General features: G+C 43.6%; 3 protein-coding genes across 4 annotated transcripts; 2 read left to right on the forward strand and 1 right to left on the reverse strand.

Moving 5' to 3' along the window:
• Window positions 1–6912: 6912 nt before the first annotated feature.
• On the forward strand, window positions 6913–46182 carry ccny (cyclin Y). Of its 2 annotated transcripts, XM_061713101.1 has the most exons (11): window positions 6913–7579; window positions 31686–31760; window positions 36415–36449; window positions 36565–36588; window positions 37105–37205; window positions 37340–37375; window positions 37597–37654; window positions 37935–38054; window positions 42014–42180; window positions 44747–44909; window positions 45540–46182. In XM_061713101.1, the coding sequence occupies exons 1-11, from the start codon at window positions 7426–7428 to the stop codon at window positions 45654–45656; spliced, it is 1050 nt and encodes a 349-aa protein (XP_061569085.1). In that variant the 5' UTR covers window positions 6913–7425; the 3' UTR covers window positions 45657–46182. The 2 variants fall into 2 exon arrangements, with proteins under 2 accessions (XP_061569085.1, XP_061569086.1); XM_061713102.1 differs by lacking the exon at window positions 36565–36588.
• A 4547-nt stretch (window positions 46183–50729) lies between these two features.
• On the forward strand, window positions 50730–54121 carry gjd4 (gap junction protein delta 4). The gene is made up of 2 exons (XM_061713780.1): window positions 50730–50928; window positions 53046–54121. The coding sequence occupies exons 1-2, from the start codon at window positions 50868–50870 to the stop codon at window positions 54119–54121; spliced, it is 1137 nt and encodes a 378-aa protein (XP_061569764.1). The 5' UTR covers window positions 50730–50867.
• Window positions 54122–64498: 10377 nt separating this feature from the next.
• Window positions 64499–66918, reverse strand: fzd8a (frizzled class receptor 8a). Its single transcript, XM_061713621.1, has one exon. The coding sequence runs from the start codon at window positions 66451–66453 to the stop codon at window positions 64717–64719; it is 1737 nt and encodes a 578-aa protein (XP_061569605.1). The 5' UTR covers window positions 66454–66918; the 3' UTR covers window positions 64499–64716.
• Between the last annotated feature and the right edge of the window lie 5015 nt (window positions 66919–71933).

A 71933-nucleotide genomic window follows, 5' to 3' on the forward strand; every position in this document is an offset into this window, starting at 1 on the left:
TTGGTGACAGGCCAGACTTCCCCTAGCCTCCTCAGGACGTTCTGGTGCTGCTGAGCGTTTTTCACCAGCAGTGTAGCGTTCAGTGTCCAAGTGAGGTCCTCGCGGATGTGGACCCCTCAGATACTTAAAGCTGCTCACCCTCTCCACTTCCTGTCCCCAGATGAGCAGTGGCTGATGAGGCCTCCTCTACTCCCTCATGTCCACTATCATCTCCCTGTCCGTGTTGAGGGTGAGGTTGTTGTCATGACACCGTGTCACCAGAGTGGCATCCTCCCTCCTGCAGGCCGTTGAGCTGTAGTCAGTAAATAGCATCCTGAGTCTTGAGTGGATCAGCATCACTCTCTCAAAGCACTTCATAATTGGAGCAAGCGCCACTTGCCTGTCGTTATTCACTTATTGACTCTTGCACCTGTTGATAAGGCTGACTTGCCACATCCCAATCTCTTAATGTTTTTCAATGTTTCTGTATTTATATTTATTGTACATATTTATTGTATTATCATGCAATTTTATATAACGTTGTTTTTTATTTCTAGCACTCCCCTTTCCCTCTCCCCTCAAAGTGCGTATGCTCTTTGTTCTGGCTGCATTTCATTTCATTGAAACCTTAGACAACAATCAACACTGTGCACCCCTCTTTCTTGATCTGTCTAAGGCTTTCGACACAGTTGATCATGCTATTCTTATTCAAAGACTTGTGAATATTGGACTCTCTGAACAGACTGTCTTGTGGTTTGGAGATTATTTATCAGGTAGATCACAGTGTGTGCAGGCTAAAGGTGTCACCTCCAGCCCCCTTAATATTACAAATGGTGTGCCCCAGGGGTCGGTCCTTGGGCCTTTACTTTTTATTATCTATATCAACTGTCTTGATCAAAATGCTGCTGAGGCAAATTTTCATTTTTATGCCGATGACACAGTGATTTATTGTTCTGCGCCTACTTTAAATCAGGCACTCTGTCAGCTACAGCTTGCTTTTAATACTGTGCAATGTACCCTGTTTGAGTTGAAGCTTCTTTTAAATGCTGACAAAACAAAACTCATGACGTTTTCTAATGCAAAATCCAAGCCAGTGAATCTCCCGTCCATCACTACTTTTCAGGGTTCTGAGATTGAATCTGTATCGCAATTTAAGTATCTTGGATTCATAATTGATGATTCGCTCTCATTTAAGCCTCATATTCAGCATCTTGTAAGAAAGTTGAAACTAAAATTGGGTTTTTATTTTAGAAATAAGGCTTGCTTTTCCTTCGAAGCCAAAAAGAGACTTGTTGCCACCACTTTTATGTCTGTGCTTGACTACGGCGATGTCCTATACATGCATGCATCTGCTCTATGTCTTCACTCATTGGATACTGTCTATCATGGAGCATTGAGATTTATAACAAATTTTAGATCTCGTACTCACCACTGCTCTTTGTACACTCGGGTCGGATGGTCTGCTCTGTCCACCCGTAGACTCTATCATTGGCATGTCTTTGTTTATAAGGCCATTCTTGGCCTACTTTCACTCTACTTAGGAAATTATGTTTTTCAAAAAAGCACTGGGAGTCATAACCTTCGCTCCCAGGACTTATTTTTATTGTCTGTACCTAGGGTCCGCACTAAACTAGGTAGTAGGGCCTTCAGCTATGCTGCTCCTTATGCATGGAATGAGTTGCAGAAAATTTTAAAATTAAGAGATCTGGTCTCACTTGATGCTTTTAAAGTTCTCCTGAAAGACTTGGAAGCAAGTACATTTAGCTGTAGGTGCTTTGATTGTTGTTGATTTTGACTATTTTTGCGATCTGTTTACTGTTTTGTTAAAACTGTTTTAATTGTTCTTATGTTATTTGTTTTTGTAACCATGTTGCTGCCTGTCTTGGCCAGGACTCTCTTGTAAAAGAGATTATTAATCTCAACGAGACTCTCTCCTGGTTAAATAAAGGTTAAATAAAAAAAATAAAATAAAAAATTTGCAAATGAGAATTTGTTCTTAGATTGCTTGCCTGGGTAAATAAAGGTTAAATAAAAAATAAATTCAGACAGGTGGGTGGCTCTTTTTAAGGAAGAGGAGACACTTCTCTGGCTAAGAGAGTGGTTGAATATGGAGCTGAGAACATCTGTCAGCTCATGAGCAAAGCATGAGAGCAACTTTTAGGCATGATGCCACTTGTTTTTTGTTGGTGTTTTTGGGGGGGGGGGGGGGTCAGCATGCTGCTTATATTGTATTGTATATTGAGTTTTTGTCTCCACCCATAAGGGGCTGGGGTCATACGGAGGAGAGTTATGTGATGTATACTGTAACTATCTCTGCTGGTCTTGGGAACGCCCCTTGCACCGACGGCCTTCGGGGGCCCTGGTTGGTCGCTTTGCAAATAGATAGCAATAAACAAGTTCAGATAAGACGAGTCATAAGAAGCCAAAACAGAAAGTGGACTGTGATCCCAATCTGCCAGTGTTTTTCCTTATCTCGTTTGTAATGTGGTGCATATACAGACGAGTAGTTCAGGCGTTGCAAGCGTCTTGAGTCGCAACTACAATTTACCTGATTAAAGGGTGCAGGATTTACACATTTTGAAGTCAGCAAGCTCTTACAAGAACTCAATTAACAGCATGTTGTGTCAATCCTTTCTCTTCCATTTGTATTTAGCATTTGTCTTGCACAGCTTGACCTTTAAAATCTGATGTTTCCACTAAGAAAGAAACGGAAGTGAAAAAATCCCAACAAACCACAAGTACAAACAACTGCATACCTTTATGTCCTCAGTTCTTTTGATTGCTTCATAACAGTGATATGTGGAAGGGCTTCAAGTTAGCACGATAAACAAATTAGATTGTAAACAAAAGACAAAAAAGAATAGTAGTACATGTAGCGCTAATGTGCAAGTACAGTGTAGGACTTTAGCCCACTTTCAGACCATGAGGTTTTCATTTTATGAGCTCAATTGCAGTGGAAACTGAGTAACTTGAATACACAATGAAATTAATCTGCATCTTCTTTGACTGTTAAGTGTTTTTCAAGTACAGCTTACAAAAAAGCCAAATAAAAAATAAAATATAAAATCTTTGGGAAAAATAATATATATATTGTTACTCATTATTAGATAATAATAAGAATGAAAAAATTAACATTATCTATAAAATATCAAACTAACTTGGTCATGAATTTGGAGGCAGCTGGATTGATCTGGTAGTCTGACATGATCTTCAATTTGTCTTCTCACATCCACAGGTCTCCCCGCTGACTATCAGGTGCACAACTGAACCTCCATCCTCCCCCAGGAAGAAGCAGGAGCCAGCACTGGCAGCCTCCAGAAACGTGTGGTGGATCCCTGCTGAAACAGGAGTTACGCTTAATGAAGAACAGGTCAAGAGAGCAGTCACATTAGATCACCAACCAGTATTATCTTAAAGCAAACTTGTTAAGTTTTGTCTTATATTAAATGTTAATGCTAAGGACCTGTGATTTCTTAGGTCTGCCTGTTAAACATCTATAAAATATTGTTGGAGGATAGAAAGACCAAGTTTCAATATTTAGCATGTATGGCATATGCGTGGCTGGGGACTGGATTAAAGTTCTTTGATTTCTGGATATCTTTCTTTTTTCTTTCTCCTTTTCTTACTGTAACCAGACATCTGTGAATAATCTTGTCTTTTTTTGTTTTTTGTTTGTTTATTTAGCTCAGTCCAAGATAGGGCCCAGTGGTAATAGCGTCCAAATGATCCTCGCCTAAACCTGCTTTGTTATTTATTGCTGGAATAAACTTTCTGATGAGTCTGGGAGAGAAGCCGAGATATTTTGGTTTCTATTTTTTTCCAGGGTATGTTTTATTGTTGCTTTAAGGGAAGCTGCGTGGAAGAGTCAGCTAATGAAGGTGGAATATATCAAATGTCTTGAAAATGGCATGGCATTGTCGGAATATCAAAACGAGCCCTGGCAGAGCAGACTGGATCTTAAAATACATCCTCCATCAGTGATTCCTCTCACCAGGTGGGGGCTTCATTTGTCTGTTTCTCTGCCACGGCATTAACCGGAATACCAAACACTCCTCATCCTTAATCTTTAATGTGTTTGCACAGTGAAGTCAGTGCGTCAGGCTCATAATTATCTGTGTACCACCAACAGCAAAAACATCCTCACTCAGGTCAGACCTTTCAGGAAGTTCTCTGAGGACCTTTGAGCAGACCTTTAATAGGAGGCTTGGGGAGCACCGAGCACCTAGGAGACGGAGATTCGGAGGGTTGGGCTGCTGATATTGAACCAGCCGGACATATAAATACACTGTTGCTGGTGTCATCTTCACTGCTTTGCATTTTACTTTCCGTCTCAAGTGGTTTGCCTCCAATGAAATGCTTTATCTCTCACTAGTCTAAGGATGTTTGCATGTGACAAACCCAAATGTGCAATCATTAGAGGTTAAACAAAATGTGTATTTGATTTAATTTGACTTCAGAGTCTTTTGGACCTACGTATGTCCATTATATTTAACTTAGAGAGCTGTTAAAATCAGTTCTTCATCTACATGAGCACAATTTACCACTAGCTCACGTTTTTTTTTTTTTTTTTTTTTACATATAAGTGCATGAGTGTAAATAGTAGTTACTCTCACAAATACATTAATTTGTGGAGCTGCTCTTATAGTATTAACTTACTGTTTTAATTCACGTCAGCATTTTATGGGGCATTTGATTAAAAAAAATCAAAAGTACTTTATTAATCCCTAAATGGAAATTAATTGTTGTTGCAGTCGTCATGATTAAGCCTCTTCAAAGATTAATTTATTGCTGCAGGCAGGAAACCTCCTCTAACGTCTGCGTTGCAGCAGATCTGAAGAAGCCTCTGACTGAAGAGCGTCTTGCTGAATCGTTGCGTTGTGAGGAGGATGCTCAGAAGTGTTGATGATCTTCTTCACTTCTTCCTCCTTCACACATTCAGCCCCAGAGGCTCCAGAAACTACTCCAGAACAAAACCAGTGTCTTTAAGCCCCCAGCTCTGGTGCTGCCCCCCCAGATGACTGAAGATGTGATCCAACTCCTCCATGATGTTCTGTCCTTCAGTTGATGATTCTGAGGACTGTCACTGATGAAGCTTAGCAGTTTGATCATCTCACTTTTCTTACGCCTTTTGTTGCTGTTTGCAGAGATGTGTGGAAAAATTGCACCTGAATCACGTTGTGCATTCTGAAAGTGGGGTGAGCTTTTTCACCAGCGGAGGGTAGATGTGCAAAGAGAGAGGAAAATGTGGCCTTTATTTCATTAATGTCATTCTCCTTCATTGGTAGAATAATTCTATCTATAATAGATCTGTCAGTCTGATATGATTCAGCTGCAGGGAGAAGTAGAGTCCTGGTTTGACAAGATATGGCCAAAAGAAGATTACATAAATAGTAAAGATTGAAAAGTTACTGCTAAAATTGCCCTCCTGGTTCTTGTCTGAAGACGTGCATCTCTCCTATACACGGTTTTCTGCAGAGACAGAGCAATAAAATAAAAGCAATAAGAATCCAGTGCCTCTGAGACTTGACTTGCACCTGGGCCTATTGTGAAACCATATTCCTATGCAATCTGTAACAAAACCTACCATGAGAGAGACTAAACCTGTGGAATTCACCCATCGGGAGCAGGAAATACTGCTGGTTAGAGGTTAACTGGATCTCTGGAAGCACGGCCAATTAATCAAACTACACAAACAGACCCAAATATAATGGCATGTGCTTCTAGGACCAATTACAGCCATGTCTTTATGACCTTTATGAAGTCACTGGTAGTAGGCTGCTTTGAAAAAAAAGAAGGGCATTTGAAACAGCTACAGATAAAGTTTAGGATTACGGAAGTGACTTCCCCTTAGGTGATGGGTGTAAAATGATCTTTGTTTGCCGGCATCCTCTGTGAAACCAGTAATTCCTGTTCTCGACCAGCAGGCTGCACCACAGCACCGCTCCTGATCATTCCACCGGTGACACCATAAAGAAAATCTCTCTGCAAAACACTGCAAGTGATGGCTCAAGACACCCAGTTGTTTTGCTGGCATGCAAGCACAGCTCGGTGGATTGGTCTATTTCTCAACATTTATTTACACCCACTTCTACAAATCCTTCTGAAGCCCACATAGAGATTTAGTAACTCCTATCTGACTCTATTGCAGAAAAAAACAGAGTTTGTGGTTTTAAGAGTCATGAATTAAGGTAAAATAATTAATTGATAAAAACAGGACATAACCAGGGGCACAGAGTTCATCCAGCTGTTTGCAAGAAGTGCAGTGATTTTTTTTCTTTTTCTTAAGTAAAAAAAAAACACAATTATCATAATAACTGTAGACACATAAACGAGAGAACTATCACTGCTCTACGGTATTTCATATTTAATGTGAGAATGTATTTATTCCTCAGTTTTAACCACCCACTTGAACCGGAACCTTTTCCATCTATGCCGTGGTATGTTTACGTGCTGACAGAAAAAAATACTTTATGCTACTTTCTATATATTGAGACGAAAAACCGATACAAAACGTAACTACAGACAATAACGATGACCTGGAGATGTGAGCTCCCATGCTGTGTGCTCTTTTTCCCCAAATAAAGTCAGAGGTCAAACTCAAACAAAATTCCATCATTGACCACAACTCTTGTCGAAGTTAATGTTCACTTAAATTTCGTCTCTTAATGTGTTATATTTAATATTACTCTAATATCAAACGTGTTTGCCATATGTGAGCGATGTCCCGTTTTATACAATGCGCTTAAAGCCTGAATTATGGTTCTGCTTTAAATCGTCGGCGTAGCCTACGGCGTAGGTTACGCGGCGACGCGCACCTTGCAGCGTAACCTACGCCGTAGGCTTTGCGTCGGTGTAACGCGGAACCATAAATCAGCCACTCTGTGTTGTGATAGCTGTGATTCCCGAGGGGTCCGTGAAGGCACCAGCGCGGCGGATGTAGCAGCAGTCCCCAGACCACTGGCAACCATGTAGCGCTGAGCGCAAACTAAATATGTGCTCCAAATTTGCAGAAAAATAATGCTTTCATTTTCACTCTGGTCCATGTTAACGTATCAGAGTCTGAAAATGTGTTTGTGAATATAACCGGACCTTTGGTGACCAGTCCAAGGCGAGGGCAGCAGTGCAGGGCTGTATCTAATGGGTCTGCAGGGACGTCGACAACTCTTCTCCTCTCAGTCTCTGGGCGTTTTTACCACTTTTAATGGCCCCTTTCTCCCCGTTAAAGGCGTTTAAAGCGCTGAAGTAGGGCGTGCAACCGGGTCCTAGTTTGCATTAGGTCCGCATCCGCGTCCCCGCCCCGGTTTTTTCTTCTCCTTTTCTCTGCTTTGCTCCAGCAACATTAACACCCCGCAGAGCCAGGGGGGTCTCCCGGCAGGACCACCGCCCTAACCCCGAGGAACCAGGGTGGTCTCCCGGCAGGACCACCGCCCTAACCCCGAGGACAGCATGGGGAACAGCACGTCGTGCTGCGTGTCGTCCAGCCCCAAGCACCGGCGGAGCAACCACTCCCGGCTGGAGCCCTACCGGCCCGAGCCGGAGCTCAGCCGCGACGACACGGGCTGCAACCTGCAGCACATCAGCGACCGGGAGAACATCGACGGTGAGCCGGCCAGGGGAGCCCGAAACCCGGGGATCAGGGGACCCCGACCCGGGGGAGCCTCCAACATGTTTCATAGGGGGGGCCACCGGGCCAGACTTCAATTCTTGGGGTGGACACCAAAACTAAAAGCCATCATTACAGGATGTTATTATACTGTTGTAGTATACATGCTCAGAAATACTTTTTTATTTTATTTTTTTTACTTTCTAACTTGTCTGCATATATATAAATGGTTAATACCATGTTGGTAAAAACCTAAGGCATATATATATATGCATTTTTAATGTATAATATATATCATATATATTTTAATATATCATATATATATATATATATATATATATATATATATATATATATATGCATTTTTAATATATAATATATATATTTTTTAAATATTTATATATATTTTTTTTCTTATTAGGCTCAGAAATACTTAAAAAAACACCTACTGATATGCATTTGGCCCAAAGGATTTGGGATGAAACGCATAACTGATGATAGAATCTACTCGACCGGCAAGTGTTTTTATTGAGGCCAGTGGGGTGGCCAGCAAATTTGTAGGGGGGGCCGTGGTGGTGCCACTGCCCCGACCCCGGGACCCCCAGCTCTGCTGGTCCCGGGGTCCTCCTCATGTCATGCAATTGGGTTTTTGTACAGCTCTTATTGCATTATTGCAGTTGTGGTGTGATGTAGTTGTCTGTACCAACCTCCCCACAAGTTTAAGCTGGGGTGTTATTAGGGCTGGGGATCGATTCAAATGTCAAGAATCGATTCCGATTCTTAGGGGTTCAGAATCGATTATCAAGATTTGATCCGATTCGATATTGATAACGATAATGATTTGGGTTAGTGTTATTAAAACAGTTTTTTGAGCTGTTGCATGAATGATATGACTGTGTAGTTATGCAACATATTAATACTAGTATTGAGATTCAACAGCAAGTATAGAGGGAATGCGCATGACGTCACAGATGTGACTTCACAGCGGGTTACGCCCACTGAGTGGCAGAAAGACTGAGTGGCAGAGGAACTCAAACATCTAAAATGGGAAAGATCTGTTGTGGGGTCGACTGTACTCATAGATTTAGCAAGAAATCGGAGTTATCGTTTTATAGACAGCGGAAAAATAAGCTTAAGAGAGACAAATGGATCGCTGCAATTCACAGAAACAACTGGATTCCAGGCACTGAAACGTGGATTTGTGGTTCCCATTTTGTATCAGGTAATGTTGGATTTTTGGGTAGCTAACGTTAAACGGTCAAATCATGAATTTCCGTGCTTTGCTTCGTGTATTTCCCCAGCGTAGAAATTAAGTACATATAAATATCAGGAAACTGGATTCGTGGCCAAATATTAATGTCTATGGACCACTGGTTCTTCAGGTAACTGTACGGGTCACTGTCAAGTCCAACTGCCTTTAATTTAAGCTGATAATCGGCTGTTATCCCGTCTTCTCCACTAGTTGCAGATATTTTTGCCACTCAGTGCGAGTAAGGGGGTGTGGTCCAGTGGGAACGTGACGTCAATGCAGACCCTCTATTGGCAGCTAATGACGACTGTAAGGACCAATCACCTCCCAGAATGCTGATATAACTGCTTTCAGAAACATCTTGTCGTACAGAATTATTAAACAGATCCAGGGCAGCAAACAGAGGACGTATGAAATCGTTTTTATTCCGTTTTAATTTTTTCCATTTTCGGTCTATTTGGTTTTTAATTTTTGAGAATTTGGTTTTTCAGCATTTTATGCAAATGTGACCCCAAAACAGTATATAAAGTAATGAAATATAGACAATTTATACAATTATAACTGAAAACTTTAATGTTTTCATACCTTTAAACATATATAAAGGCAAAAACATGGCACTAGTTATTCTGGTGTCCAACAAAACATTCCTTTTTTTGGGCATAAACAAAAAAATACCAAAAGTTGTAATGATGAAAAAAAATCGATCTTTAGACATACAAATAGATTTTTAGGAATTAATATGAGAATCGATTTAGAATCGGAAAATCGATTTTTTTTCAACACAGGGCTAGAGTTTAATACAGAGCTTGCTGACATACATGATGGTTATATCAGGAAATCACAGGTCTGGATACTTCTTTTTATTGTAGCACATCATCAAACTGGGTTATGTGACAGCCTGGCCGGATTAACAGGGTAGTTGTTTGGGAAGTCATCCCTATTTATACCATCATCTTCAGGTTTTCCATATATTAATCCCTGGTGTTACCTATATGATTGTAATATATTAACCTGGTCCAAGTCTGCTGACCTGATTGTTGACCTTCAATTTGCACAATTTTCACCATGTGGCTCTGTGTAAAAAGGATGCTCCGGGTTGGACCGGGGTTGGTGTGAATTAGTGTTTCCGTAGGAGGTGGCATGATTATGATGGGCAGGGTTTGTTGCAGGTTGTTCATCCACTTCCTGTGGCGAGCAGAGAAATGTCCAACACATTTCAACTGTCATTAACACCAGAATACGCCCACTCTACTGTGCATTCACAGACACTTAGTGGGGGGGGGGGGGGGGTCTGTAACAAAATGAGCTAATGGGGATAATGTCACTGAAACTGATTTATTTTTTTCTACGTTTAAACATCCACACAGATGTTGGATGTGACATATAATACATAATGTATTACGAACCCACACAAAAGTATGGTATCGGCCGGGTCAAACAAGTCCTCAAGAAAGTGGTGATTTCATCAGAGTATAATGAGGTCAAAAATACTTGCTTGTTTTTTTCTTGACATACCAAAAGGAAACCCTGTGATTAGTAAGGATATGTGAGGGAGAGGGAGTAAAGGCAGGAAAGGAAGCCATCCCAGCATGCCACCGCAGTAAGGAAACTGCTTACCAGAAAATGTGAAACAGCAGGAACCCGTCCTAATGCTTGTTGCTGGGAGAGAAAAAAACACACAAATAGTTGCAAGGCATCTACATCTGCATCACATTGTCTCAATCTTCAGTGAGGAGAGATCACTTTTAGTTACAGAGCATAAATTGATACAAAAGGCCAAAAAACCCCACCAAAAAGTTATTCTTGCAATGTGACTGTTACACTTTTTGTGCAATTTCTTGAATTTTTAAGCCTCTTCCGAGATAGTGACGCACCTTTGTTACACTTTAGCTCCTGGGATTGAAATTAATGCGATACCCCCTCTGAGCTGGCCGTGAAGATGGTCACAGAGCCGAGCTGTGTGTAAGCATGAGCCGACGCAAATGCATCCGTCTTACTAATGACGCTGCTGTCGCTTGGCTCATTCCATGATGCTGGCGTCATGTTTGCAAAGAAACATTTCAGGTTTCAGTGGTCAGGCCGTTCATTTACTTGAAAACAGGGTGATGTCATGCATGCTGCCAGATTCAAATTCAGAGTCAATTTTTTATTTTCTTTTTTTGTTTGCATAGCATGCAGTGAAAGTTTAGAATAGTTCAACGTTTGAACTGGAAACATGGGTGCGAGCAGGCTGTATTGCCTGACTAATTGAGTTTCTGATCTTGTGACTGGCTTTCACTGCAATTCCAAATATTTAGCCATCCGAGTAGCACCAAGCGTTTACACGTCGCATATGTGTGACTCTTGCATAAGCACACACTGATGTGGCTCTGAGTGACCTCTGACCTGTGCGAACAACTAAAGGGAGGCAGCTGTGGTTCATAGAGAACATCTTTTTTTGAAAACGTAAGGTGTGATCACTGTAAAAGCACAGCTGCTGCTGGGCATCTGGGCACCTAGAGCTTTGAAATGTTGTTGTGTATATAACGGTTGAATTGGGTCATTGACTTTTAAAAACCATCCAAACATTTACACTTTACATAATGTGGCTTCCAAAACATGGAGATTTCTTTGCCTTTTTTTCCTGGCAGGAACACACTTGGGAAGAAAAGTGACCTTGAAATATTAATTACTCATTTACTTCTATGAGCTCTTTTGGGGGCATTTCAAAGACTCTCCAGGTTTAATTAAATGTACAGTCAATTATTATTTCAAAAATGTTATGAATCCAAAAAGAATTCCTATTGGCTTTACTGTTGTCCAGCCCCAACACTTCCTCATAAGTTAATCTGATGTATAACATCATACAGAACATGCTACAGGGCTTAGTGAGCATCAGTTGGCAGGTTAACCCAGAGCCGCCTAAATGCAGCTGTCCTTTCTGGTTACGCCCCCAAAACAACATCTGAAACGGGATATTGTGCATAACATTTGCTGGCAGCGCTGCTGCTCCTCCCACATGTTACCAGCTGAAGGAGCTTGTAGCCACAGCTCACTTTGATTGACATACAGTGACCGTCTTCCAGCTGGCTATTTGATATGCTTATTTGGAACAAGGTGCTCCACATGACAAGGAGATAGGGGCTTCAAAAACTTCTCTCCAGAAAACATATGGGTGGCTTAGTGGATAGTCTGTCCAGTAATATTTACAGTCTGTGGTCGGACTGACGTGGAGTGTAACAGGTGTGATTGGTTTGCTTGGAAAGGTTGTTCTGCTTTGTATTTCCCGTTACTATGTCTTCATTGACATTTTCAAGCTGTGTAGAAAGTTGGATTGCTGCAGTGCAAGTTAAGATTATTATTATTGCTCAATATTCATCAGCTCCAACTCGCGCTAGATTTGCTCTATTTGCCCCGTTGGCGTGTCCGAACTACGTAAAGGAAATAAACAAAAGGAAGCTACAGCAATGCAGAAAAGAACCAGCTCCACCGCCTAAGGTTTGGTGGCATCATTACAGAGAACCGTAGGTCTTGGCTATGTTCATAGCTGCTATGTAGAACCACAAATCAAGCTGAAAGAATCAAGAGATTTGCCCAGCTTCTAAAAGACAAGAGAACATAAGTTTGCTTCCCCTTTTTAAAAAAACTCACTTGTACAGGAAAAAAAAAGAAGGCTTTTGATCATCAATTGTTATAGAGGATGAAATGGAAATTGAGTCATGTAGACGGAGACGTGGCTTTCATGTGGTGAAAATAGAGCAACGCTTTCTTCCACCATCCCCCGCTGTCAAGTACAGTTGTGGGAATACATCTACCACAAGGAATAAAGCTTGCGTCCTTATTCTAAGGGAACATAATCAAGTTATCTGCAGAAAAACTTTCACCATCCAACTGTCGGGTGATTGTTTGATGCATCATACTAATGACCCAAAACATTCACCACAGGGGTCTAGAAATGTGTAGCAGGAAGCAACCCTGCAGCAGCCCCCTTTACATCCGCAGATACCCCCGTGTTTAATGTCCTTTTCACCTTTAACTGACACCGGGTCACATGTTGAGCCGGCCCCGCCAATAACTCGCCTCAAACAGTACACGTTTGTTAAAAAAGGACACGGCTGATCACTGTAATAACAGGGATGGCAGCAGGCCGAGCAAATGTCGGTGACTGCAGTCTCAGTCCGTCTGCTCTCACATGCTGCCGCCACAGCACAGTCCACCATCCACCTGTGGCACGGGACTATTCTCCATCATCCTCCCGATTTAGCAGTGAAACGTCATTCTCCGCACCTACACGGATAACACCTCCTGACTCATCTTCCCTCCCCTCAACATGGGGGGGGGCAATAACACACCTTGCATTTACATTGCCCAGCAGACATTAAACACACCTTCTTCGTTTTGACAAATAATTGGATAATTGTGATTTTCAACTCTTGAATGAACAGTTCAAGCTATTTGTATCTTCAGGGTTGATCTTAGTCAATTAAAATACAGTCTCAGTATGAACTGGTAATGTTACCTGTAGCTCCCAACAACATTAATCACCACTGCCACCACGGGACGTCGGCCAAACAGACAAATCTCCTTTTGGGTTTAAATGCTCACAAGGAAAACATCAAATTGACCAACAAATACAAAACACAAATATGGGATTTAAGCTTTCTAAAAAAGAAAAGATAGACAAAGTAGGAGTCGGTTTCATGCCTTGAGCAGTCTACTCATTTTTCTGGGTGATAAACTGTTGACCCTGTCTGGATGTCGTACAGCTTTCCACAGCTAGAATACTCCTCTCTGTACCACGTTTGTTAATACAGCCACGTATAAGCAAATGAATAGTTGGGAAGAAGTTGCATGCATTAAATCCCTTCACCCATAAATCTGTTGATGGTGTATCCTTTCAGGCTGTGTGAACAGTAAACATGGACAGTTCATAAGAGGATACTGCACATTCCTCATGACTGAGTGCTAACGGCCACCGACTGCAGCATGATGGCATAAATCTGCTTCCAAGAAGTTGGGACATCATGTGAAATGTAAATAAAAGCCCAAAAAATAAGTAGGAGCACTAGTATTTATGAGGGGGTAATTCAAGGTTCAACATTGTCCTTTCAGCGCCACAAAGCTGGTTCATTTCTTCCCTTATCACATGGTGGCTTATTTTGGAAACCAAACTTGCCCCCGGCCAGGCCTGGGTAGCTTGTTAATAGGAGGTCACAGCGTATTAAAGCAAAGAGTTTTCTCGGAAAATGAGGAAAGAGGATATCAGGTTGTAGATAATGAGTCCACGTCCAGCGTTAGACCACCTAAACACTTTGGTTTTCCATGACAGACATGCATTTGAGAATTGCATGTGTGTATATTTGTGCAGCAGTTCTCAGTACCCAGGTTGAGTTTACACAAAGCTGTTTAGTTTGGGGACTCTTTCCAGAGCTCAGGAAAAATGCTCCTCTGTTACCAAAATGGACGTTACTACTTTCCAGGAGTGTTAGTTGTATGCAGGATTGCAACTGCTTTGGGTACTGCATGTTGTTGTTTGTTGTTGGAGCTGTGGTATTATGGGAATTTTGAGTTCTTTGCCTAAATTACTCTCCTATGGTTGTGTGAGCTCCGATAACCTTTTAACCAGCTGGTCCTGGATGTCCACATGTGTAGTGTTCTCATGTTTTTGATTAATAGATGCAGATGTTGTAAGAAGAGGGTTTTTGTTTTAGCTGTAGAGTTTGGGTTATGCTGTTTTTTTGCTCTTTCTATGTTGAGAAAGCTGTGCCTTTTCACTGAAACCGACGGGCACCTCCTCTGGAACTGTATTGTAAGACATCCTGACAGTTTCTGGCAGATTTAAGCATCACCGGTGAACTGGACCTGTCTCGAGTCTTCAGCAGTACCTCTCCGCCTCCTTTCCATAGAAGAGTTGAATATTTGTCTGTCTGCTTCTCAAATTGAAACAGGAGTTTTCTGCAGTTTTGAAAACTTCACATCCTCTCAGACTTTAGTACTACTCCAAAATTTGAGGCATTATACTATTGAGAGGTGAAACGGAGTGGGAGGACTGATAACGTACACCATCAAATCAACAGAAATGTAAAGACAGGCTACAAGAGTGAGATAGTTTTATTGTGTCTCTGTTGGCATTTTTATCAAGCCATTTCACAGATGGGAGGTTGTGTTTCCTGTAATATCTCTCACACTTACACGAGACAGGTCTACTGGTGCTTAATTGTTTGAGCAGTAATATTTGTATGGTCAATTAATGAAGTAAATGCACTCAGTTTCATTTTTTAGTTTTTGCTTAAATTTTGTCTTTCTTGGCTTTGCCTGCTGCTGCAACATTGATGCATCTTATTATATATATTTTTTTAGATGATATGCAGCCCCAAATAATTTACCCAATTGGTGCCAACCGTCCCTCTTTTACATAAAAAAATCTCTCGACCGGCGGTGGACCTGTGCTATTGACTCACTAAGCTGATAACCAGTTACATAACACTGCTTATCATGAGCTCCATAACATTGATTTTTATGACAAATACCTTCATTTTTATTATTCAATGTTTTCTTTGGAAAAAATTCTGGGTAAAAGTACGTAAACAATTGTCCTGCTCTTTTCTGGAGCATGCCAGCTGCAAATGTACCAGGACAGCTCAGTGGAGGAGCTGTTAATGTGTTTTATTTGATTAGGTTCAGCTGAGTGGAAGGGTATTATTTTTCGTGCACGTGCTGCGTCGCTGCCACACTTGATCCCGTTGCGGTTATTTGTGTGACCCTGGCTGCATTAGGCTTGTGATTACAAAAATCAACCAAGAGAACTGCTGATCGTGATTAAAAACTCATGCATGCAGCCTTTGCGTGTGTGCACAAACAAAACCACACAGTCCTCCTGAATAGCCTCTTTTCATGTATAAGAGGGTCATTTAGGTGACGCCTTTCATAAATCAGCGTTGTAATCTCATTTGCCTGAGAAATTGCTCTGTATTTTTCATCAGCAAGGTTTCTGTCCACCAGTCGGACAGCTGATGCACAGCTCTCCGTTTATTCCTTTGTATGTTGTTTTCTATTATGTGAAAACAGAATAAAAACCATACTTTTATAGCTATGAAGCCATGGCAAGGTCAAGTCCATCATCCGTATCGGACTATGGAGAAGACACGCGTAGCACAAGGGGCAGTTAAATGTATTGATCAACTCACAGGTCAAGTATTTGATTCCATGGGAAAGGAAATTGCTCATGTAGTGGCTTTTGACTTGTGGCTTGTGTGGTTACAGAGCAGCTTTCAAAAGAATGTTTTCCAGTTTTAAATTCATTTACCCCCCCAAAAAAACAAAAAGCTTTTACATTTTTATAGTTGCAGTATTTAGATTTTTCACGTCATCTAAAAATAAACCTCTTTTAAGCTGCTGCTTCCCACAGCACAGAAAAGGATGGTAGGACTGGTAAAGATTAGGATCGTCTATGCATATATTTATCAGTTAAAAGTAACAATATTTACTGCATTTTTTGCACTTAAAAACAGATGACTACATTCCTCACATCAACACATCAGCTTCTTTTAGCTAATTTGTTCAGAGAACATGAGAGGAGGTAAAATCAGGCCACTCGTGATGTGTCACAAATTTGAGAGAGGTGGCGATGAAACAGATGGAGCTTGTTTGGGTTTTTACTTAATATAGACATCTGTAAATGAGTGTTGGCTCCAGGCACACACACACACACACACACACACACACACACACACACATATTGATGAGTCTCGCTTGCAGGCTAATTGAAATCTGGACATGGATTATTCATGCGTGACTGATGAATCTGGGGAATTCTCCAAACGATGAATTTCAGACTAGTTGACCTAGATCTGTTGGTGTCTGACACTATTTTCTTTTTTAGATGAAAATTCACCTAATTGTGTTTTTAGTGTCTCATGTAAATATGTGTCGATTCAGATTTAGTTTTTCGTTGTCATTTCAACTGTCACGTCTTATCGCCAGTTGATTTATGCAGATTTTCACATTCAAAAATGGTCATATTTGCACATTTTGTTTGGGGGAAAGAAATGCACTTCAGAATTTTTTAGTAGATATTATCTGGCCAAAAATAATGATACTTGTGTTAGAATTGAAGATAAGATCAGGTTTGGAGGAATTTAGCAGTTACAAGTGAATTATTTAGTTATCCGTCACTGGATTAAGCTTTGGTTATTCAGGGAGGAGACAAATGAACAGCCTTGAGTCTTTCTCATCCCGCACTCAGATTTTCCTTTCTTTCTTTTTTTCCTTAAAATATTCAAAGACATTCTGGCCCCTGCAAGGTCTCTGCTGTACTGCGTCATGCAGCCTGATAAGTTTAGGTTTGCAGGACACCGTATGAGACGAGGTCCTAGTGGAAACAGAAACAGTTTGGGGGGGTTTAATGGTGTTGGGCTTCTGGGACACCTGATGCTTATTGGACTAACGGCCACAGGTTATTTGTCATTAAAACTGTCCGTCCAGTTTACAGGAGAGCTGATGCATTGAAAGAAACGAGTGGAAAGCCCGGCCACGGCTGTCAGCATATTGAACAGGAGAGCTGCATCGGCTGTTGAGCACATGTGCTTGTGGTCGGGAGACTCTGAATCACGTCTGCTTAACTGACATCATCACTGCCTCCCTCAAGCTGTTAATATACTTGACCGCTTTTTATTTTTGCTTGTGTTTTTCCTAGTTGAAATGAATCATTTCAGTGGGAATTATGTTTTTCTATTGGACCTCATTACTTTCCGTGGGACAAAGAAACTGTGCTCAATGCAAAGTGTGTTACTGCGTCCCCGGTGCCCGAGTCGCGAGGAGGGAAGACCAGTCAGGAGGCCAGGACTGCGTGACCTGACAGCCCTGCTGTCTGTGTGGTCGGCCCCGCTGGCTTCACCAGCATCAGAGGAGCTGGCAGACGCAGCTCTGGCTGCAGGAGATGGAGCGTGAGCTGACTCCACGCTACCCTGGATGGCAACGGGATTTGCGAGGTGGATTTGTGTAGCACAAATCAAAATATGACCAGTCCGGTCTTCCTCTGCCACTCCTGCCGTTGTGGAAGTTGAACGCACAAATCAACTTTTTTAGGCTCTTCAACTTGTTAATGACCTGAGCTTCTTTTCTTGCATCCTTGGCTCTGTGGTGAGGAGGATGAGGAACTTGTGAAGCCCCTCCCAGGCCCCAGATGAAGCATTCCAAACCAAAAAGAATGAGTCTTCTAGCGTATCTCTCCGTTACCTTGAACAGGCTGTGTGCTGCAAAATGTGCTGCAATTGTGACCGGAATTTCCCGCGCTGTCCTGCAGATGTGACGTCAAATGACGCTGCATGCGCGTTCTCCCCCTTCTCCCGTGCCGGCTTAGCTGTTGGCTGCAGTACCCCCGACGGCCGTCATGGCGAAGGGTGGCGCTAGAGAGTCTCATTTCTTAAAAGGAGCCTCATGCTCCTTTAAGGTCAGTATTCCGGGTTACTGAAACATTGGGAATAATCTGTTTCCATGCTTGAGCAAACGGGGTTATCCCTGTATACATGGTAATTAATCATAGCGACGCACAGAGAACGTCATGACGCAATTCCCGTCATTTCCACTTCTTCTTCTTGTATCTAAATCCAAAACAACAACAATAACAGCAGCACGGTGGATAATCGGACCCGCTGGTACCGTTTTGTTTCTTGGCCCTGTAGTTCTTCTTTTTTCAGCGTTTTCCAGCGGAGCTTGATCTGGTCTGGCGTTCGTACAAATCCTGCATCGCGCAACTTTTCGCTCACCTTTTTGTAAATCCCTCTATCCCGGTACTTTCTACCGTCTACAAATGCAGAAATGTTCATATCCTTCATTACATTTATGAAGTGATTAGTCTCCTCCTGGTCTTGCTTTTCTCCGTGTTTATAAGAACTTCCTGGACTCAAAAGACCAAGATTCTTTGCGAAAAGAACATGCGCAGAAAACAAATTCCTGTTCCTTTTGATGGGGAAATCCCATTAGACTATACATGACCAAATATTCAGGTTAGAAAAGGAGTAACCCAGGGCTCATATTCGGGTTTTTAAAAACCGGAATATGAGCAAATTCCGTTATTCAAAGGGGTTATTGGTGTTTACATGGCCGTGCACAACCGGGTTATTGCTAATATTCCCGTTTAGAAAAGGGTTATTGACTGCATGCAAACGTAGTCAATGTACCCACTTTGGTGAGTTATTGACGGGGCCAACTTGATACACCTGACCCCAGGTCAGTCAATATAAAAAATATCAGGCCACGCGCTAAACTGGGATGACACACAGGAGTATCTCAATGAAAAAGGTGCTAATATAACTGTTTTACAAAGTAACAATAAAAATGCATATTCCCTCATCCTGGTGGGGCGTGGCTTGGCCTACGTGAGGGAAGATGCATCTGTGGGCCTCCAAATTACCTGCTCACGTTTTCATTAAATTTCAGAAATGCTAAAACTGAAACAGGTGAAAATATAGTACCAGTTGTGAGGTGAAACAAAAGCCTGGTAAAAGCTGTGCATGGGTAGCGTAAGCGTTTAAAGACACCCAGTAGCTTCCAACAGTGAAAGTCCAGCCTTGTAGGTTTCCTAATGAGCGTGTTAGAAGTTTCTGATCCACAGAAAAATGGAGAACAACAAATGGTTTCCCTTTTCTCTCTGCATGTATTGGACTACTTTAATCAGAGAAAGCTGACACCCCCCCGCCCCCGTCAAAGGGATTTTTCCTCTGAAAACCACAACATGGAGAGAGAACATCAAGGGGCTGCCGGCTCTGTCATCCCGGGTATCAGCGGTTATGCAGCCAAACGTCTGCATTTAACCATACTGCCACTGCCTTCATGCCCAGAAGGACAGCCTTCATGAGAGTAATCTGCTCCAAAGGTTGTTTCCAGCGGGTTGGCAGCACGTTTCCGCCCACCTGCACGTGCCTGGTGAATATTTCATGGTGGTGTATTCCCCAGGTCGAGCTTGTTGTAATTAGAAATCAACTTGAACGGTACAGTCTTCTATGTCATGTTCTCTCTGATTTGATGCTTTCAGCTACATGCACACTTTGAAAGGAGTCTCCGTAGATGTTTACGTAGCGCGTGACTGTGAGAAACTGGGCCTGTTTTGCACTTAGCCAAGAGGTCAAACACCAGCTTTACACCATCAGGTTTACATTGTTAATATTTGTTGGTTTATTTGTAAGAATCCCCATTAGTTATGCCCTTAAACACAGCTAGTCTTACTGGGGTCCACATAAAAAAAACAATACATTTAAAACATGCAGTTAAAAACAAGACATAAAGAAAGACAACAAAATAACACGACAAGCATACATTAAACTTTACCGTACATGTAATATCATTATCTTAAAGCAAAAAAACATACATGAAACATTCCAATATACAGTAAAACATCACATAGGCCATGAAAATCAGATGAAAAATACACCTTACCCTGTCCAGTATGTATATGTATCTGTATAAGGGTGCTTTCACACCTGTACCGTTTCAAGCAGTTGTTCCGATACAGGGAACGCTTCCCCCTAAAGATCGTAACATTTGTTACATATGTGAACACAGCAATCGCGCTCTGAAACGGTACAAAACAAGCGTTCCGAGATCGCCTAGGAGAGGTGGTCTCGGCCCGATTCCAATCGAGACCTGAAACGGTTCATTTTTTTTATTTGGAGTGAGAACATGATCCACACAGCAACCGATAAAACTCCATTCATTCATTGTGTGTGTGCTGCCGCGGCGCAAGGAGAGGAGTCGGTGCAGCCTCCACCACCTTCTCTCCTATTGGACGTGCAAGATGTCTTCCCAGGACGGCACAAATTAAACATTGTTTGAAATTAAACAATGTTCAATTCGGACAGGGTTTGCGCAGCCCAAACCCGGCTGCAGCAGGCGGCCTCTCGTCCGCACGCTGCCGGGCTCCGCTCTGCGCCAAGCGCACATAAATGAATGGGTAAAGCCTGATTTATGGTTCCGCGTTAAATCGACGCAGAGCCTTCGCCGTACTTTACTCCGTAGGCTCTGCGTTGGTGTAACGCGGAACCATAAATCAGCCAAAGCCAACGGCTGCGGTCTGCGCTGCGCTGAAAGGGGCGTGTCGTTTATCCCGGGGTACAGAAGAGGAAACTCCTTCCGCGTTCATTTGACCAATCAGAGAGCAGCTGGTTAGAGCATGGAATTTGTTAACAGCTTTGAAACGGTACAGACGTTTGCCTTGTGAACACAAACCCCACAGACGAGAAACGGAACAACTGTATCGATTCAGCCCCTGAATCGGAACAAAACAAACGGGCCACAGGTGTGAAAGCACCCTAAGTGTGTGTGCGTGTACGGTATCCTATACATATGATATTCCAAGGTGTTCATTTAGTTTTAGGCAGTGGTAAAGAATTCCATGATACTGGAGTTTGGGAACAAAAGAGCAGAGAAACGCTTTTTCTGGACGAAGAAAAAACGTGTTGTTTATTCCAGTCTCTTGTTTTTTTTAACGGCCCGTTACCAACGGTAACAGAACACTAACAGAAAACACATCGTCATCATTAATAACGGCTAGATTCTTGTGAATTCTAACCTACTGAAACTAAACAGTGTCCTGCTAGTGAGTGGCCACTACAATACCGGTATATAGAAATATCTGACCTCTTAACCTTGTTGGAGAAAGATTTAAAGTATTATTTTGAATTTTTTACTATCCATGTCAAAGGTTTAAGTGAGATATGACAGCAGTCTATGAGGAAAAACATATATTATATCATATATTAACCTCTAAACACTTGATAAACCAAATGATAAAATCTCTAATGATCTTTCCACATGAAAAAGAAACACATTATCAGAGATTATCATCAGATGTTTGTGTCTCTCTCTGTCTCGCCCCGTGTTTTTACACCGGCGTCAAACTTTTTCCACTGTGACCTTAATTTAAAGCTTCTGCTTGAGACATAATTGCATGCTTTCATGTGACTTAACTGCAAGGGTGATGACTGTCTTAAGTTGCTCATATGATGCTATAGACGGTCACATCATTCTGAGGTTAAAGTAGTGAAAGCAGCCTTGTTGTCTTGGATGAGGCGAGGCTAACTCAGCCGGTTAACGGATGAACGTGCATCACTGAACAGGTGCTGTCATGCACGTGTGCTCCTCTCCTGTACATGCATACGTGTCCATGCAGAGTTTTTTATGCGTTGTGAGGAAATATTAGCACAGACGGAGTGTGCCACAGCTTGGCACAGATGGCCTTCCTGTCGTCCGCCGCTCCTTCCACAGCTTGACACTGGACGAACCTCACACAGAGATGCAGCAGTTGGGCTTAAACACGCCGCTGTGAGAGGAGAGGAGGGGAGTGGTGGCAGGCTCGTGCATCACGCTCGAGCGGCTTTCACAGGTCCAACAAAACACTCTTGAATGTTTCTCTCGGCTGGCTGCTTTCACGGTTTGCTGTGCTGCGTGCGTAAGTTGGACAGATAGGGCTTTTAGGAAAGATGCACTGTAATTTTCTTGGCAAGTTGTTATTTACCATTTCTTTTAAATGCCTGATTCACTGAATCTGACCTTAATTTAATTAGATTGCCAAACTAAGAAGTTTAAAACTCCAGACCCAAATATGCTTCAGTGTTATTTATTGGAAAATTCAGTGGTATGTTCACATCAAAGCTCTGTGATAGATGGGCAGGGATGGTTTTCCAGCCCCCCGTGACCCTGAACCAGATGAAGCAGGTGTGGGTGAATGTTGAGCCTGTCATCTCGTTCTCTGTCCACTTCCCGCTGTGGACAAATTCAACTTGAATATGTTTGAAAAAAAGTCTAAAGATTTTGCATATTTAGCCTCAGTTTTGGACGTTTGGTATCAACTCTACTCTACAATATCTTAATTTGAATAACTCAATTATCAACTGTGCCTGCTCGAGTTTTTAGATCAAACCTGTGTTTTGTTAAAGGTATTGTGACATGAAAAACACATTTTTCTTGATTTTTTGTGTTTTGTTGGGTGTCTTGACATCAATTACACCCAAAAAAACAACGAACTTTTAACATTCAGTGTATTGTGTGCTTTCTGGGATTTTCCGCATAACTATGCAAAAACGGCGCACCTGGTTTGGTGGCGGGCCGTGACGTCAGGGCCCGCTAAATCACCGCCCCCTCCACCCAGCTCCCTGCCTCCTCTCCTCTCCAGCGCACCATAAAGGCTGATTTATGGTTCCGCGTTACACCGATGCAGAACCTACGGCGTAGGGTTACGCGGCGACGCGCTACGTACGCTGAACCCTACGGCGTAGGCTCTGCGTCGATTTAACGCAGAACCATAAATCAGGCTTAACACGGAGCTGTTTACAGCCTCTTCTGTTCTAATCACCGGAGGAAAACTGCTAAGAAGACCCGCGGCCACTGACTGGACTTAAGATAAGGAGACACTGCTGCTTGCATGCCTTTATTTTTATGATTGTTTGCTGTGGACTGTCTGCTTCGCCCTGCTCCTTTTCCATGCATGCTTCGCCTGTCGCTCCCGGCTTTAACTCTCCGACGCCGCTGTGAGCGTATGGCTCGCGGGGAGCTGCGGTCCCGGTCCTCTGGTCCCGGTTGGACTTCATCCTCGGGCTGTAGTCGCCCTGTCTGGGCTGTGTGTCGGTGTTTGTGGTTTGGTGTGCGCGCGTGTGTGTGAAGACGGCAGAAGTGTGTAGCGGTTGGTTGGAGGAGGTTTGGAGGAGGAGCGGCGCAATGATTGACAGGAAAGGGGAAAAAGGACCCGTTTTTCACGGCGCAAAAAAACACTGTAATAAAAAGCCAGGAATGGAGTACTAGAGTGAAGTTTTTCTTGTTACACTCTTTTAGACACATTTGAGGGATGTTGGCCAAGACTTTTAATAGTGTTAAAAGCATGATAAAAATGATGTCACAATACCTTTAATAGTTAAATATAATCAAATCAGCAGTTTTCACATTTTTTTGTCTCATCCCCAAGTGTGTAAAATAAGCTCGAACTGACGTTTTTATATCAAAAAGATGATTTGAGAGTGAAGCATATAATGGATCGCTCTCCTGTAATGGTGATATAAGTGGCACATGAGTTAGACTGAGCTAGTTATCTAACTTTAGAATTATGTTGCAATATTTTAGGTGTGAAAATCCCACTAGGAAAACTGCAAACATGCTCATTAAGCAAGGGCTGTCTGTTCAAGAGGTGGCACAAATAACACAATCAGCCTATTAGGCGTTTAGGGATCCTTCTCGTGTAAAAGCATGAGTTCAGGAACGACAGACGTACCCCAGTACAAAAAACAAAACAAAACTTTTTTTTTTTAAAGCCTTTGAAGTTTTCTTTTCGGAAATGAGAGAAATTACCCAAAAATGTCTGAAAACAGAGTAATGACTACAGAATTCATTGTCTTTTTTCAAGATGATTTATAAAAGAATTGTTTAAGTTGTCAATTTAAAAAAGGAAAAAGCTAACACTGCCATCAGATCGGTACTCGTGTGGGATCATGTGTGCAGGAAACCCAGCGACAAATGTAGTCCAGTGCTCAGCAGGACCGCGGTGACGCACGTACGAGATGTTTGTGCATTCTGTTGCCTGAAGGCACATGCCCCAGTCAGAGCAGGAGAGAAACCTTTTAATGCCTTAAAACATTTCTTTATGTCCAAAGTCTTTCTGTTCTGTTAAGCCTTATTGATCATCTCTGACCTGATGTCAGAGGGAACGACGTTGGAGTCCTGTCACATGTCTGCCCAGTGAACTCTCGCTGATGGCAGGTAAACCACAAAACTTTTAACCTGAAATTATTAAGATTTTTACATCAAATGTTATACGACTTAAAGTACCTTACTCCATTACCAACATTATCTTTAGCAATATTTTAAAATAATAATAATACATTTTAATTATAATGCACTTTACATTACTGAAAATCTCAAAGTGATACAGTTTGATAATTAAAAGAGAACAGAAATAATACAAGGGATAAAAAGTCAAGACATGGCAGAAAAGAGAATAAAACAATTAAAAACAGCAACTAGGGAGAAAAAAAACAGCATTGTTTAGTGATAAAAAGAAAGGTTTTTAGTCACCTTTTAAAATGTAAAATTCTTTTAAAATGATAATAATGAACATATAATGTAAGATGTATAGGTTTATTCTGAGAAAAATACAACCAGTGAATCAAATTATTGAATAATTGCTCATATACTTCCTTTCCTAACACTTCTGATACTTAGATAAGAATAACCAGTGAGGCCAATTTATTTGTCCACCAAGCCCCAAAACTACCAGCATGCACTCTTTGGTTGGTGCTCATTAAGGACCCTCTAGTTCTAACTAGAATGTGATGATATCTTTCCATGTTCAAAGACTCATTAACTTACTGCAACCTCACAAACGCTGAGGTCTTGCATTCTGTTTTTGAGGATTAACTCATAAACAAGTACAAGTCATTTCTCTTTTCAGGGACTGCATGTACGCCGATGTATTGGATTCTGCTCAAGTGTTCTGCATCAGCAAACACAAACACAGCGAGACTTCTCAGCAATTAGTACAGCGTAGCGCCACAAGCAGCTGTTTGAGATGGAGAAATATTGAGCGATAGAAAGGAAGAAGTGGGCCCGGCTGCCTGTCTTTGACTTTGATGGGCTTTCCTTCACCATCTGAAACGTTTCATGCCACGGTTGCCTAGCTACAGTGAGCAGAGGATGCAGGGCTGGGATGGGAGAGAAAGCAGGAGGGCGGGGTTGTGGCTCTCAGCTGGGTGCAGAGTAAATGAGGCCTAATCCACACTTCTGCAGGCAACAATTCTTCGTCCAAACGGGACCCATAACCAGCTCCACGGTGACAGCTAACGATATATGCAGAGGGTAAAGTGTGCATTTTCTCCTCTCCAAAACCACATCTTAATGATTCCAAAGCTTTCTTTGGAAATGCGTGGTCTCTCATTTACTGGATAGTTCGGTGTGCAACTTTTCTGTGCCGCTGACTGGTTTTCTCGGTACAGTTGTCTTCTCCAAGCTCACTGTAAGACAGCAGGGAAACTTCTCCCCCTTCTGCACCAACACCCCTTTCATTCCTAAAGTTTTCCAACCAACTGTAGTCACAATCATGTAACTGTACATTATGTAAAAGGGGGGAAAAAAGTCCTATTAATGAGGCTAGCACTGCCTCAACTTGGCTGATATTTACAGTTTCCTTACCAGCGCGTAGTGATGTCAGACCGCCCAGATGCCGGTGAATATTCAGATTCCGCGAGCTAATGATGTTAAAATTCCTGCCCACGCATGAGCATGACAGCATGACAGTCAGATTGTGTGCAGACTTTCACTCTTGAAAGCATTTTTCTTTGACTTTACTCTTGGTGCATTTAAAAGAATGAGAAAGAAGGGGTTCAGCGAACAAAGTCTGTTCTCTTCAACCACTGCCTTGATAAAAGAGACTCATCTGCATAATGTTTCTATGGCAGCTGTGTTTGCTTGATAAAGACCAGACGAACGGGAGGGGGGGGGTTGTATCTGGCAGTGTTTTAGCTGTTGTCGTGGTTCTGTAACATGAATCTACTCCAACCCCCCCACCCCCGATCCCAAGATGACTATCTTGTGCCGAACACTAAACACAATGGAAAAATCCTGTCGTCTGCTTTGGGTTCAAGAGTGAAAACATGACAGTTTATCTTCTGTAACACAGCGTATGCTGACTAAGTTTTCTCTTACTGGCAAACTTACTGGCACTTTATATTTTCCTCGTTTTATATTACATTTTTCTGTTTGATGATGATTTTAACAGCCTTTTGAGAGGTTTTACACAGCGTTCTTTACCACGAAACAAAATAATGTGTAAGACACGACAAGCATGTTTCTTAGCCTTTATTTTTCACCAGGTGATTCATTCACACGCAGCACTTTCTGTGTCATGCTGTTATCTGTCTGTCTATCCATCTATGTATCGCTGAAATGTAGGGATAGGACAGAGGGATTGTTTCAGGTAAACATTTCTAAACTCTTCCCCACCTTCTTCCACTCGGCACCGGCCTGACTCTGATAAGAGCGCAGCTCTCTCTGATGATTCTGCATCCGAGTCCTTGACTCTGGCACCTGAAGCCGTCAGACAGACCGGTGATACCAGCTGCTGGAGGTTTCACTGTTTTTCTTTTCTGTTCATCTGATCCCTCCATCGTCCCTCAGAGCTTTCTTTTCAAAACTTTGTTCGGTATAGAATAAGGTGGGACACTGAAACTAATCATAACAGCTTATTTATGGTCTTCTACGGAAGAGTATTAGGGCCATGCAGGAGAAAAAATATTTGAGAGGGGAAGATTTTTTTTTATTTTGCACTTCAAGAAAAAAGTCAAAATGTCGAGAATAATGTTGAAATATAATTTCAAAAATAAAGTCAAAATTTCGCCTTTTTTCTCAACATTTCAACTTATTCTCAACATTTCGACTTTTTTCTCGACATTTCGACTTTTTTCTCGCAGTGTATAATGAAAAAAAAATCTTCCTCCTCTAAACTTTTTTTTTTTTTTTCTCCTGCCTGGCCCTAATACTCTTCCCTAGTCTTCATTATCTCTAAGAGAGGTTTTTTTTCTTGATCTTGGCTCTGAATGTGTGAGCCCTGACTGGTTCATCTATAAAGGGTTGTTTTATAAACATTAACGGCATCCTACGCCATCCAACACCGCTGGGTTTCATTTAACACATTTGCCTCCCGACTTAAATCTCTAAAAGAGGAGCTGGGTGTTTCCCACCTCAACCACGTGGGCTTGAAAACAGTCAGTCAACAGCTGGACCGTGCCACGCTGCGCCATCTGGATCCCCTCAGCCTGGTGTCTCGACAGGTCAGCCAAAACCAGCAGAGAGGGCCTTTGTTGCAACACTGACGTTGCACAATGAGGCCGGCCTCGCCGCAGAACAGGAGGGCCGCTGGCTGAGCGCCAGCTAACTTGTTCATTACACGTACTAGTGCTCCCAGCGTGGCGGCCGTGGAAGCGGCGGCTCTTTCCTCTGCAGGTGGTGGATGCGTGTCAAAGGGCTTTTCTCAGCTCAGGGTGAAACACGGGTTGGCATTGATGCTCGAGCTGCTGCAGTGTGACTGTACTTCTGAAAAGAAAACGCTCAGATTCAACTAACCCCACACAGATGTAACAGAACATACATTATTTAAATGGTGTGTCTCATCTCTTTTAATTAAATGTGTTTTATTGCATGTACTTAAGCCTTCATATCACACACATGCTCACACGGCTGGGATTCTCTAGGAGTTGAAATGATGTAATTTTATCAAGCTTGGCCTAAATCCAAACGGTGACCTATTCCCTCCGCTCTTTGTTCAGCCTCCCTCCCTAACAATGTGCAACCACCACCCCTTTTTCCCTTTCCTCTCGTCTTCCTGGTGCCCCCCTCCCCCTATCCAGGTTGGTGAAACGGTGTAGGGTTGTTGGAGGGGTGGAGGTCAGAAGTGCTGGTCATCGGAGGGGGCACACGCCCAGTGTGGTTGCATGCTGTCATCTTCCTGTGTAGATGTGAACACGATCTGCAAGTTAGCAAATAGTTCCTGTATCCTCGCTCAGACGACCACAGAGATCCGTCACAGTGCCACACGCAATCGCTGGGTGACAGTGACAGCTAAGTGACAACAGCGGCGCTTTAAGAGCAGTTTTCTGCTCATAAAGTTGGCCTGAACAATATACCAGTAGTTTATCATTATAGTATCAACAAGATCAATAACAGTATCATCAATGGCTGGACACCAATAATAGTAACGCTGCTCGTCTGATCACTGCCTCAAGAAAATTTGAACATATCACTCCAATTCTGTCGTCCCTTCACCGGCTTCCTGTTCAATATCGCATTGATTTAAACATTTTATTGCTGACTTTTAAGGCCCTAAATAACCACGCCCCTAGTTATTTTAAAGAACTTTTAACCCCCTACCTGCCAGGGATCAGCAGGGCCTTCTGATCATTCCCAGGGCCCGGCTTGTGACCAAAGGGGATGGACCTTTTGCAGCCCGGGCCCCCAAACTTTGAACTCTTTACCTGCTGAGATCAGGTCGGCTAAATCCCCCACTGCTTTTAAATCTTTACTAAAAACATTCCTTTTTAGAAAAGCTTTTATTGTGGTGTGACTATTATTATTAATTTTAGACTTGTTCTTATCCACTATGCACTGTATTTTTATCTTGATGTATTTTATTGTTCTGGGAAGCACTGTGTAACTTCCTTAAGAAAGGTGCTATATACATTTTATTATTATATAGTAGGTAGTCTTAATCACCCGATGGTCCAACTGGGTCCTCATAGATGTTCACACCGTGTGTAAAGGCTGGTGCCTGAAAGACTTAAGCATGTGGAGTGTTTTTGGGGGGATTATGATGACAGAAGGAAGTTAGGAGTAGCAAGAAAAATGTGGGGTAGGTTTGGCACTCATAGTTCAAAAGAAAAACACTGTTTGTCTGGCTATCGTCTATCATAACTGAGCTCTGAGAGGCCTGAGAGATGGCTCTGCTGATTCTTTTTATTCGAAAACTTCAGGAGCTTTTCTGAGTGTTGCTCTGTCTATTCTTGGGATAAACTTGCTGGGACTTTCACTCCTTGGGAAATCTGCAATTGTCTTGAATGTTTTAATCTTGTCAATAGTCATTCTGGCTGTAGAATGATGGTTTCCAGATTGATGGACAGCAACAATTGCAGCAAACTGTCGCAACATCTACATGTACAGACGTGATCACACCTCCTTAATCAAATGACTACATCAAATAAGTTTGAATAGCAGCTTTAATAAGCTGTGTAGCCTCTTAATTGATAAGGAGGCAGGTAATGGTTTAATAAAGTGGTTATACACTGCTTCTACAGTTTGGCTAAGATTCTGGAAAGTAAATGCTGGAATCTGACATGCCGTTTATCTGATGTTGCAAATACTATTCTGCCTCTGTACTTACAAACTCCATCTTCATCCCCAACGAGGCACCTCAGTCCCAACTTTCCCAGTCAGCGATTAATGAGCTACTATGCAGTTTTATTAGCATAGTAGCCCAACCGCCATCCTTCATCCATCTTTTATCCAGCTCGACCTGCCTGTTCCTCCCGCGTCGCGGCGTGGTGGGCCCTCAAATATTTGTCAGTCCTCTTTGAAGTCCTTTAAGTGACTCTCTAGCGCCACAAGCCCTCAGACTTCAAAAGAGCTTGGAGACAATAGCAGGGTTTGCCCGAATAACCTGTCGAGCTCAGAGCAGCCTCTGCTCTGACGCTGGACCAGCATCGAGTTTCTAGTGCACACAAGTGGAGCTTCACATCAGAGCAGCTTGGATGTTGCAAATACTTTGATTAGATTTAATAGTTTTATGTTTAGTGTTGAACTTTATTCGGTAGCAACGATTTGTCTTTAATTTCACTGTAGCTGTGTATCTCGTGTGATTTTTATGCCTCCATGTTACACAAGACACTTCCGATTTGACTCTTCATGTCTGTTTTCATTCTTTATTTTGCTGTTAATTGCAGTCGGTTGATTTAACGTCATCATTTTCCACGACGCAGAAATATGTCCAGGATGTTTGATCCAGTTTACAGAGAAACCCCCCCCCATCAACACCCAGATTCTCACCTTTGCGCTTGTCTCTGCTATGTTTTCTTTCCCATATCATCTTTCTCCCTTCCTCTCCTTCACTCTCTCTTTTCATCTCTCCTCTGTTGTCTTCTTTCTGTGTCGATCAATCTGCACAGATCTGTCGTTCTCATTTCTTCTTTTTTCTGCTTCTCGCCCCCTCCGCTCTTTGCTCTCTCATAACCCCTTCTTTTCACTTGTCTGTCACTCGTCATCTGTTTCTTTTTTCCTCCGTTTTCCTGTCGGGGACGTGGCTGTCTGTCTGTCATACGGCAGCCGAGCATTCATTAATGCCTTGAGTGACTATTGGAGATATGTGTGCATGTGTTAGCTTGATTTATTTATTGACGGGTACTAAATTAGCCTGTCGGTTCAATCGTTGATAGAAAGATGGATGGATGGATAATAGAAATATAAATAAAGCAACCATAGAACAGTATAGTTTCTTTGTAAATTAATTTTCTTTTCTATACCATTAAAGAAATGGGGGATACATTTTAATGTGAGATTTAATCAGGGCATAAAAATGAGGCGCTGAACTGATCGTGATGTATTCAGAGGTTTCCATAGCAACCACCTGGCAGACGACGGAGATCCCACATGTTTAGGTTTGAAACAAACACATATCTCACAAAGCAAGACGGTATGTCAGCGCTGAGATGAAATCACAAGCATAAAAACTTTGTTTGTCCATGTCGTTCATGTTGACTTGGACGAACATGCTCCGTCTTAAAAGCTGCAAAAAATTTGGTTTTAAAAGAATTGTAAATTGAGTTGTTGTGATTAAAGCTAACATCAGTTATGAAGTGAATGAAATTCAGATGACATGCATGTGTGTGTGTGTCTAAAATTGTAATATTTTGCACCTGAATGACCTGATGATGTCACCGTTAAGGGTTTTTATCAGTTTGGAGGGGCGTTAAATCAAACAAGTGCGTAAAGCCGACTGTCGGCAGCCGAGCTCTTCAGTTATTTATTGTTCAAACATTTATGTCCTGCTTTCCTGCCAGCTCCTCTCTGATGGGTTGGTTGTGGTGGCAGCGTGTGTGTGTGTGTGTGTGTGTGTGTGTGTGTGTGTGTGTGAGCAGACAGTGATGTAATGCAGATCTATAGTAGTTTGAGTGTTTGCCTTGTTAATTGATAGACTAACTGGGGTTAACGCTGCTGCGGCCCGTCGCCAGCGACCGGTTCATCACAAGAGCGCCGGTTGATACCTGATGGTCTGTCCATCCCGAACAACTAATGGGAAATCTCCGATTTGAAAGGTGTTTTTGAGAGTGAAACGGTCTCTTCTTGTTGCAGACCTGCCGATGGAGTACAACCCCTCAGACCACCCCCGGGCCAGCACCATCTTCCTCAGCAAGTCCCAGACTGACGGTCAGTTAACCTCTATGTCGCTCCTCCCATTTCTCCATGACTTACTTTTAAAATGCATCCACATGTAGCTGTATGATAACATGCACCCTTTTATAAAATACTGTTACAATAATGCGTCTGGTTTGGCTGCCGTTTCCAGCTTTCGTCAGGACTTCCACATCATAAACTGAAGTGCTCCATTACTTTTCTCCACATTACTTCACAGATAAAAAGAAGCTTTATAATATTTGTACACATGGGACAGCAGCTGGTTCAGCTGATGCATTTGTAGCCTGAAGGCTTGTATATTGATCGGGAAATAGATATTGAAACACTGGTCTCTTTTAATAGCCTCTATTAATCTGTTTGCGTAGTACATATGCACAACACAAGAGACAAACACTAGCTTTTGTAAGTGGAAAGATGAGCTAATCCACATGTAATATGACTCACTTTAAAGTTTATAAAGAATGAACATGACACAGTGATGCCTGTTGAAATTATCTGTGTCACAGACAAACAGAGACAACTTTTGTTTTTCAGTGGTGGAGCCCAACAAGAGAGGTAAGCATGCAGACGTGTCTGGTCTCAGACGGCTGGTGAAGCTGTGCTCACTTGGTGCTTGGGCTGGACTCTCTGTGTGGTTTCGAGCTCCATCGCTTCCTGTAAACGACCAGCGCGTCTCCCGCTGGCGGATTATGTGCATTTGCTGTTGATCTGCTTATATCTCTCTGTCGGGGCTGGTTTCTTTGCACTTGTTGGCCCAGGGGAGGCTGTGCAGCCTTGGACGTAAAATAAAACAACGCAGTAAATGATTTTATTATAGTAATGACACTCACCCTGGACACGCTCTGTTTGCACCGTTTCCCTCAGGTAGACGGTACAGAGCAATAAAAACAAGAACAAACCGTTTTAGACAGTTTTTATCCTACAGCTGTAACAAAACTCTACTCAATCTACTCAAAAACAAACTAATATGAAGCATTGTGTGCATCTGTAGGCTGTTTTTATTTATTTATTGGTTCTTAATCAGTTATTTGTTTTTTTTTTATGTTGTGTGTAAATGTTTTATATACTCTAGTAGTTATCTATTTATTTTAATTTTGTTGTTATATAACGACAATAAAGATCTAATCTAAAAAGTATTACAACAAGTCCATGTGAGAATACCTGACCACATCAGGACTAGGCCTGTGTTGAAAAAAATCGATTTTCTGATTCTAAATCGATTCTCATATTAATTCCAAAAAATCGATTTGTATGTCTAAAGATTTTTTTAATTTATTTTTTGATTAAAACATTATTATTCTTTTTTTTTTCATCATTACATTTTTGCCTGGTGAACTTTAATCCCAGTAGTCCCAGTAGTTTTGAAAACTCCTGAACTAAATTAACTTTTCTTTAGAGAAAATGCTGGACATTTCAGCTTAAATTTCTAAATGTTATATTAGTTCAATGAAGTTCATATTATCTATATTTACTATAGCTTGTTTGGTTTCTCTGTTATCGGACACGGTTTGTCATGAAATACCTGAAAAATGCCGGGTGCTTCATGGCAAGCTGTGTGTCTGGTGACAGAATAAATCAGACAAGCTAAAGTGATTTGTTTACTGCTTGAGCTGTTGCAATTTCTTTCTTTTTTTGCACTTTAAATGGATATTGAAATCCCTTTTTGAGTTATTTATTTCTTAGTTATTTCACAATAATTATTGTGAAATTATTATTTCAATAGTTAGTCATTGATAGTCATATAATCCAGGCAACACTGACCCAAATCAATATCGGATCGAATCAAATGGTTATAATCGATTCTGAATCTTAAGAATCGGAACCGAATCGATTCTTGACATTTGAATCGATCCCCAGCTCTAATCAGGACAACATATCACAGAAATATTAAGTCAACAAAGTGCAGGCCTAGTTTTTGCATCCTCTCAACACAGCAGAGCTACATCCCCCTATATGGTCAAGAGAGGTATTAGTCCATAAAAATGGATGTAAACTGATTTGACTGAAGTGTTACATCATTATTTTAGACATATTGTTTTGGTTTTTTCATAAAAGCAGACCATATGCATCACCTTCCAGATTATATCTCAATTTCCAATATCATGATTTAGTCAAACTATGCGGTTTCATCTATGACCCAGAAGAGTGCTGGCTCTTTTTTCCCTGCTGGACATCATTATACAGTCATGATGACACATTAAATATTTTGTGGAAAAACATGTGCGTGTTGGAGAAGTAAGACGCAGTAAGTCCTGGGACGAGAAACTCAGAGAGGTACACTACTTCATTGTCTGGGTGTTTCTGCATCCTCCATCTGCTCCAGTTTGCTCCAGTTTGCTTTGCTCGCAGTCATTTGTGTGTGTGTGTGTGTGTGTGACTTCTGCTAATTCACGGTAAATATATGTACACATTTATTTTGATGATGTTTTTTACTTTATATGTTTTAGCCGTTATAAATGAATGACATTCAAGCACATATTTACATCTTTAATCTGTTAAAGTTGTTCATATAGATAATTCTAGTAATCTAAACTAATCTCTGACACTCCTGGGTGTGTTTTCTGTGTATTAGGTCACGTTTATAATTATAATAACAGCCTACAACACAGCACTCCATGCAGTGAACTTTGTAAAACCAACAAATCATCATGTCCATCGACGGGAATTGGCGTAGCCAAAGGCCAGATTTCTATGTCGAGGATTAAATGAAAAAGAAAGAAGCCCGTGTGACGAGCTGTCCTTGAATAAACCACAGCTTAATCTCATTTGGACTCGTGCACGCCAAAATGATGAGTAATGAGCCCAAACTCACATTAATAACCGTTTTCCATTTTAATAAGGAGAGAAGGAAACATTTGCAAGCTCCTTTTTTTGGTCCTAAAACTATATTGCTTTGTCTAATGTTGTGTAAAATCATGGGCGCAATTTCCACTGGGGACAGGGGGGACATGTCCCCCCCACTTTTCAAAATCAGGTTTTTGTCCCCCCCACTTTTTACAGTTTAAAAACTAACGGTAGGCTCAGCCTGTAATTGCGAATCATCAAGACACTCTGTGCGAAGGTACTGACGGCCCGGCAGCCCCGCTCTCCCTCCCTCCTCCCCTCTCCCCTCAGTGCTGCTCAAGGCTGATTTATGGTTCAGCGTTAAATCGACGCAGGGCATACGGCGTAAGGTACGCGGCGACGCGCAACGTACAGTGCGCTAGAATGCGTCGATTTAACGCGTAACCATAAATCAGCCTTCACAGACAGCCAGGACGCGGCGCAGAAATGAAGAGTAGCCGGCAGCTCAGTTTAAAATACATTTTTGCAGCGGGACAAAAACGCAGCAGCACTGCTGTGTTGCAGGTAGGCTGTGCAGAGATGAGTAGCCAAATATTACTCAACATTACTTTATACACTATTGTTACTAGCTAGCTAAGATGTAGACTGTGAGTGAGTGAGAGAGAGAGAACCAACACTATAAACCCCCCCCCCCCCCCCCCCCCCCCCACAGTCTCACACACACACACACACACACACACACACACACACACACACACACACACACACACACACACACACACACACACACACACACACACACACACAGTACTTTGCATTAAAACTACTCTTAAAAGAACAATTTATACAAAACCTTGATTTGATTTGATGTATTTTATTTTTGTACATGTAAAAAAGAAACAACACTTCATGAGAAGTTTAAGAAAACAAAACAAAACAAGGAATTTCATCCTTCAAAACTTGATAAATTGATTTACATGTGACAAAAAAGGAGTAGGAAGAAGTGTAAACTTAAATAGGAAGAAGTGTAAACTTAAACCGTACTCAAGCAAATGTAACTGAGTACTACCCACCTCTGGTTATGTGTGTTGTATAGAGTATGGAAAGCACATTTTCTCTCTGCTGTTACTTCACTAACTGTAATGTTGGACTTACACCACAGACTCAAACTCAGAGAGAGGCAGGGGGAAGCAGCAGCACTGTAGTGCAGGTAGGTTAATATGTTGTAAATGGTTAGGTGATTTTGGTTTGTTTATAAGGAAAGGAAGGAATGAACATGATCTATTTTCATATTTCATAGGAGAAATATGTGGAGAGAGGCGCAAGAGAAGAAGTGCAGGCAGGAACCCAACCATGTTAGCCCAAAAGTGATTGTAGAACAGCATCTCAGCAACAAAACCTTAAGATCAAGAGAAGTGGTACTGGGAATTTCCTTGGCTCCATTATAAACAAGGAGTCAATGAAATCCTATGTTTTTTCTGTGCCCAAGCTTTTGAAAAATGAAAAATCAAACCTGGCCAAGAATGCAGATCCAGCATTTTCCCAAAACGGGCAAAAAAAAAAGTTAAAAAGTGTCTAAAAAAGTAAATGCATATTAAAATTGTTTGATCGTTCGCATTCACACACACATAGTCTTACAAAGCCACACTGCACATCCACTCTACAGCTACACGCACAAATTTACCCATCCTACTTGTGTCCCCCCCACCTCTGAAACTAAAGTTTCGCCCTTGTGTAAAATAATACAACGAAAAAGTTAATTCATTCCTCAACGTCCTGGGGGAGATCTGAGCCCTGGGAGATGCTGCCCCCTGTCTGTCAGGGCGAGGTACTGCACCGACCTCAAGGTTAACCTGCTCTCTCTTTCTCCTCTTCTTTTCAGTTCGGGAAAAACGGAAGAGCCTTTACATCAACCATGTAAGTAGGATCATAAAACTGCTCTTTTTAAATGATTTTAACTGAGAAGAGGTTTATTTGATTTTGTTTGATTGATGTCCAAATAGTTATTTCCATGTTTTGTATTTTTTGCAAGTTTACTCACATTTCGGAGGACAAGGTAAAACCATCCTTTCAAAGTAAACTACGCCTCTTGTATTTCCCCCTCCCATTATTCATAGATTTCATATAACCTTAGTTTTGTATGTTTTAAACTCACATAAACTGTTTTTTGGTAAGTGCTTGAACTTATAGTAAAAATAAATTAATTAGTTAATAAGAACAAAAAAGAAGTTGTTGTGGTGCAGCTCATCAGTGTTCATCTTTCCTCTGAGATGGAAAAAGGAGAAAAATTATGATTGCAATTACCCAAATTCAGCCAGTCAAAATGTATGTTTTTGAAAAAGGAAAATTATTGTGTAATTGTAAACAAAAACAGGACGAGGAGCCTTTGAGAACAACATCTTTGTTGCTTGATAATTCTCTAAAGATGTGCTTCACCATAAATGTCATCCTGCATGCCACCATGTGGAGCACGGACAGAGAGCACGACCTGCAGGACTCCTGTTTCCCAGAGCTGGTACTGACATGTATGCTTGTTTTCTTGTGTGTGTTTGCTCACTCACACACACCACAGCATCACCCAGGCCCAGTGAGACGGAAGTACAGCTCCTGTTCCACCATATTCCTGGACGACAGCACCGTCAGTCAGCCCAACCTCAAATACACCATCAAATGGTAACCTGTCTGATTGTTTACGGAACGACCTTCCACAACGTCTGATATCAAAACAAATAATTGAAATATTGTCCTGGTGTGTTGTTTCTATTTTGAAATGGTTGATTATATCCTTTTTTTTCTTGTCTTTGCAGTGTAGCCCTTGCAATATACTACCACATAAAGAACAGGTGTGTGAAATATGACATTTCTTCTTAATATAGACTTTAATGGAACAGTTCTACATCTGATGTCTAAATCAGCCCATGGTGACAACTTTGTCCCGGAAGGCTTTTTGTTTATTCTCACCCTTGATTATGTGTGCATCCGTCTTCAAATAGGCCTGTGATCAGAGATGGGAGATTGTTTCCTTCAACTGCAGCTTGATATTTTCCTCTCTTTCTCCTTCCAGAGACATAGACGGACGAATGTTGCTGGACATCTTTGATGAAAAGCTGCATCCTCTCTCGGTAATGCCCCAGCTGCAGAAGCATTTCCATCATGTACAAATTGTAAAGCTGTCAGAGTTCATCAGCGAGACGAAGCACACGAGCCCAGGAACAGCTAATAAACCTGTAGTGGATGAACAAGTGGTGACATCTGTTTTATAATCTCAGAAGCATCTGGGTAGTTTAATGTATTCATATATTTACGTGGTTGGCTCGGTCTCTTCGCCACGCGCTGCTCATTTAAACATTGTCTTACCATCATATTAGACGGTTGATGTTTGTACCTGGCGTTTTGTTTTAGAAATCCGAGATCCCTGCTGACTATGACAAGCACGATCCTGAGCAGAAGCAGATCTACCGCTTCGTCAGGACGCTGTTCAGCGCCGCGCAGCTCACTGCCGAGTGTGCCATCGTCACTTTGGTAAGAAAATAAGTCAGTGTTTTGTGTGTGTGTGTGCAGGAGGGAGGGAGGGAGTGTTGCTTTCTTTGTTCTTTGTTTCAGGACCTGAAGGATTCCTCCTGAAATAGTGTCAAGGATGCAGCTTAAAGCGAAGTTCCTATAAAAACACTCCCTTTTTCAGAGCATAAAATCTGAATTTAACAGGAATATTGTAGCAACACCAGTTTAATTACCTTTCTGAATTACTCAGGTGTGGAATATATAATTAGTGAAGTGGCACATGATAATTGTCTCTGCGTGCTCCTGCAGTGACCTGTTCTCCGCAGAGTCTGTTCAAAATTAGGACTGAGCTCAGATTCTGCAGTAACCACGTTTTAATCACCACTTCCTCCTGAATGTGTGTTCTCCTTTAGCACACGTGCTTAAACTTTATTGGGGGGATTGTACATTCACATGAGGTTTTATTTAGCGGTCTCCTTACCTTGAGTCATGTGCGGTTGGAAACCGGCCCCCTCCTCCCCTTCCCCCCTCATCTGCCCAGAAACGTCTCCCTGCACTTTCTCCCCCCGACGACACGTGAGTCCCTGGGGACGAGGAGAGTGCATGTCTGACACAAGTGTCTGCGTGTTAAGATGCTTCTCGGCTTCCCGACACTTGCACAAATGTTTGAACTGCGAGCGTGTGTTTGGATTGAAATGTGCAGCAGTCCAGGTGGTAACTGGAAGATGACGTACTTTATCTCAAGTGTCTGTGTGTCTACCCATGTGGTCATTCATAAAAACGACACGGAGCGTAGCCTGGCATATGGTGGGCCTCTCCAGACCCCCCAGAGTAAACCTGGCACACCGTCAGTAATTGAATAGAGCTGTTTGCAGGAGACTACAGGCTTAGTTTAGCACTGCGGCTAACTTTAGACGGGGGAATTGAGATGAAAGACGTGTCTTCTCCTTCAGAGGTGTCAGAATCTGGAAACATTTTAAATGTTAACTTAAAGACAACAATGCAAGGAACCGCCCACTTCGTGGCATGCTGGATAAACATAGGAGCCTTTCAGACTCATTCTCCCAGGATGCAACGCAGAGCGGCCTGTGGCCATCAGACTTTACGACCCCTCCCTCGCAACGGCCGTCACTCGGACTTAACTGTCTTAACTTAACTCTTATCACTTATTTATGTATTGCAATGATTCATTGTGAAATACTACAAAAAAGCACTTTATGCAGCGCCTATCCGTCGATACATAACATAACCGTTTGTATGAACTGTGCTGTACAAACTGCTATACAAACTGTATCCCACAGAGATCAATAGTATTTCTGATTCTGAAGAAGTTTGCAGAAACCCGAGAGCGAGGGCTGAGGCCACGTTTACACATAGCTGATTTACAAAAACGGATATTTGCCTCTCTATATTTTGAAAAATACCATCATTTACAACAGATCGTTTTCAAAATCTCCATTTACACGAACCTGCATAAATACGCTGTTAAGGTGCTATGAGCAGCCAAACCTACAGGGGGCAGTGTAACGAGAAGATAAAGTCATGCTAGCCAATCAGAATCCTGGAAAAAAACATCAACAAATGACACGAGTAACTTCCAGTTACTTCCAAGATGAACGAGAGTCTTTCATTTGGAGTGACAGAGAAGTGGAGTTACTTTTAAGTGTGACTTTAGAATATAAAACAGGTAAAATACAAGAAAATATTGACGGTGGCCAAACAAAAATGTAAACACAGGTCGCACTCATGACGCTGGTGACGTTTCTGTCGCATAATGTGACGTTCTGAAGCCTAAATGTCCGTTTCTCTCTGTTTACAAGCAAACGTGAAGACTGAGTTTTTGCAAATCTCCACTTTGGCCGGTGGTATCAGAAATGATGGTTTTTGGTGACTTTGAGCTTCGTTTTCATGTAAACGAACGGCCAAAACGCAAGAAAACACCACCGTTTTTGCTACATGTAAACGGTGCCTGAGCCACAGCTGAGGTCGGCCTCCATTGCCTGAAGGCCCAGAGTGCTTCTCGGCATCATTTGTCTGGTTACCTGAGCCTTTTTTGGACAACAAGCCCAACCCTAGCTGCATAGTAGGACGATAGAGTATTTGAATCACCTGTCCACGACCCCGTTTTCATCCCCTAACCTCATTTATTGTCCGAACCAAGAATACTATGTGCAGCGGTACCTGGGCGGTAAAGCCCCCAAAGCAGATGTAAATCCATGTCCAGCAGTGTCCTGTTCAGGCCCGCCAGGCACTTACTACCGACCATGAGCGTGATTTATTCTGGGTTTACAAACGGGGGTAGGCAGTCCTGGCCCTCGAGTGCTGCATGTTTTAGATGCTCCCCCGCATCAACACACCTGGTTCAAACCAATGGATCGTCGCCAGCTTGTCATCAAGGTCTGGACGAGTCTGTTAATGTCACAGTTAACTTGTATCAGGATGTGTTGAAGCAGAAATAAAAACAGGACCAGGGTCGCCCACCACGGCAAATATAGTAGTATAGAAGTACAGAAGTATTCATATTGATGTACGATACGACCCTGGGAGTTATTTCAGGCAGGCAATCTCTGCAGTGCACCTGCTTATTATTGTTCTTTGACCTATTTAAGGAGGAAGAAGTAAGCATTCTTAGATGCCCTCGGATGTTTCAACCTACTGTAGCTTGCTGTCAATCTGGATTCCACCTGTGGGCTCCGATTCAAAGGGGGGGTTAGTCTTACACCCCTGTATTTACAGGACTGTCTCAAAAAATTAGAATATTGTGATTTTCTGTAATGCAATTAAAAAAAACAAAAATGTCATACATTCTGGATTCATTACAAATCAGCTGAAATATTGCAAGCCTTTTATTATTTTAATATTGCTGATCATGGCTTACAGCTTAAGAAAACTCAAATATCCTATCTCAAAAAATTAGAATATTCTGGGAATCTTGATCTTAAACTGTAAACCATAATCAGCAATATTAAAATAATAAAAGACTTGCAATATTTCAGTTGATTTGTAATGAATCCAGAATGTATGACATTTTTGTTTTTTTAATTGCATTACAGAAAATAAAAAACTTTATCACAATATTCTAATTTTCTGAGACAGTCCTGTTTGTGTAAGCCTGATAAACTTTGCTTGAATGGAACCTAAATGCCAAATATGTGTTATAATAAAGTGTTTCAAACTTACTGCGAGAGTTGTCTGACTGAAATAATACTTTAATAATATTGCTATAAGTAGAATAATAGTAAGTACGAGGCGCAATCTTTGCCAGTTTTTCTTTAAGGTCTCTGCAAACTCACATCATCTCGTATTTGAAAGTTTTAAGCCATTAAAGCAACTCATGCCGAATCTCTCAGGTTTGCAGTTTTTAGTTTTATTCACACAAAAAAAGAAAATAAAAATGCAGTCCCTCTTAAGCCGGCTGTAAAATCCATAAACCCTGTTTGTATCACCCTTTTTAAATCTCTGCCCTCATTGTTAGCAGTGATAATACGTGAGAAACAGCCGGATGCTTGCGCTCTGCTCACAGAGCCCGTTTGATCCTGCATGAGGCACGGAAAGTCTACTTTTTTTTGCGCTCCCTTGTAATCGGAGATCAATGAGATTTCCTGAGAAGACCTTTCCCTCATGCACCTTAACGCTTCCAGCTACAAACCTGAGTGTGATGCAGCCTCCAACAAACGGATGCATGATCCCCAGAATTAGTCTCTGTGCAAATACTCAGGCTTGCAGTCTCTGGGAGCCTGCGGGCTCCGGGAGCTCCGGGAGCTCCGTGCTATGTTGGCTGCAAGAAATCTGGAAACGAAAGAAAAGAAATAGTGACAGGGTTCCAGGGATTTAGATGGCATGGATATTTTATGAGGGAGTTCCCTTTGAGGAAGTGTACGGCAAAAGACTGCAAAACTGTAGAGTTGACGAGCTAATTCTACAAATTGGAGCAGAGTATTTTACATGTTTTAATCAAAACAATGTCTTCTTTGTGTCAGGTTTACTTGGAGCGGCTCCTGACGTACGCGGAGATCGATATTTCCCCTGCCAATTGGAAGCGCATCGTGCTGGGGGCCATCCTCCTGGCCTCCAAGGTCTGGGACGACCAGGCGGTCTGGAACGTCGACTACTGCCAAATCCTCAAAGACATCACTGTGGAGGACATGTGAGTGGCCGCCAACGCCCCCGGAGCGGTGAACGCTCCGCTCCCATGCCGTAATGCACTTTGCTAATGAAAGAACGCTGTATCCAGATGCCGCAGCTGCCCCGGTGCACGAGCACCTCCCCGCCACATGCCTCACGAGGGATTTCAGAGCTTACTGTTGATTTATAAAGTGCTTAATGAGTTGTGTATTGAATCTGTCTGGTCTTTTTCAGCCATGCAAGACTTCCACGGCCCTCAGACCTACTTAAAAATACAGCTGTAGCCAAAACGATCCCACATCAGGGCCCGCTTCCGTCATCGTTATTATTCTAATGCTTTGTCTACGTTGTTCAGTTCTTGTGTTTAAGTGAAAACTGACGTTATTAATTACCAGTTAAGCTCCGCTCTCTGATGAGGTTACTTAAATTCTGTCTTGGCAGCCTGAAAGTGATGAAAGACGAAGTAGCAGCTCTCTCTTTCCCTCGGAGGGCGCGCTCTTCGCCGGGCTGCGGTCGTGATCTTATTACTGACACGACTCCACTAGATGCTCCACATCGGCTCCTCTCGGGAGGAAGCCAGCGTCTTTGTGTGGGAGGTTGGAAAATCTCATTACCGAATGCACCAGATGACGGTTGAAACGAGATCAGCTCGGCAGATTTTTCAGGATAAAACACTGTAGGCGTCTGGGGCGGAGAATGTCAACAGGAGATGCTAAAACACGACTTTTACTGCGACAAAGTTTTCACTGATTCCAGTTTTGCATCCAATCCTAAAAGGCTTTTTTTATTCCTCACAAAGGACTTCAGCTGCTTTGACGGCAGGAAAAGATGTATTTTTAAGTAAATTCTGCAGAATGAATCAGGATCATTTGGTTTGTTGTGACTAGCAGTTTATAAACTTACAAAAAAGGAAATATGTGCCATGACCTTACTTTTAATACAGTTTCAACCATTCTTTGTGGCAATTTACCGGACGGTGACTCTGTTTCCCCCAAAACGTTTCCTCAAGTCTCTTCTGCTGCTCTGGATCGCGGCCAGCTGAACCCCGGACTGGCATTAAAACAACTGGAGGGAAGAGCACCGAGGAGCAGAAAAACACAACAATGAAAAGATGCAAATAGTGGAAGGAGCACTTGAGCGAGATAAAGAAGAAGCGGCAGTCGTGTGCAGTCTAAATTTAGCCCCTGCAGCCTGCCTGTAAAGTGCGTGGGTGTGCAGCAGAAGCTGGGAAGTGGATCGGCCACAACTTGAGTCAGATAAAAGTCGTCTTCGCAGCGCAGAGAGGAATGCAGAGATGCTGAGGAGAGCAAGGCTGTGCGTGACAGAAGCATTGTTAGGATTAATGTGTCTTATCCATAATGCCTGGAGCTCTTTCTTTAGATTCTTCCTCACCACGAGGACAGGCTTATGTTTCTGTATGTACTGTAGCTGCTCTGTGGCTCCTCCTATATCCACCTGTGCAGGATTCCTTAGTGGAACTCTGAGTTAACCAAAGTGGACTCTTGGTTCAAATGTAACGAACTGTCATTAAATGTCAGCAAAACAAATTTAATTTTATTCAAATCAAACAAAAAGTTGGTCCACACTGGTTACTGCCTATTTAAAATAAATGGGCAGGAAATAAAAAGAGTATATGCTACTAAATTCCTGGGGTTCCATATTGATGATTCTCTCAATTTTAAATGTCATATTGACCATCTTGTAAACAAACTGTCCAAGTATGTTGGTTTGTTCTACAAGATCAGACACTTCCTCTGTCTGCCCTTCTTACGTTGTACAAAACTCTCTTTGAACCTCATCTCAACTACTGCAATGTGATATGGTGCAACACCTTCACATGCCATCTTAAAAAATTAGTATCTTTGCAAAAGAAAGTCATACAGGCCCTGTCTTATATAAAATTCCCCCACCCACCCTCCATTTCACCGCTTTGAGTTGCTAAGACTGGCTGAGCTAAACGATTATCATAATGCTTGTCTTATGTTTCAAATGGTCAACAGGCTCAACCCTAGACTTAGTAGTCTTGTGCCAATCTCCAGTCCTCAGCACACGTACCAAACAAGAATCAAACCACTCATATTAGGGAAATGTCGCCTCCATGTGCGCGCCAGTATGAGTGTTGTTTGCAGGGGGCCGCAGATTTGGAATAGGATTAATGATTGGCCTCAAGGTGTTGCCTTCTATCTCCAAGTTTAAAAGACAACTAAAAAATCATCTTTTACTAACCTATATATAATAAATGCTTCTTCATGGACTGCTGGGATGTATGTGTGACTGTATGTGTATGTGATGATAAGTATGTATGTATGTTTTGGTGTACTTTGTATGCATTTATCCATCACCATCTCTTTACAGATGGTAACTGCTTATACCATTGACTGTACCACTACCCTTATATGAACTATGGGCCCCCACCTATAAGCTTTCCTAGCTTCCTTGGGGGACCCATTCACTCTACCCACTTAATTCGATTGTATTATTATAACTATTATTATGGTATTGTGAATAAATTCAAACTTCAATGATCTGTCCATGTTGCATCCAAACCTCACCCAGGTCTTAGTTCTCTCTCTCTCCCTCTGCTGAAGGAACGAGCTGGAGCGTCAGTTCCTGGAGCTGCTGCAGTTCAACATCAACGTGCCATCCAGCGTGTACGCCAAGTATTACTTCGACCTGCGCTCCCTGGCCGAGGCCAACAACCTGAGCTTCCCCCTGGAGCCGCTGAGCCGGGAGAAGGCCCAGAAGCTGGAGGTGAGAGGCTCCATCACAGTCGGAATGGATGAATGAAACTACACCGGTGTGGGTGCAGTCAAGTTTATTTTTTGTTTATTGTTGGCTTTGTCTCGAACAACAAAAAAACCCATCAAATTAAGTATCAAAATATTTAAAAAAAAAGCAAAACAATTTAAGTCTCATCCAAAAATAAAGAACAACAGCAAAATAATGTGTTGGAGAGGGAACAGGAGGAAGCAGAACACTTATTTAGTCCTGTCCCTTCCTCACAATATCATATAATATGCCATAGATTTAAAAATAAAAAAATAAGAAAAGACAACATAATAATAAAATAAATAAATACAACACAAACAATTAATAAACAAAGATCAAGGCATAATTAAACTGGCCTCCTACAATATCCTGAACTCAAAAATGAGTTCATTTCCCAGTCACTTCTCTGATGAGTTACATTTGTATCGTATATGATTTATCACATAAGGAAAAGAATAATAATCAAAGAAATACATACAGAAGGTAAATTGAGTTCTTTAGAGGTCCTTATTTTTCTTATTTTATATTTGTCAAGAATAGAAGTGACCAAGATCTCAGTAAACGCAGGAAGCATTTCCACCTCAGTCTCACTCTCTATCCTCTTTCTTTCAGGCCATCTCCCGTTTATGTGACGACAAGTACAAGGACTTGAAGAAACTAGCCAAGAAGCGATCTGTGAGCGCCGACAACCTGGCGGTGGTGCGGTGGTGTCCGGCCATCATTTCCTAACACCGGCCACCTGCGGGGGTACATGGACCTGAACCCTGTTTGTTTTGTTGTCGTTTTTGGCCTGGTGAGCAGGCAGCAGGTGGACAGCTGCTCTGCTGATCAGCGGCTCTGCCTGGAACACACACACACACACACACACACACACACACACACACACACACACACACACACACACACACACACACACACACACACACACACCTGCTCTTTCTCACACAGTCTGGCACTTTTACGAGCGAGCTCGCGCTCTCTCTGCTTGTTGTACATAAGAGAAGTCCCATATGCTGCCTCCACTGATCCAGACGGGGCTGAGCCGAGCAGAACTGATGTCCACGAGTCAAAGCCCTCGAGATGAAGACCTGGACTGCAGGAGGAGAAGCAGCCAGAGATGGAGCTGTTGAAAAACTGCGTGAAGTTGGGAAAACCGAGACATAAGAGTGGCAATATCTTCCCACAGCCCCCTCTGACGTGCAGTGGAACGACGGAGACTGTGACCTGTACATTCCTTTGATTCCCATCCTCTGGTTCAGTCGGTTCCTCAACCGAAGTACCAGATCGTATTGTTTTTAAACCTCTTCCAGACACGTCAGAGTTTCCCAGTTTGTGCTTAAACCCCCCAAAACCTTCACGTTCCACTGTGTAGTCGTGACTGCGAGGCCGCCCGTCATCAAAACACCACCGAGTATTGGTTTAAAGTGTTGCCACTGAAGTCCTGCAGAGATCTGACGATGGAAAAGCCCTTAACAGGAAAACGGTGGCGTCCTCACAGCCCCGCCGTCCAGCCACCGTCTGCAGAGCAGTTGTAATGTGTCACTCGGCTTGAAATAACGCATGCGCCGTTGGGAGAAGATCGTCCTCGGACGTCAATGAGACACCGTAGAGCTTTCTGTCGTGTGAAACGTCGTTCACTGCCATCGTCCCGACCTGCGGTGCCTGCAATAAGCTCCTCCTCCACCCGGATGTCAGGGGAGTCCAACAAATCATTCAGACGTTTGTTTTTTCCTTCAACATTTTGTACAGTTCTTCCAGTTTAAAAGGGAGGAGCACAAATTGAACTATTCAGAAGCCACTGAACGGATGCATCTTCAGGATTATGAAAAAAAAAAAGCACTGAGCAAATGACGGAAACGCGGGAGAGCTGTGCACTTGTTTCCAGGTGGACGCTGTACAGTGTAAATACAGTAGACTCAATTCATATTGCTAAAAACAGAGAGGGAAAAAGAAAGAAGACCCAGAATCGTGGGAGAATACTTATATTAGATCAGTTTTTATGGCAGGCCGGACGGAGAGTTTGTGTTTCTGTTACTAAAGGAGTGGAAAGAAAAAGATGAAGTATTGAGATTTAAACGGGAGACGCCACTGAGGGTTTTTTTTTTTAATGTCTTTTGATATGTTACATTCTGTTTGTGGTGTACAGATAATAAAATACGATTCCTGTTCATTTCACTGTTTTTTGTTCTAACCGAGCCGCCAGGTTCGTTTCTGTTGATGCTCGTCTCTTACCAGGCCCTGAAACAGACAAAATGTTGTAAAAGTTGTCAAAAAACAGGATCATACACACTAGATTCATTTAAAGGTTAGTAGTTGAAGAGCTTGTGATACTTTTACAGTTTTACTGTTGCCTGTCTGTTTGTTTTTAAAGCCGTGATCATTTATCTTTCTTTCTCCTGTTAACGTCTGAATCTGAATGCAGCTCGTTGTCCTTTTATGTGTTTATTTTTCCAACTGAAAGATGGTGAGGAACGAAAATAATTGAACCAAGAATGTTATTGACGCACGTGTGGATTATATCTTTGACTGTTTTACATAATTTCATCCGTTTCAGAGCTTTTCAGTGTCTCCTTTGCATCTGGATACAAGCAAAGACAAAATAAAGAATATTTTTTCATCATCTTCTCCCAAAGCGAAGGGGGGAAAAAAAAGGAAAAAGAAAAGATGGAAACATTCAAAATGCAGTTGAGGGTTGAACGTGAAGTTACAAGTATTTTAAGACATTCTAGTTTTATGAGGAAATTTCCAGATTATAATACGAGTAAAGCTTTTAGTACCTGAACTGTGTAGTCGTGGTTGTTTTGCCTTATGATCCACCGGACTCTCAATCCTCCACTTTCTCACTAAATACACATTTTTATACACGTCGGAAGATATCACGACATAATTGTAAAACGCCTGTGAAACAATTTTTAAATACACTTTTCTAAATTGAATAAAAAAAACTCAAAAATGATCCAATTTCGAACATTTTTGTACTGGCCTCCGGCTCGTTTCGGTGAATCTCAGCGACTTCAGCGGCCGAGACGTAAATGTGCTGGTTTGATTTGATTTCTTGAGGTCCATGGACAGGTGTCTGGTGTCTGGGAAGAGTGGTGTTGTTGGTAGGCGGGAAATAGAAGCGTGCACAGGTCATTAAAGCAAAGTAATGTTACTGGACTGATTGTATTTGCTATTTATTGTGCGCGTGGGTGTGTGTGTGCACGGCCCGGCTCGGTGTCACCAGCACCCTGGAATGAGCACTGATGCCCTGCGGTCAGCGATCCTGAGGCGGGGTGTGTCTGTCCGGCGGTTACTCGGTGTGTTACGGCCTTGTGCACTGAACTCTACCTCTGCATCGTGTTATGTTTTTCTAGAGTTTTCTTTCTCTTCACAACGGTTTTTACGTTTTGACAAATTCAGCTTTGATCGTGAGGGTTTTACACGCCAACATCAGTCAACTGCTGTAGCTGTGACCTGTTTAAAAAAAAAAATATTTTGTGTATAGTAAACTTTGTTTATTTCTATCTGTCTATCCTTTTGTCTTTTATTCTTGTTCTCAGTTTGCCAAACTGTTTCTCTTGTGTTTTCTACTTTGATTTCCATTCCCGTTTTACTTCTGAAGCATTGTTTAGAGAGAAATCTGTGCAAGAATTAAAGTATGAAACCTTGAAAACCTAAAAGTGTCTTAGTCTCTTGAATGTTCTCGAGTGGAAGAACAGACTCCGGGTCTTCTGGTGCTGAAATCTTTACACGAGCAAATAAATGACATTTTTCTGGCTGGTTTTACTTGGTAATAACTAATAAAGGGTGAGTTGCATTACACAACGGTGGAGTAGAAGAGCCTTGCAAAAATATGAACTCTCTTTGGGTCATTGCAGCTTTGACAGGAAATGATCAGTACTTTGCACTCATTTTACAGCACTTACAACTTCATGTCTACTTCAATTTTCTACTATGGATTCAGTAAAGTTGTATGTTCTCCATAACCGGATGGGCAATGTGCGTCAGACTCTTGGTCGTTAAACAGATCTGCGTCAGTTTGAGGTTTGCCCTTTTGAATAGCACTTTAGGAGAAACCAAGGGGTTTAACTGGCACATCTGTCCCTAACAAAGGTTTCTTTATCTGAACTTGAATCCATTCCTTTACATTCCCAAGTTTTTCATCCCATCATTTGGTAGGGAGGCCGTGATGGAGAACACCGAAGAGCATCACCAGTTCCTCATCAGGTCTCCCTGCCATACGCTGGTTTGTATTCAATTTCAATTCAATTTATTTGTATAGCATCAAATCATAACAAAGGTCATCTTATGACGCTTCACAACACAAAAAACAGAAATAAAAGTGATCAGATATAACGCATCATCATCAGAGCTGGGTAGAGTAGCCAAAAATTGTACTCAAGTAAAAGTACTGTTAAAAGTACTCTGTTACTGTTACTTCAGAATAATATGACTCAAGTAGAAGTAAAAAGTAGTCATCCAAATAATTACTTGAGTAAAAGTAAAAAAGTACTTGGTGAAAAAACTACTCAAGTACTGAGTAACTGTTGAGTAACGTCTGATTTATTTTTTTAACACAACCATTCAAACAGACAAAAGTACAAAATAATCATCTTCAGGCAAATTAAATCAATACAATAATAAAATAAATTAAAATTAATAAAAAATAAAAAATTGCTTAAATTAAAATAATCTTAAAGTAAATTCAAGTACTTTAATAAATAATAAAATAACAGAATAAAAAAATTAATTAACCACAAGTAGCACAAAATTTCAAGCCTTTGTACTTTTCTTTTTTAACCAGGCAGAACTAGAACAAGCCCATGAACTCATAGAAACTCTGTGTGTGTTTGAGTCTGTGTAAATGTGACAAAACATGCAAAAACAAACATTTTTCCCAAAGAATCACCCAGTGATGTCATGAGATTGACGCGTACGCGGATAAAAGAAAAGTAACAGCTCAACGTAGCCTAATGTAGCAGAGTAAGAGTAACAGTTTCTTCTTCACAAATCTACTCAAGTAAAAGTAAAAAGTATAGTGATTTAAAACTACTCCTAAAAGTACAAAATTTCCCAAAACTTACTCAAGTAAATGTAACGGAGTAAATGTAACTCGTTACTACCCACCTCTGCGCATCATAAAATACTTTGTATGTGCCCCGAAGCCTCCTTATATCCCTGTCATCACGGGGCTGATGGGAAATCTTTCAGATAGTTCAGAATAAAATGTGTCCACGGATTTCTTGGAGCTTGCTTTTCTGCACTGAAGGAGAGTAAATGCAGCTCCTCCAGCGGCCGGTGCTCCAGGTGATACAAGCTTGTCCTCTTATCCACAGTCTCCCTGTTTCAGCTACTTGTACGTCAGGACAGCAGCACCTGCTTCACAGACAAAGGTCACGTCTTTCAATAACTCGCACAGGAGCTGGTTTTCCTCACCAGTTTGAAATGTTCTGCCCCGGTGGGCCTTGACCTCCAGCCCGCTGTCTGAGCCTCGTGTGCCACCGCAGGACTGGGCTCTTGATTTAACCTGCGTTCTGATTCAGCTTGAACGTGCGTGCCACTGTGCTCCCAAACGTAATCCAGCTAAGTGTGAAAGAGCAGGGAGGCCCGTTCCTCTCCTGGACGGACGGCCAGCAGCACCAAAATATCCCAGCAATGCCAGGACAGCGGCGTGCCGTGGGAGGTGTTAAGAATAGACCTACAATAGGACACGCTCCTGTCTTCTGTTGTCTGAGGACGGGCAGTTGTCTGCAGGGGACGGGGAGAGACTTGGTTTCCTTCACTCGGTCCTGGCTAAGGGGTGCGGGCTGGATTTTGCCCACGAGGACCAGCGACATGCTTCACCTGGGAGAGAGCCTGATCCCTCCCAAGGGAGTTACTGGAAGCTGCTGTGACCCCTGACAGGAGGGTGGAGGTGGAAAACAGAGAAGAGGTTGTAGCCCGTGGCCAGCAAACACGATGGGATCAAGTCCTTCAGAGGTCCTCTTCATCTCCGTCAACCACAGCATCACCTTGATGGGTAAGAACTTTTTTAAAGAAAGACATATACAGTGGTGCAAAAAAGTGTTTATCAGCCACCAATTGTGCAGGTTCTCCCACTTAAAAAGATGAGAGAGGCCTGTCATTTTCATCATAGGTACCGGTAACTTCAACTATGAGAGACAGAATGGAGGGAAAGAATCCAGGAAATCACATAGAAGGATCTTTACTGAATTAATTGGTAAATTCCTGGGTAAAATAAGTATTTAGTCACCTACAAACAAACAAGATCTCTGTCTTTCACATACCTGTAACTTCTTCTTTAAGAGGCTCCTCTGTCCTCCACTCGTTACCTGTATTAATGGCACCTGTTTTAACTGGTTATCAGTATAAAGACACCTGTCCACAACCTCAAACAGTCACATTCCAAACTCCACTATGGCCAAGACCAAAGAGCTGTCAAATAGTTAAGCAGCTTGGTGTGAAGAAATAAACTTTCGGAGCAATTATTAGAAAATGGAAGACATACAAGACACTGATAATCTCCCTGGATCTGGGGCTCCAAGATCTCACCCCCCGTGGGCTAAAATGATCACCAGAACGGTGAGTAAAGATCCCAGAACCACACAGGGACCTAGTGAATGACCTGCAGAGAGCTGGGACCAAAGTAACAAAGGAACCATCAGTAACTCACTACGATCAGGGATCAGATCCTGCAGGGCCAGACGTTCCCCCTGCTGCAGCCAGGACATGTCCAGGCCCGTCTGAAGTTTGCTAGAGAGCATTTGGATGATGCAGAAGAGGATTAGGAGAATGTTATATGGTCAAATAAAACCAAAATAGAACTAGCCGTAAAACATCACTGCTCTAGAGGAGATCATGGAGGAACGGACCAAAATACCAGCAACAGTGAGAAAACCTTGTGAATACCGAATACTTATTTTCCACTATAATTTGCAAATAAATTCTTTAAAAATCACACAATGTGATTTCTGGATTCTTTTTTTCATTCTGTCTCTCATTGTTGAGATATACCTATGATGAAAATTATAGACCTCTCTTACATTAAAGGTATTGTGACATGAAAAACACATTTTTCTTGATTTTTTGTGTTTTGTTGGGTGTCTTGACATCAATTACACCCAAAAAACAACAAACTTTTAACATTCAGTGTATTGTGTGCTTTCTGGGATCTTCCGCATAACTATGCAAAAACGGCGCATGTGGTTTGGTGGCGGGTCGTTGCGTATAAACCCGCTAAATCACCGCCCCCTCCACCCAGCTCCCTGCCTCCTCTCCTCTCCAGCGCACCATAAAGGCTGATTTATGGTTCCGCGTTACACCGACGCAGAGCCTACGGCGTAGGGTTACGCGGCAACGCGCACCGTACGCTGAACCCTACGGCGTAGGCTCTGCGTCGATTTAACGCGGAACCATAAATCAGGCTTAACACGGAGCTGTTTAGAGCCTCTTTTTTTCTCCTCACCGGAGGAAAACTGCTAAGAAGACCTGCGGCCACTGACTGGACTTAAGATAAGGGGACACTGCTGCTTGCATGCCTTTATTTTTGTGATTGTTTGCGCTGGACTACTTCGCCCTGCTGCTTTTCCGTGCATGCTTCGCCTGTCGCTCCCGGCTTAACTCTCCGACGCCGCTGTTAGAAGTCCGGGACCAGAGGACTCGACTTCCAGTCGAGTCCTCTGGTCACGGACTTCATCCCCGGGCTGTAGTCGCCCTGTCTGGGCTGTGTGTGTGGGTGTTTGCGGTTCGGTGTGCGTGCGTGTGTGTGGAGACGCCGGCAGAAGTTTGTAGCAGTTGGTTTGGAGGAGGTTGGGAGGAGGAGTGGGGCAATGATTGACAGGAAAGGGGGAAGAGGAAGCGTTTTTCACGGCGCAAAAAAACACCGTCATAAAAAGCCAGGAATGGAGTACTGGAGTGAAGTTTTTCTTGTTACACCCTTTTAGACACATTTGAGGGATGTTGGCCAAGACTTTTAATAGTGTTAAAAGCATGTTAAAAATGATGTCACAATACCTTTAAGTGGGAGAATTTGCACAACTGCTGATTAAATACTTTTTTGCCCAACTGTATATTTCAATTGAATGAATTAAAACTTTATTCCTGACTTAATCTCAATGTGTGTGTCTTCTTTGACAGGAAAGGTGTGGTTCATCGTGATGGTGTTCCTCCGTATCCTGGTCCTGGTGTTTGCCGGCTACCCTCTGTACCAGGACGAGCAGGAGAGGTTCGTCTGCAACACCATCCAGCCCGGCTGCGCCAACGTGTGCTACGACCTGTTCTCCCCCGTCTCCCTGTTCCGCTTCTGGCTGGTGCAGCTCATCACCCTGTGTCTCCCCTACATCATCTTCGTCATCTACGTGCTCCATAAGGTCTCACGCTCTCTGTCCTCGGCCCTGGACTCCCCTGGACGCAGCCAGCCGTCTCCTCAGTTCAAGCTCCAGCGGGAGTCATGGCCCCTGGGAACCTTCACCGGGGCCTACGTGGTGCAGCTGCTCTTCAGGACGCTGCTGGAGGCCGGCTTCGGCGCGGCTCACCACTACCTCTTCGGCTTCTACATCCCCAGGAGGTTCCTGTGCCAGCACGCCCCCTGCACCACCCAGGTGGACTGCTACATCTCCAGGCCCACCGAGAAGACGGTCATGCTCAGTTTCATGCTGGGCATGTCCGCCCTGTGCCTCTTCCTCAACATCCTGGACTTCATTTGCGCCGCCAAGCGCTCGGTGAAGCAGAAGAGCCGGAGGAAGATGATGGTGGAGAGGATGTTCTCGGAGGAGCAGTGTTTTCTCTCGGCCGGGGCCTGCAGGGCGGCCGACCCCGACTCCTCTCTCCCTCCGCCGGATCCGGAGGTGCAAGCTGGGAAAACGGGGAGTTTCAGGAAGAGGTGCAGCTCCGCCGGACACCCGGACTGCAACGCCGCCAGAGCCGACGGCTGCTCCCTCTCCCCTGAGGAGCCTCTGGAGAGGAACGGCAGCGAGGTGGCGCTGTGCCCGCGGGAGGCCACGCCGACGCCCCGGTCCATCCGGGTTAACAAGCGCTGCAGGCTCAAGCCCCCCCCTCCGCCCAGGCGGGACCAGGCCCCGCCCTCGGGGCGGCCCGCAGACTTGGCCGGGGATGATGCAACGGCCGTCTGTATAAAGAGGGTGGGTCACTACACGCTGGTGGAGCTGAACAAGGATGAAGACGGGCCAGAGAAGAGATCCGAGTGGGTGTGACCTATGACTCTTTTCCACTAGCACCTACTCGGCTCTACTCATCTCAACTCGGCCTGGTTTCTTTTCCATTACAATTCAGCATCTGGAGCAGAAGTAGGAGGGTTGGAGCGATTGTGTGATCTAAAGGAAGAAGACAACAACACTAAAGATGTATAACCAGGAGGAGATGATAGATGTGCTGCTGGGTCTGTGGCCTGTGTTCCATATCAAGTTAAAAAATGAGAGTGAGAGAAACTTCAAGTGGCGACGCTTTTTTTTTTTCATCTTCTTTCTTTCTGTTTGTCTCGGGGCTGCTGAAAAGTCAGCTGGAGCCGTGAGCAGCTATGACAGAATTCCTTGTGGATCTGGTCGTTCCTTATCTCCCGTCTAGATCCTTTTTAATTCTCTCCTCAGCACCAGGTTTATGAACATCTGCACCTCAGAGTTGGATCACCAAACAGACTTCTGCTGCCATTGCTGGTCGAATGAAATGAACAAGAATCCGTCAGAGTCTCTTTCTCTGATTTCCTCCTCCTGACTCAGACGTCTGACTCCAACCCCCCGACCAATCGGTGGCCTGTAGTGTGATGATGTCAGATACAGCCGACTCAGCAGCTTAGAACCTCGGCAGAATAGATACAGAAAAGTATCTACTCGGCACGTTAGACCCCTAGTGGAAAAGAACCAAACAGAGTGGAGGCGAGGCGAGGCGAGCTGAGTAGGTACTAGTGGAAAAGCGCCATTAGAGCCCCCACCGTTTTATCTGGCAGGTAAAAATGAGGGAATAACGGGAGAGCGGAGCAGCAGCAGCTGCTGGGACAACTTTGCTTTTACACACTTTATTTTTACAGCGCTGCGAGGCCTTGGGCGTTCTTCTGTGGACATCATCCTTGACAAACTTCTAAAACCAGCGCAGCCCACCTGTTTCTTCCCATGTCAGTGTTTACCCCCAGCTCATTCATCGCCGTATCCATGAACAAAGGAAGGCCTTGGACCCCCCCACCCCCCCCAGGGCCGGCCAACCCGGTTGCCTTCACCTTTCCTGGTGTGGTGAATTTTTTTAGCACCTTTTTTTTTTTTTTTTTTTTTTTTTTGTGAGTGAAACAATTTTTTAACTGTTTGACTCAAACCTGAATTGAATTAGATGCATATTTTTGAATGCCATGAAAACATGGAAAACAAATTATTATCCAGCAATTCACTTTAATACAAAATAACATGAACTGAATAAAATAAGTATCTTTCTTAAACAGAAACCTGCCCTGCTTAACTTAAAATTGTATAAATGAATATAAAACAATGGAAAGAAAGCAGAACATCCATTCTGTAATAGTGCACATTTTTAGTGCAATAACAAAAATGCAAACAGAAAGTCTGCAGAAAACGTGTAAACATATTTGTGCCTCAAAGGCCATGACTGTAGCTACAGTTGTAGTAAAACAGAAAACAATAACTTATGAACTCAACAGCTCAATGCCATTTTCCATTGGCATTTTATGACTATTTTCTGACTCAGTAATACAGGACAAAGTGCGTCCCTTTTCAGCTCAATACGGGGCGCGTACTTTAGTTTATAAATACGGGACGATTCCGTTTTTCAAGGGACGGTTGGCAACCCTAACCACTTCAGGTTCCACCAGCCTGGACACCAGCACCGTCTCTTTGTGTGGGGGTCGTGGGGTCAGGCTGGACACGAGCAGCCCCAGGCCCGGTGTCAGGAGGTCGGCCTCAGAAATGAGAGGCAGTAATCCGGCTAAGGTGCTATCCAGCCCCTAGAAGGGAATGCGACTCCTCCTGTGAAGTGAAGAGCGCCCCTAAAGCCGGTGTAGGATCACAGGGTAATTATGCTCCCACACGGGGGGCTCTGTATTTATGGAGACAGCTTGTCACTCTATTTCAGGGCTCCGTGGAGCTATGAGCAGTATAAACCTTAACCCTCTACTAAACCAGAAATAGAGCCCAGCAGAGAGGAGTGCAGCCTGTTGCCCTGCAGGATAACGGGGCCCTGCTCCGCCGTGGCTTGGGTTTCTCCTCCATCAAAGCTCAGATTAACGCAGGCCTGACAAACGCCCCCGCATGTCCGTCTGGGACGGCAGAGCGTTGCTCCGTGCAATCTGTGGGCCTGTCCTTTCTCCAAATGTGCTAAGTAATTGATTCAGAGCTGTTTGTGACAGTGTCTGGGCGGCGTGTATCTCGTGTATCTGATGTAGCTGAAGGGCTGGTGTCTCCGTGTAAAGGGATAGCCCTTGATCTTCATCCTCTGGTGGCCTTTTTGAAGATGACGACCATCGCTCCCAGGCTCGTATCTGGCCTCGGCTGCTCCCTCACTGTCACACGGGCCAGCACAGTCTTTTCATCCACACCAGAACGGGGAGGATCCACTTCTTTTGTTTTTCCATTAAAAAAGGTTGTGACGGGCTAACTTTTGATGATGACATTTTTATAAGTAACGTCCAGTGCTGTTTATGTTGCTTTTGTAGTTGAAATAATAAAGTTTCACTATTGTTTATTCACATAACATTCATTTTTATTTTGAAAGAAATATGCATTTAAGTCAGTTAAATCAGCCCAGTTTTTATCCATCAATTTATATTCCATTAAAATTCAAAGTTATCAGTTATCAATGGACCATTATTATCAATTATCAATTATCCCTCTGGAACTCCCTCTGGAAAATGAGTTTAGTTCCATCCGCTATAGAAATTCCTTTTTGAGATTACTTTTTTATGTAATAAAAATACGTTATTTGGTGTGAAACAGAGCCCTGTGTTATCCAAATATGTTATTTTTAAGGTGTTATTTTTAACACATTTGGATAATATGCAGTCAAACAGCCTGGCCTTTTTATTTTGGATAATTTTATTCTATATTTTTATTTTGCTGTGCAAAACTGTGTTTAATAAACTATATTATTAGATTTTGGATATTTATTTGATACATTATGGTTTTTATTAATCGAATTGTTAGACTAATCATTAGATTAGATTAGTCGACTAATCAATAAAATAATCGCCTGATTTATAGTTTTTAAAACCGTAACCCCGGCCCTATTGGATGCCTGCACGTGCTTTTATGTGTCGTCCATTTGCATCCTTTTTGCTTTGTGTTTTGGTAAAGTGTCTTTGGGTATCTAGAAAATCGCTATATAAAACCTAAGTATTATTATTATTATCATTCAGTTTAACATAAAATGTATTAATTTACACTCTTTTTTCATTACTTTTTATTTCTTCTCTAATATTAGCCAGTTGAAACTTTTAATGGCATTTATTGTAGTTATTCTTGTTCTTTCCAGTTAATTGTTGCTGGACTTTAACATGAGGCAACATACGGGGATTTCCTTGGGCCCTGAGCGAATAGCAGGTAATGGTTGTATTCAGGTAAATCTTATTTCGGTCCCACGTGGATCAACTGCATAAGCAAATCAGTTTTTTGTCCATTTACATCACAGTTGAGCCAAACATTCAAATATTGAAAGGGCTGCAGAGGCCACGCCAACATTGGAGGGTGTGACAGTGCTGCCCTCTGGTGGTGGAGATGGGGAAGTGCTTCTGCGTTCAACTCCAGCCATGACGTCACTGCTCTTTAAAACTGTCTGACTGATGATGTTGATCTGTGTTTTCTCCTGTTTTTTTTTCTAATTTATCTATCAAAAGCAGAGATTATTTCCTCAGTTGATGCCACACTGCCATAACTGCGACTTTATTAATCCGATGGCCAATAAACATTAATTCATATGATAAACAATGTTTTATTTGTTTACATGGGTGTTAAAGCTTTTTACTTGTTTTGTTCATTAAATATATTTTGTGCCTTTTTTACATGTATTCCAATGTGTGTTTACAGTTACAAAGGATTAATGTTATACATGCAGTGTGATAGATATTATTGTTGAACATTTGCTTTACTAACAAGGTCATGTGAATTGTTAAAATCTCCCCTACATGTAGTGAAAAGGTAGTTTTTCTTGAGTTTTTGAGCAGAAAGGAATAACTGGTTTGTATCCTGCTGTAACTTTGTGACTGCCAAAACCCTGCTAGGGATTCAAATACATAAATAAACACAAATCAGCCTCAGCGAGAACAAAAAACAGGAGTGCTTGTGTTATTTTGTTATGTGTAACGCAAGCCTAATGTGTATTTACATGAATACGTCTGCAAAACTCGGTGCTGAGACTGGATTAAAATGCCCTTTGTCCTCCTGAGGATCCTTGTTTTTGTTTTCACCGAGCACGTCACTTGTCAGAGTCCTCCATCACCCCAATCCTTCAACCTGAACCTGGACAACCCTGTGAGAGACGTTGGCTGCTGAGCTGCTGATCAGACAAACATCATAGTTCCTGGGAGATGTCCAGTTTGACATCTGACGACACAGGAAATTTTGACCCCCCCATTGCTGTGAAGAACAAGCGCTTACAATTTGCAATCATTTGGTGCTTTCTATAGTTCATCCTACGTATTTAGCTGATTAACAACATCCGTCGTCCTCTAAATGGACCCAGACCAGCTGTACTTGTCATCTGGATCCAGGTGATGGAGGCATCTTTGATGACGAGGCTGCTGATTTTTCTGCATGAGCAAGACAGTTTTTTTTTGCCGGCGTCCTCGGATGAAGTTAAAAGTTTACACCCTATGCAGAGTTTATCTCTGCAGGGCGGTGAGGTGCGTCGTGCCAGAGAGCCCTCAGTCAGAGCTGCACACCACTGCACATGATGGAAATGGATCTGGCAGATGACAAGCACCAGCTGGAGAGTCTCCGCGCTTCGCTTTGATGACTTTGAGGAATTTGGATCTGGGAAAGCTGTCCCTGGAGCGGAGGATTCTGGGAGAAATACAGTACACAGAGGATTGGTAAACACTGAGGAAGAGCGGCAGCGTATGTGACTGACTTGTGAGTCACAGTAGAGAAACATGAGCAGGTGGGTTTAAAAAAAACATATAATTCTACATATTGACCACAGTTATGACTCTGAATTCACAAGCCTCGTTTCAGATTGCTGCTTCAATCACCTTCTGCTGGATGATTTCATCAGGAGAGGAAGTTTGGGGCTGAGATAAGAAATATATATGCAGGAATATCCTGGAGATCATCATATTTGTCTTTTAAATGAGCTGTGAGCTGTGGTTTTTACCAAGACGGCTTAATAAAACTCAACAGAATTATCTACAGCATTTAAAGGGAATTCAGGGTGAGCTGTGTCTGTGTTTTAATGATTTTATACTTGTTACCTTCGAATTCAACACAACAGTAACGGCCCTTGTGTTGAGAGTCCTCCATCAAGACTTGTCAACTGAAACACACACTTATAATCTCTCTGCTGTCTGGTAAAGCGTAAACTCACTCCGGGCTGCGTTCATTGAGCCGTATAGTTAATCAACCACACAGCAAACTGCATGGAGTTTCTATTCCCTACACGGGGTTTCGGTGTCACTGCTGATGTCTCCTCCGTTATTTCCATATGACACATTCACTGTATCATCAAAAACCCCAACAAGGAGCTTAATGAGGACAATGGAAATTTCCCATCGAGACAAGCCTATAAAGCTGGTGAAAAACAAGTGGGAGCTTTACAGTCTGCAGATTTCCTCAGCAGGTCGGAGAGCCCTGAGCTCCACCGCGGCCTGTTTCACTGGAGGAACTGATGGAAACGATGCAGCAGGTCCTAGGAGGTGTCTCGCACACCGTCTGGCTTTCAAAGAGCTCCTTGTGGTCACAAAGACCGGTGTAAAGAAAGGTTTGTTTGGGTGAAGGATACAAGGGATGCTGAGCATGGGATTAAGATGCAATTTACCAATACTCAAAAAACAGACCCGTGACTTTGGTGGCGTCGATTTCTCATCAATAACTTCTCCTTTTATTATTTTCTAAGAAATAATAAAAGGTGAAAAATCACTGTTTGAACTGCTGCCATCTGGGAAACGATACAGACTCATGAAAACAAGGACAAACAGACTCAAACACAGCTTTTATCCAACAGCAATAACCACTCTTAAAAAAAACTGGAGCTAATGTGCAATAACAAAAAATGATGATTGTACGTTGATGAAAGTTCTTGTAATGTCTGTGTGTTGATGTATGTGTGGAGGGGTGAATGTGTCTAGATATACAGGACTGTCTCAGAAAATTAGAATATTGTGATAAAGTTCTTTATTTTCTGTAATGCAAATAAAAAAACAAAAATGTCATACATTCTGGATTCATTACAAATCAACTGAAATATTTCAAGCCTTTTATTATTTTAATATTGCTGATTATGGCTTACAGTTTAAGATTAGGATTCCCAGAATATTCTATTTTTTTTAGATAGGATATTTGAGTTTTCTTAAGCTGTAAGCCATGATCAGCAATATTAAAATAATAAAAGGCTTGCAATATTTCAGTTGATTTGTAATGAATCCAGAATGTATGACATTTTTGCATTACAGAAAATAAAGGACTTTATCACAATATTCTAATTTTCTGAGACAGTCCTGTATATTTATTTTATTTTATTTGTTTTTATTTCATTTTATTGATTGATTTATTTTATTTTTGATATGATGTGCTGACTGGAGAGCACTTTTAATTTCGTTGTGCCTGGTGATAATGACAATAAAGATCTATCTATCTATGAATGTTTACAGCTTTCTTTATGACTCAAAGCTTAAAATGAGCACATGTCATGTTATATATCTGACATGATCACGCCATGTCTGGAACCTACTCTGATTTGCAGGGGATGATAATCGTAACAGTGGCTCCTTCTCTTCAACGCTAAATCACCTGACCTTAAACACCATTTTCAGTGATGGAAGGGATCTCCGCTGATTTTCCACACAAGTCAGATTCAAGTCACCTGGGAGAACCGCAGCGTGGCCGGCTGCATGTGAAGGCTGCAAAGTTAGAAAATGGAGCAAAAACAACCCCTGTATGTTTTAAAGAAAAGCCCCACGAACTATTCATCAGGCCGGATTTTGTTGTGCCTCAATATTCAGCAATTGTCGGACCTGTGGCACGGCATCCATCACTGGTGTGGAGAGCGGTGCTGGAGGCTCGCACAGCACGCCCATACCAGGGGAGAATCTGGGAAAACAGTCGGCGCCTCAGATGAAAGAAGTTTCCCCTTTGTGTCCGTGTCAGTCAGCCGGTGAATGACTGAGGGAACGCTCTGTTCCACTCCTGCTGTGTGTGTGTGTGGAGGTGGGGAGGATGGAGGGAGGGTGGAGGTGGAGGACGGGGCGGAGGAGGGGGTTTGGGGGTCCAAGGGTTGGAAGAGGCAGGAGGGGTGCACTGTAAGGACTACTAAACCACAGGGGCATTGTTGCGCTGGCACTGCAGAGCCGGCTATTGATGCAGATTTCTTTTGTCAAAGCGGCTCCGGCCTCAGAGCGACGCTGCTGCCGGCTACAGGCGGCATAACCAGCCCGTACGTGTCTCCGGACCCGGAGACACGAATAGCAGCCCTTTCAGAAGAAGTCAGACGGCCCTGGGACTGATGAAAGAGACTGACCTGAACCATCTTTGTGGGGTTCGGTTTTGAAATGTGAAAAGCAAACTGCAAACCCCTCCGACGACTCGGCCGTCCCCGAGCAACCGTAAGCCTGCAGCCCTGACAGAGCTCAGCATGCTCGGCCCCTTTCTTTCCCAACATCTGCTGTCTGAAATGGCCAGGTGGGAGTAATCTGCCTGCTCTGAAGGTCAGGAACTTCGCTGTTAATCTAAATGGATCACAGAGGTCACGGTCATGCTTTTCCACTGAGGAACGCTCCTTTGGAAACTCTAAGGTGCCTCTATTTTTGTTAGTCTCATGAATGTAATGAGGGAAACATCAGAAATAACTATGGAAGAACTCATAGATGCTTTACAGCAGGGTTGAATGGAAACATAATCATGCATGTGGGCTGGTTTGTGTGGAAAACAACTGGTGTGGATCACAGGAGGCCGTATCCCCCCCCCCACCGCGCGCTCACGGATAAAACAAAAGCCAAACTTTCCCCAGGTGTAATCTGCGGGGGTCGATATTAAAGAGCCTGACCTACCCATCACCCCTCCGCGCCGCTGTGTCTGCCTCTCATCAAACGGCGGCATTAATATTTGATAGGCGGCATGTCGAAGTGTTCCTCCTGGCTGAGGGGTGATCAGGAAACGAGACAATTCAATCACGGGGAGGCGCTCTGTAATTGGATTTCTGCACCGTTGCTCACCAGATATAAATTGATTACGCTGCTCTGCAACCGCTTTAACGCAGTCTTAAGAAGCATACGCAGGCCAAACCCTGACAAAAGCAGGTAGTCGGCCCCTCGGCGGAAACCACGACCACGTGAAAACGGGGCCTGAACTCGGACCTGACCTGCAGCGTCACCCGCTCTCGTCCTTTTACGAAGCATCTCTCATTCTCTTTGCTTGGTTAAATGCAGTCAAACATGTGTCAGCTGATCATTACAGGGTGGATTTGTGGGCATGTGTGTCGGCTCGGGTTTGAGAAGAGGGGGAATTGTCTGCAGAAACACGTTTATGCTTATTGGCAATCTTTCTAAATCACAACCTCAGTGTCGGCTCGTAGACGTCGTAACATCTGGATTGAATCTCCCCGTCCGGACGGCTCCTGCATGCCGTCCTGACTCAGTGCGACCGGCTTCGGACACCCCTGGGGCAGCACTTACACCCGACCCTTTGATACGGAGGTCAACGGCTGCAGAGGTGCAGGTGAGCGGAGCTGTGCCGGACCGTTCTCGCCACTAGATGGAGGGAGAGACAGGCAGACAGGCGCTCCCTTCCCGGGTGAGGGATTTTGAGAGTAAACACAAAAACACAAATCAAGCCATGAGGCTGAAAGCTACAGCAAATACTTCTGAGCTGGGATAGTGAGGATGCCAGGATCTTTAGTTATTTTTCTAATCAACAATACACTTGAAAGTAAACAGACTTGAAGGTAAACAGATGTGGGAGGGATGATGCTGAAGAAGCTCACGTTCCCCTCGTCTGATAGGTTCACGTGTTTGATTTACAATGAAAAGAGCTGCTTGCTTTTTCTTCTTTTTTTTTACTGTTATAGTGTAAAGAAATGAAGCAGAAACAAAGCACTCTGCAGCCCACTGTCACCACTCAGCAGCAAATCAAAGGCACCTTCACGCCGGGTCACTCTGTATCATCTTAGGCCAGCGCATCGGGTTAATTGGGACCAAAGCAGAAACATTTGTAGCAAAAAAAAAAGAAGAAGAAGAAGACGCGTTGATTAAGAGCCCCTAAGATGTGAGATCATGTGAACGGACCACCTGTGGGGCTTTCATTGCCGTTTCAACATCATTCACGTCAAGGCCCCTGCACTCGCTGACACAGCTTGAGCCGAGGGGAGATGTTTCAATTCAGACACTGTAAGGAGAGAGAAAAACAAAAAACAAACACAAGACGCGGGGGGCTCTGGCAGGTTTCTGCTCCGACGCCCCCACTACCTTCCAAGAAGAAGGAGAAAGAAAAAAAGAAAAGCGAGGGGCTTCCAAAAAACACTCTCTCAATTGTAGGACGTCCATCAAAGCGCCCAAATGGGGACATTTAGGGGGAACCTTGGCACATCAGACAGACACTCCTAATACACACCACCTTTATTCTGGGGCTGTGAACAAAAAAGAAAAAAGAAAGATCAAAGTTTCGGCACATGAAAAGGGTCCGTTCCCTGCATTTATGCCCCCCCGTTCGCCCTCTCCTTCTTTTTACTAAATTAAGAAAGCAGGCTTGGGCAAGCATGTGAAGAGGACTTTAACAATTATGGAGATGCTCCAACTCAACCCCTGCCTCTAATTACTGGTCTGTGATGGTTAAAAGGGCTTCCTTTAGACAGGACTCTCAAAGGCCGCGCTGCGACCGCAGGGACCCACCGAGTACGCCTGGGACGGGCTGGGGCTGGGGCCCCGAGCAGAACCCACCCACCCACCCAATGCATGGGAAAACCACTGCAAACTTACTCACATCCTCAGATTCATCAAATGTTTTTATTGTCAAAATAAAGGTCATATTTGCTTTTTCTCACAAAAAAAGAGAAACATCTACACTTTGTACAAATTTACAATAGCTTATAAAGATTTCTTCTTATACACAAATGTACAAGTTTTTTTTTTACATAAGGTTTATATAAATACATTTGAAATTACAAAAAGAAAAAAAAAAAAGAAATAACCCGTAAAATACTTGGGTGCTATTAAGGCTTAATTTAAACCACTTTTGACAATGTTATCGGTCAAAAAGTATTACAAAAAAACTGTAGTAAAATCCCAAATACTTTTTTTTTTTGACAGGCTGGAGAGCAAACTGTCTTGTTTTCAGCCAGTTAATGCCCAAGTTTGTTCACGCTGAAAACTCTAAAGGGCTGATTTATGGTTCCGCGTTACACCGACGCAGAGCATACGGCGTAGCGTACGTACCCTACGCCGTAGGCTACGCGCGTCGATTTAACGCAGAACCATAATCCAGGCTTAAAAAGTGATTGACTTGTATGAGTGCCAGGCGCATTGTTCTGACAGAGGGCTGCACCTCCGCATCAGCAGCAGCATCACAATGTGTGATGGGGTTATCTCCTGAACAATTAGCAGTCCTCCTATTAATAAGCTGCTTTTTTTTTTGCGTCCTTCACCATGGTCCACTCAAACCTGGGACAGAGGCATCTGCTTGGGGCAGGACACGGAGCTGGCCGTGCCAGACCTCCACGTCAGCCCCGTGCTGGCGTCGCTGTACATGGACCCCCCGGTGCCCTTGCTGCCCCAGCAGCACCGGGTGCAGAAAGTCCTCCACGAGTCCAGGGTCTTCCCGGACCAGATCCACACCCCGGACGTGATGCCCACCAGAAGGCACATGAAGTACTTGAGCATGAACACGGCGTAGTCGGGGCTGCTGCGCTCCCGCTCCAGCAGGCACTTGGAGCAGTTGTGCGTAATCTCCCAACTCTGCCGGTTGTGCTGCTCGTAAAAGTAGCAGGCCACTATAATCGTAGCCGGAACCGTGTAGAGCACAGTGAAAATCCCTATTCTAATCATCAGCTTCTCCAATTTGTCCGTTTTGGTGCCCCCTTGCTTTATGACGCTGCGTATCCGGAACAAGGAGACGAACCCGGCCAGGAGGAACATGGTGCCGATGAATAAATAAATCACCAAGGGAGCGAGCACAAAGCCCCGCAGGTTGTCCAGGTTTTGATTCCCCACGTAGCAGATGCCGGCCACGGAGTCCCCGTCCACGGAGCTGAGCGCCAGCACGGCGATGGACTTCATGCTGGGGATGAGCCAAGCTGCCAAATGGAAATATTGGGAATACCCGGCGATCGCCTCGTTGCCCCACTTCATGCCCGCGGCCAGGAACCACGTCAGGGACAGGATCACCCACCAGATGGAGCTGGCCATGCCGAAGAAGTACACGAGCAGGAAGACCACGGTGCACAGCGCCGGCCCCGTGGTCTCGTAGTGGATGTGCTCCACGTCCAGCTCGCGGCTGCACGCCACCTTCTCGTGGCCCGCGATCAGGCGCACGATGTACCCCACCGACACGAACATGTAACAGGCGGAGAGGAAGATGATGGGTCTCTCCGGGTACTTGAACCTCTCCATGTCGATGAGGAACGTGGCCACGGTGGCGAAGGTGGACACGAAGCACAGCACGGACCACAGTCCGATCCAGAACGCGGTGAAGGCGCGCTCGTCGTGCGTAAAGTAAGGGTTGTGGCACGGCACGGCGCAGTTCAGGACCTGGCCGGTCTTCACGCGGTTGTAGAGCGGGTGTCTCTCCGTGCTCACGGACACCATGGGCTCCAGACACTTGCAGCCGGGCTCGCAGGGCGCCGCGGCCGGCTTGGGTCTGCCGGGCTTATTGCTCTTGGCGGGGTTGATGTGGCCCCCCCGGCCCGGGTGGTTCGTGGGCTTGGAGAGCAAAGGGGACACCGTGGTGGAGTCAGTCCGGTTGTAGTCCATGCACAGGGTGTCCGGGTTGCCCTGCACCGGCAGCAGGTCGCACCTCATCCTGTCCGGCCAGGGGAAGCCGTACTGCCTCATGAGGGGCGCGCAGCCGGCCCGGGCGCGCTCGCACACGCTCCGGCACGGCGGAAGCGGCTTCTTGTAGTCCTCCAGGCAGATCGGGGTGTACATGCTGCAGAGGAAGAACTTCAGGTCCGGGGAGCACTGGATCTCCACCAGGGGCCAGAACTGGTGCACCTCCAGTCCCGCCTCGTCCTGCGTGTCGTGGTTGAACTGGTTGGGCATGTAGGTGTAGTTGTAGCCGATGCCTTTGCACAGGGGCACGGCGATCTCCTGGCAGGTGATCTCCTTGGCCGTGGTGCAGCTGGATCGGGGAAGGAGGGCGAGCGAGAGGAGCAGGTAAATCCCACACAGGTCCATGTTTCCCCCCCCCCCACCAGCCTTCAGATTCTCCTCAGTCCTATCCAGACCAGTCCAGCTCAGATGCTGCGCGCCGAGCCCATCCTCGCCTCCGTCGGGATCCTGCACGGAGCTGCACGCAGCTGTGCACGCCGTGTTTACTCTGAGCCGAGGGGGAGCAGGGAGCAGAATGAGCAGCAGCAGGAGGAGGAGGAGGAGGTGGAGGAGGAGGAGAGGAAACAGCCTTCAGGGCGGCGGAGAGGCAGGCAGGCAGGCAGGCAAGATGGCTGAGAGGAGAATTCAGCCTCTTGTGGAAGCGGCTCCCCGAAGCCTCCCCTCAATCAGTCTGTTGGGGTAAAAAAAAAAAGCAAACAAAAACACATCTCCGCTGTCCCATCGATGCAAATAGAAAAATAGGGGGGCTCCTTTTCTTCCTATCAAAACACAGCGACTACATTCAGTCTGCACGTCCCACACTGGTCCTGGTTCCCATACAAATCACCCCCTCTCCGCTGACTGGTGCGTATATATGGAGGAGTCTGGTTGGAGACTCCCCCGGAGCCGCTCCTCCAATCACAGCGCAGCAGAGGGGGGGCTCCTTTCACTCAATCACTATTTTCTTTATATTCCACATGATTCTACAGTTTGTGTCAGTTTTCTTGGATTTGGGGTCCAGGATGGTGCAGAAAATAAAGCAGAAAGCAAAAATCGAAGCAAAATGCGCTGCATTTATTTCTGATTATTTTTATTTGTGTTCATACATGTACTGATTGCATAGGAAAAAATAACCATTTGGAAACACAATGCAATGATTTTTGTTGTTGTTGTTTTTGTTTTTGTTGTAGTGTGCAGCTTCCTACACCACCCATCACAAACACTCACCAGGAGAGCCAGTAAGAGTCGAGCTGACTGTTTCTGTAAAAAAAGAGGGCCCAGTTTGGTAAATTGGCTAATTTGCGCATGATAAGACTACCCGGGGAGCTGTCTGTCCTCGTGAAACACTGTTTTATATTTCAAATGAGGTGCTAATGTTTCGTTTAACGCCTGCAAGCAGCTCGGCGGGAGGCGTAATTGCGCAGGCAAGGAGCGAGCGGCGGAGCGCACCGAGAGAGCAGCAGTCCTCCTATCACTGTTTACATGCCAGCGGAGTCTGGCTGGGATTTCTGCACTGGTGTGACAGCTATCCCGCTGTGGTAAACGTCCTAACAGTTTTGTTCATCTAAACTTCCTGTAAACTCTTCTTGTTGTGTCTGCATGTGTTAAACTTACTCCACTTTTAAACTGTGCAGGCGCTTATGTGCGGGGTCTGTCTATGAGCTGTGGCTGAACACATTCACTCATGCACAAATAAGATGTTTACATGTCAGAAAACATCTCACTGGACACAAAAAACACAATTATTTGAGTAAAAATGTAAATTAAACTGCTTACCTTGACAAATATGTACATTTGCACACTTGAAAGTACAGGAAGGAAGACTAATAAAATGAACAGAAGTTTAGGGGCTAAACTGCTGCATGTATTGCTAAATTTTGTTGTTGGATCATTTCCTAACAATACTTCCCCTTTGATGTCATCCTTTGTCTCCCAACACAAACAGTTTCTCCAGAATTTGCTTTAGGGGCTCAAATGTCAAAAAAGATTGCAGGCAATATAAAAAAATAACAATTTATTTATTATTTATAACCTTGCAGAATTTGGAACAAAAATGTTACTGAGGCAAGTTTCCAACATGCTGGACAGGATAATTTTTTTCCCCTTCCAGACAATTATTTTAATGCTCAAATAAACTCAGCAGATGTGTAATTGATATTTGATTGCTGTGTCATTATTATTATTATAGTAACGGAGAAGGGAAGATCGTGCAACCTCTGGTGAAACGAGCACGGTGAAGCCAGGCATGTGATCAGCACATCTGTTCGAAATCTGATCTACAGCAACAACAGGAATGTGTTTTTCAATAGATATTTTGTCCTTTATGGTGTGTGCATGCCTACGTACTCTTAAGGCACGCAACTCCCTGGGAGTTTGGCACGACAGGCCTCGATCTGCGGTCCCACAATCAGGCAGGCGCTGGGAAAGGAAAAGAAAAAGCACACATATCTTCTTCCATTTTTCACCACTCGGAACAGCAACAGCATTGTGTTGCTGAGGTCATCTGTGGTGGTGTTGGACTGGTATTGCTTCTGGCGCGGGGCTAAGGGTGCTTTTTTTTTTCCTTTCACAGCACAACACAGATTGATAAAGTGACTAGCTGGCGTGAGATAACAAGGAAGGCGCTCTGGTAATGGCTGTTTGCTTTTGATTAGGAAATGGACTCACCAGCGCCACGGAGGTATGTGAGTGTATGTTTGTACACACCAGGAATGGCGGGATTTCGTCCCAAAAATAAACCAAAGCATCTGAGATGTGTGAAAAAGGACAGATAGCAGGAAGGGGAGTGAGAGCACGGTGCTGATGACAGTGTGGGAGAGCGATGGGGGTGAAAGAGAGAGGCTCTTTTCTGTTCAGAGATAATCATTTACTCGGAGGAAAAGCACTCATCCCCTGCTTGTAAGGCATCGCTGCTCGCTGTGGGAAATAGTCTCCCCGAGATTGAGGCCTTAAAGAAAACGCTCCGGGACCAATGAATAAAATGCACAATCATGTCAGGATCCAAAGTTAATGTGTCCAGTTTAAAGCCCCCTCGCTGTCTGTCAGGCTCAAGTGTCGCGGCGGAAGAAAGGAAGCCCACAAGTGCGAGTGCCTGCCAGATCCTGGACTTACCTCAAAGATGGTGGGACAGAGATATGCTAATTCAACTTTATCTTGTAAAGGAAAGCTTGGAGGAGATTTAGCCAATCTGCTGGACACAATTCTAAGAGCCTCAGTGGCATTTAGCGGGCTCACGCTAACCCGGGGGCTGCTTGTTAAGACTTCATTAACTGTGTTTGCTTAGGCCTCTTCTCTCCACAGAGGTGGAGGAGGGCTCCCCAGCCTGCAGCCCGGCTCCACTATAGGCGCCCCATATGGGGCTTGTTTGCTCATGGCTGGCCTTGGTAATCACTCTCAGGTGGAGCTGGAGGAGACGGAGCAAGGCGGAGGGGATTTTGGTGAGAGATGGACAACCCCGAGCAGCCCCGAGTCCCAGCCCAGCCCCCGCCGTCGGCGGCGGCTCCCCCTCTCCACGGGGCTGCTACTCCTGAGGTGACAGAGCGTACAGCAAGTTCCCCGTGAATTAACTCACCCAGGGCCCATTACCTTAACAAACACAGCCGGCCCTTCCAATCAGCCCACTGCTGGGAGGACGGGCGGCCTCGGCAAATCCTCCTTCACTGCCACAATGCCTCTCTGTGTGTGTGCAGAGAGAGCGAGGGAGAGAGAGAAAGAAAAAGACCATAAACTCATTTAGAGAATCAAGTATTCTCTTAACAAGTCATTTCCAGGAGAACAGAGCTTTCACGGTGCACTTGAGGTTAACAGAATGATGAACGTTCACACCTTAAAGGGACCAGACACAGCTCAGTTTTGGAGAGCTTCAACGCTTCAGAAAATAAATTGGACTCTCTCCTGGCAGTATTATGAACTCAAATTGCATGTTTAGCTCAGTTTTAATTGAGTCTACATATAATTCATTCAAAACTGGCAATAAATCCTCTGACATTAACGACCGAAGTGCGACTGAGATGCCAAGGAGTGATGTAAATCTGTGTAACATGAAGTTTTCTAACATCTACAGAAGACTGCAAAGTTCTAAGAAAAGTTAATAAAGCAAAAGTGGCTCCCTGAAGAGGTCCTGCACCATTCTCCTGCTGACAAAGACCCAACTGTTGGCTGCTGTCCCCGAGCCAAGCGCATGAGGCAGGCTGTGTGTGTGTTATTGTGATTGTTTGGAGTTTTCAGCCATCCGATGCGACAAGAATCTGGCCAGGTCTGCTCCTGGCGGCTATGACGCCTGATATTTGACACGGCAGTCAGATTTATCTCCCTTCTTGTAAAACAGCATACGGCTTGTTCCCTCTATCCAGCGAGGTAAGTGTGCCTTTAGAGAGTTCTGCTCTGCACACACACACACACACACACACACACACACACACTTGCCCATATAATAGCGGGAGCCCAGTCTTTTTCAGGCCCGTGCGTGTAACCAGAGACGAGGCCGGCGTGCTTGAAGAAACACATGAACAGCTTCATGGCAGGTAGAACTTGCCATCTGGTTTCAAACACTATATTTTTGGATCCCAAAGGTGGTAATTTCATTTTTTTTGTTTTGTTTTTTAAACTTGATCTCTGTGGTCCATCACCATTGTTGGAGTTGAATCTGAACAAACCGCAGAACAGTCGATGGGGTCACGAGGTGTCCATCTTGATTTCTACAGGGAGAGAGGAGAAAGCGAGGCCTGTCAGTTAGTTCATCTCATGACTGGTCGTGCAGCCTTTGAGTCTATCCTGTCCACCTTTACCTGTGCCTCTTCACCCCTCTCCTCAAGGTATCTGTTGGTTCATTTCCATTAAGGGGGGTTCTGGGTCATTTTTCCAATGCTGGATTGTTGAGTCATGTCTCCATTACCAGGAATGGCCTTTCAAAAGTGGAGGCTTTTGAGGGGGCGGAAAATGTTCCTGTAGTAGGAGAGGTTCTACCTGGAGGGGTGGGGGTGGGGTCTCTGCTGATCATGCAAACAAGGTTCAAGCCTTGGTGGTGTATCAGGCCAATGAAAAGGTCCAGTGGGAGGTTTTCTTCAAATCTCAATTTTTTACCACGGCGGTTTTTACCACGCAAGAAACATCTCTGTCCCTTCCGTGTTTACTTGTTTCTTCTTCTCCTGCTGTATTCCTCTTTTTTATGTTGTTGGCTCCTCGTGAAAAGCAAAATTAGCATAACCAGCATCACATGGTAGGCAATGTTATTTGTTCAGCCTGTTGGTCTTGCGTGGCGCTATAGTGTAATGGAGACACGCCGGCTGATGGGGTTAGCGGTTCATTCCCACCCGGGACTCTTTGAATGTTTGTTAAGCTCCATCCCTTAATAATACCGCCTTTTCAGAGATGGGAACATGAGTATGTTAGTGCTGCACGCTATATTTTTATATTTGGACACCTGGACACCATGTCCTCTGTTTACGGCCCGCTCGGCCTTGTGATTAACATCCACAAAACAGAGATCATGACACAAGAGCGATCTCCACCCCCCGTATTTAACATCTGCGGCACACCCCTCAAGACTGTCCAGCAGTTCTGCTACCTCGGAAGCATGCTGACCCCTTCCTGCCAAATAGATGATGACATCTAAACACGCATCAACCAAGCCTCCAACTCCTTTGGCAGACTGCGCTCTCGCGTGTTTGAAAACAACCATCTACGAACACAGACGAAAGTTGCTGTCTACAGGGCAGTGTGCGTGTCTACACTGCTATATGGGTCAGAAGCTTGGACTGTTTACCGACGCCACGTCAGGCGCCTTGATGCATTCAACATCAGATGCCTACAGCGCATCCTTGGCATCACTTGGCAGGACGGCGTCC

The sequence above is a fragment of the Cololabis saira genome, chromosome 22, assembly GCF_033807715.1.
Source record: "Cololabis saira isolate AMF1-May2022 chromosome 22, fColSai1.1, whole genome shotgun sequence".
Classification (NCBI taxonomy): Eukaryota; Metazoa; Chordata; class Actinopteri; order Beloniformes; family Belonidae; genus Cololabis; species Cololabis saira.

What these genes read in the sequence shown, in the direction of transcription:
- gjd4 (XM_061713780.1), top strand. Translation starts at nt 50,868, where the DNA reads ATGGGATCAAGTCCTTCAGAGGTCCTCTTCATCTCCGTCAACCACAGC. An exon ending in CCACAGCATCACCTTGATGG is followed by an intron (nt 50,929 to 53,045) that starts GTAAGAACTTTT and finishes CTTCTTTGACAG; the next exon opens with GAAAGGTGTGGTTCATCGTG.
- fzd8a (XM_061713621.1), bottom strand. Translation starts at nt 66,453, where the DNA reads ATGGACCTGTGTGGGATTTACCTGCTCCTCTCGCTCGCCCTCCTTCCC.
- ccny (XM_061713101.1), top strand. Translation starts at nt 7,426, where the DNA reads ATGGGGAACAGCACGTCGTGCTGCGTGTCGTCCAGCCCCAAGCACCGG. An exon ending in TACTACCACATAAAGAACAG is followed by an intron (nt 37,376 to 37,596) that starts GTGTGTGAAATA and finishes TTCTCCTTCCAG; the next exon opens with AGACATAGACGGACGAATGT. An exon ending in GACATCACTGTGGAGGACAT is followed by an intron (nt 42,181 to 44,746) that starts GTGAGTGGCCGC and finishes CCTCTGCTGAAG; the next exon opens with GAACGAGCTGGAGCGTCAGT.